Source organism: Arachis hypogaea, chromosome 17 (genome assembly GCF_003086295.3).
Source record: "Arachis hypogaea cultivar Tifrunner chromosome 17, arahy.Tifrunner.gnm2.J5K5, whole genome shotgun sequence".
Lineage (NCBI taxonomy): Eukaryota > Viridiplantae > Streptophyta > Magnoliopsida > Fabales > Fabaceae > Arachis > Arachis hypogaea.
Window position 1 is genome coordinate 39,665,806 of NC_092052.1, and position 72,089 is coordinate 39,737,894.

The 72,089-nt window shown below is 36.4% G+C and overlaps 4 protein-coding genes and 1 long non-coding RNA gene across 13 annotated transcripts in view; 3 read left to right on the plus strand and 2 right to left on the minus strand.

The window, feature by feature from the left end:
- Nucleotides 1–4,231, minus strand: part of LOC112766972 (plastidic glucose transporter 4) — a 4,824-nt gene extending 593 nt beyond the window's left edge. Inside the window, exons 1-8 of one of the 7 annotated variants that reach the window (XM_072222779.1) lie at nucleotides 3,887–4,226; nucleotides 2,829–2,941; nucleotides 2,632–2,737; nucleotides 2,375–2,468; nucleotides 2,089–2,182; nucleotides 995–1,192; nucleotides 424–492; nucleotides 1–156 (exon numbers count right to left, since the gene is read on the minus strand). The exon at nucleotides 1–156 is cut by the window's left edge and continues 80 nt beyond it. In XM_072222779.1, coding sequence (XP_072078880.1) covers nucleotides 2,140–2,182; nucleotides 2,375–2,468; nucleotides 2,632–2,737; nucleotides 2,829–2,888 — 303 coding nt within the window. In that variant the 5' untranslated portion in view covers nucleotides 2,889–2,941; nucleotides 3,887–4,226 and the 3' untranslated portion in view covers nucleotides 1–156; nucleotides 424–492; nucleotides 995–1,192; nucleotides 2,089–2,139. Of the gene's footprint in view, nucleotides 157–423; nucleotides 493–994; nucleotides 1,193–2,088; nucleotides 2,183–2,374; nucleotides 2,469–2,631; nucleotides 2,738–2,828; nucleotides 2,942–3,858 lie in introns of those variants that run through there. The other 6 variants (XM_072222782.1, XM_072222780.1, XM_072222781.1 and 3 more) reach the window with 6 other exon arrangements.
- Nucleotides 4,232–30,785: 26,554 nt separating this feature from the next.
- LOC112766628 (protein ECERIFERUM 2) lies at nucleotides 30,786–35,570 on the plus strand. Its single transcript, XM_025812523.2, has 2 exons — nucleotides 30,786–31,439; nucleotides 34,540–35,570. The coding sequence occupies exons 1-2, from the start codon at nucleotides 30,993–30,995 to the stop codon at nucleotides 35,434–35,436; spliced, it is 1,344 nt and encodes a 447-aa protein (XP_025668308.1). The 5' UTR covers nucleotides 30,786–30,992; the 3' UTR covers nucleotides 35,437–35,570.
- Nucleotides 35,571–37,712: 2,142 nt separating this feature from the next.
- Nucleotides 37,713–38,782, plus strand: LOC140180942 (uncharacterized). The gene is made up of 2 exons (XM_072222785.1): nucleotides 37,713–38,111; nucleotides 38,199–38,782. Exons 1-2 carry the CDS (start codon nucleotides 38,067–38,069, stop codon nucleotides 38,631–38,633), a joined length of 480 nt encoding a protein of 159 aa, XP_072078886.1. The 5' UTR covers nucleotides 37,713–38,066; the 3' UTR covers nucleotides 38,634–38,782.
- Nucleotides 38,783–45,823: 7,041 nt separating this feature from the next.
- On the minus strand, nucleotides 45,824–46,315 carry LOC140180584 (uncharacterized). The gene has a single exon (XM_072221825.1). It carries the CDS (start codon nucleotides 46,313–46,315, stop codon nucleotides 45,824–45,826), a length of 492 nt encoding a protein of 163 aa, XP_072077926.1.
- A 19,049-nt stretch (nucleotides 46,316–65,364) lies between these two features.
- On the plus strand, nucleotides 65,365–69,033 carry LOC112766781 (uncharacterized). 3 transcript variants are annotated; one of them, XR_003184550.3, is made up of 7 exons: nucleotides 65,430–65,761; nucleotides 66,038–66,210; nucleotides 66,875–67,073; nucleotides 67,271–67,359; nucleotides 67,649–67,741; nucleotides 68,385–68,574; nucleotides 68,760–69,033. It is a non-coding gene; the product is annotated as an uncharacterized lncRNA (long non-coding RNA). The 3 variants fall into 3 exon arrangements; XR_003184549.3 differs by lacking the exon at nucleotides 66,875–67,073 and having other exon boundaries at nucleotides 65,365–65,761; XR_003184551.3 differs by lacking the exon at nucleotides 66,875–67,073 and having other exon boundaries at nucleotides 65,471–65,761; nucleotides 67,260–67,359.
- The last annotated feature ends 3,056 nt before the right edge of the window (nucleotides 69,034–72,089 follow it).

Consider the following 72,089-nt stretch of genomic DNA (forward strand, 5'->3'; position numbering starts at 1 on the left):
TCAGTCGGTCTTGCTCTGATTGAGCTGTGAGGAAATCAACTTCATCCTCTAAGCAAGCAAGATCATATATAGATCTTAGACTATATCCAGTTGACCACCACCCACACTGACCCCGCGACCCATATCCAGTTGATTTAGAATTTTGTGTGACTAAACCTGCATTGCACATTTACTTGGTTGAGAAATCTAGTGTCCAACATTTACAAATCATGAAAGGAATCAACATATGAAACAGAAAGCTTGAGAAATCAAACAGAAAATCAAGTATATATATATAATACTGCTTGGGGTTTGGACTGTACAGGAAGCTTGAGTCAACTATTCATGTACTATTAATACAGTAAAATAAAAATGTTCACTCAAATAGAAAATGAAGAGCACAGAAAATGAAACACTAATAAAAGAACAAGGGTTCGATCTCACCTTAGATTTGATGACATAACGTCATTGAAAGCATGCACCCTCCTAGCTTCCGAATAAACATGAGCAGCTCTATAAGAATAAATGCATCAATGCAAAAGCAAAGAAATATTTAGATATCATATGATTGGAGAAAGTCATACGTGAACTCTAAATAATCAAGAATATAATGCAAAAACTATCTTATCCGTAGTTTTCAATTATTAAAGAAACCCTGAACCAAAAAACATGACTAATTCCGTACAAAACTATAGATTTCAAACCAAATCAATAACAAGAAAAGTTATGTTCATAACTGCAACATGGTAATACAAATGGGAGAAGTGTCTCCACTACAGGGGTGCAAATGCAATCTAGATAGTCAGAAATTACCCTATAGTATTACAATAGTCACTAATCGAGAGCAAAACTATATCAAGTTTTAATTTTACCTCAAATATTTTTAAAGGATTTCAATTTATCTCTCTTCTAAAATTATGAATGATTGAATGTAAATAGAAGTGTAACAAAAATTACAATTTATAAAATCAAAAAACAAATAAAGAATCAAATTTAAGTTACTATATGGCAATACCAATAAGTGCAGCATAAACATCAAATAGTGGCAAAGGCAGAAACACAATGACTCCTCCTGCAAGTTCATCCATGACTCCTCCTGCAATCTCCAAATCTCCAAAACTGGACTTATAGGGCTTGCAAGTTCATCCATGACTCCTCCTGCAATCTCCAAAACCATGACAAGGAGGAAGTCTCGATAAAAACAAGAAAAGATCTGAGGCCAAGAGAGAAGAGAAGGAAAAGAACTTATTAGAATTTTGCCTTCCAGCTGAAAAGAACTTATTCATTTTGGGTCATTTAACACCAGAAGAAATAAACTTTCATTTCAGTAATAAATAAAGAAAAAGCATGGAACAAAATCTTCATTTTTAATAACCTCGAGTCCTAATCCCCCAAAAAATAAAGAAGTTAAATGGTTTTACAGAACTCCATTTTAATAAGCATATAACAAAGCAAGCTTAAAGATGTTGACCCATTTAATAATTAATCATGAGTTGATAAAAATGAAACGTTTTTCTGTGATATGATATATGAATTGTCATCTCAAATCTCTCTTTAATATACATTCAACCACAAAATTTACCAGATCAAGCAAATTTAAAATGACAGTATCTATAGCTGACTCGAACTTAACCATCTCTTAAAATATTCAAAACCATTTGAAAAGTATTCATATCTGCTAAATAAAAAAAAACTACATCAATCTATCTCCTCTTATTCAACAAGAAAGGAAGGAAGGTTGACGAAAAGATAAAAAGAAAGGAGGAGATGGAAGAATCAAAAGGAAAAAAAGTTCAGTTTGACAAAATTCCTTAAAGACAGCATAAAACAATAACCAGGCCCAAAAAGCATTAAAGTATTAATCATAGTAGTAGCAATCAGGGGACATAGCTCGCAATTCAAAAAACACTGAAAATTTAATAAAATTAATTGCAAAATTTGCCAACACGTCAGAACACGGCCCTAAATCTCTACCCTTTCTACAAATTTGCATGTACAGATTAGTGTTTCCAAAATTCACCCAGCACAAACTTAGATTCCTTAAAAAAGGTGATATAATATAAAATAAAAACGAAAAAAAAGAAGCATCCAAAAGGTGAATAATCTAACCTGATTACCAGGGAAAACAAAATTTTTTAAAAAATTCCGGAAACAAAAGCTTCAGGCCGATCTATAAGCCTCAGGATTGCAACGAATAAATATCCTGGGTAAATGAAATAGAAGCAAATTAAAAGAATAACAAAAAAACACAGAAAAATATCTTAAAGAAAAATATCTTTAAACCTACCTATCAGTTGAATTTTAAGGAAGAGTGGTTTTCTAGTGATGGAATTGTGAAAAGACTAATTGATCGCACACTATAAAAGCTTGTAAGAAGAGATCTCATAAGACTAACCATATGGTGTATTGGAATAGCCGTAAGGGTTCCAAATCTTCCATTGATGCGGCAAACTGCTGGAACAAGAAAAGTGCTGCTCCAACACTGACAACTGCAATACCAATTCACAAAGCATCAATTAATTTCAGAGTAAACTAAATATTGAAAGCAATCTTATATTTTGAAAAGGGAGCACCAAACTTGTGCTTAGTTACACTAGATTTTTATTTCTCCTGGTTAATGGAATTTGGGATTAATCATAAATTATTGAATACCTTTCCGATACCGGCTACTAAAAAGATCAAACCATTTTGCTTCAGGTTCAGAAGAACCTTGACTTGCTGCTGTTAAGTCATGCATAACCAAAATTCCGAACATTGTCTGCCAACAAAATTTCAAGGTTAACAATCATATATATGTTACTATCTCTATTTGATATTTGTATTCAGAAGAAAAATAAATAGATCAATACCATATAGGATTTCCTGCAAGAGGCAAACCGGCTACTAATACTGCAAGAATCCCAATACATATAAAAAGTTGATTAACAGATCCAAGCACACCGCGAATTTCAGTTGGAGAAATCTGTTCATTGTAAGGAATCACCCAAGCAGTCAATATAAAATATATAAACAAGATCAGAAATGTTAAAATAATTTATAGCAGCCAAATATGTATTTATCAAATGCAAAATATCAGTAACCAAATATCCATTATCAAACAAACACAATCTTTGTGTGTTGCTTGATCTTGACCACAACAGCCTCAACTGAAAAGCCTGTCAAAGTAAACTTTCATATATGACGACTCATACTAATCTTCCCCTACACCAATGCTTGGATTGGATGTCATGGTATCTGGTGGGTGCATCCCAACAAGGTGAAAAACTAGATTTGCTAAAATAAAGGATCAGATCACGACTCCAATTTCAAAAGAACATCTTTCACATAATAAAATTTGTTGTGCAACAATAATCCAAGTGTGTCTCTCCAAACTTTATGATAAAAGGTTAACAAATAAAGTATTCATATAAATCTCATCAAATGGAAGATAAGTGCAAAACAATAAAACATAACCCCTTTGCACAAATGAGTAAACAAAGTAAAATGATTATGACGAAGACAGAAATTAACTCAGCTTGGAGCAACATATAGATTTTACTTCTTTGGTTAGTGTGTGTATGTGTGTACGGACTAAAATGAAAAAGAAATTACTAGTGAAAGAAGGGGCTTCCAAACACGACCAGATTCAAGACACGTTCAAGAAAAGAGAACTAAACAGAAGAATTCCGACCAACAACACAAAAGCGATATAAATTCTCGGAAGAAGTTGATTAGATCCAAGCGCACCGCAAATTTTAGTTGGAGAAATCTGTTCATTGTAAGGAATCCTAAGGTTTACTATTCTGCAATTTACCAGCCTCAACTGAAAATTAACTGAAAAATAAAAAAAAAACTTAAAAGAAAGAAAGAAAGAAAGAAAGAAACAAAGAGGCACCATACTCTGGTCTGCGCTGCGCGGGGCATATACCTTGTGTTCGTCGCGCATTGAGCATGTTCGGCGGAAGGTACCTCTCCAGCGCGGTGAAAACCGCTGGGCAGTACATCAATTGCAAGTCTTCGTACTCCTCCGCTTTGTGCTCCTTGTTCGGATTCAGCCTCAGCCTTGCTCGAAGAAACCAACGCCCTCGTAGCTGGATTCTCCTCCTTCGCCGCCGCGGAGCCGTTTGCCGCTGTCGCCGGGGACGGCGCCTCCGGGCGGTCATTTTGTGACATTCTTCAAGAAATGGCATAGATAAGAATGACGGTAAGAGGGGAGAGTGAGAGAGTCTCGCGAAGCTTTTGGCCAAGTTTTAGGGTTATTAAGATGCAGGGGTTATTGGCATTGGGGTTATTAGTTTTTTTTAAAACCTTTTGGCCACGCTTTTAAAGCGTGCCAAAATAGTACCAGGATATGGCCACGTTTTATAAACGCTACTATATCGAAACTCTGTTGCCACGCTTTTAAAACGTCTCTGTTTCTCTCTATGGCCACGCTTTTGAAGCGTGGCAAAAAAAATGTGGCCGTATCTCTAATCAGTTGCCACCTTTACAAAAGCGTGGCCATTGACCCTTTTCGCCACGCTTTTGAAGTGTGGCGAGAAAAAACGTGGCCGAATCTCTATTCAATCGCCACCCTCACAAAAGCGTGGCCATTGACCACTTTTGGCCATGCTTTTAAAGCGTGACAAAAAAAAGTGTGGCCATAGGCCTTTTTTCTTGTAGTGAATCCTACCAATCTAGGTTCGTAACTTCAACTTCCTAGTCCACTCTTGGTTTGTCATATTTTAAAACTGTAAGCATTTGTGATAAGAAATTATATCAGACTTGGAAAGAAATGTATTGTTAATATAGGGAGAATGCCACAAGTTGGGAGGATAACAGACCTATCTTACAAAAGGAAAAAACAAAGAGAAAAAAAAATCAGAAAATCATAGCCTTTCGATCTCACAATATGTCTTACAAAAGGGAAAAACAAAGAGAAAAGAAAAAACAACCAGTGAATCATAGCCTTTCGATCTCACAATATATCTAAACAGGGAAGTTCTCTAAAAAGATGCGAGTCTTTGCATCGTATAGAGGCCAAATATCTAATTCTGTCCCACAAAACTTGTTTAACCGAAAATCTACCATTAAAGGTGCATAAATTGCGTTCCACTCAAATACACGTATAAATTTTCTAAAATAACTAACATGAAAAAAATTAAAAAGGGGAAGGAGAAACTTAGCAGGAACGAATTTGAGTAGGAAGGAACAGTGAAAGGGAAGAAATATTCTTCATTCACCAAGGGAGGTGTTCTTCAATGGAAGGATGGAACGAATCAAATTAATACTGATTTGGTAAAAAACATATAAATTTATTTTTTAATATTTACAAAAATTATATAATCATCCATCTTAAAAAATATTTAATTACAAAATAATGCTATTTTAGTTAAGATGTTAACTCTTATTGAGTTAAATTAACTCAAATTAAAACTAAACATTCAATTAAAATGTGCCACGTCATAGAGGGTAATTTATATGTTGATTTAGAGGGGGTTTGGTAGAATTCACAAAAAAAAAAAAAAAAAAAAAACGCCATTTTATTACTAATAAGTTCATTTCAATGCTGAGACAATTTCTCAAAATTAAACATATAAAAAGAGTTTTGAGGGTAGCGTTCAAAAGTATAAAAATAGGGAAAATAACAAAATAAAACTGGCTTTAATGCTAAGAGATTTCTATTTTTAGGAATATATTTAAAATCAAATTATTGAAAAGTGTCTTAATAAAGTGAATATTTGAGAACAAAAAAAAATCGACTTCTTAAAAATAGAAAAAAAGGGTTCATCTTTTTGTATATAGATTTGGCAAACATTTACAAAAGAAAAAATAATATTAGTTATTAACAAATATATAAAAATACAAATTCTTTAATTATTAATAAATATATCAATTCTTTAAGTAATTAAGTATATATTATTGGGAGCCAATCTTCTTGTTAAACATGGAAAAAATTGTTAAATTTAGTTCACTTATCCTACTTTATTGAAGTGCTTACAAGAGTAACAAAAGATGCATCATCTGATCTTTACGTACTTGACAGTAGACAATATTGCAATTGCGAATATATTATAAAGTGTTCTTATAAAATATTTTGTTTAGTTTTGTTTTTTTTTTTTTTTGTTTTAATTTATATAAAATTAAACGTACTTTTGATTTTTGTTTAATACAATTTAAAACTTATTCATTTTAGTTTTTTATCTAGTCATCATAACTCGATAGTAACCAAAAATCACCTCAGATAAAAACAACTTTGTTCAACGTTATAAGTAGGTTTTATTTATGCAATTATTATTTAGTGAATTATAGGGTACAGAGCAAAAGTCATACAGATTTAAAGATTTGCTTACCTAAATTATACTTTCCAAAGTCACACTTTTCACTTAAAACCGTAGCTCTTCACAAAGAAAAGCGTCACCTAATGGAAAAAAGTAAATTAGAAGATTTAAGAGAAGAAATAATTAAGTTATCAAAATTAATAGATCAAAAATTAATGATTTTAACTAATGTTAACTGTAATGACACCGAATTCTTAAAATCAATACAAAATGATTTTTCTCAAAATCTTTATTTTACTATAAGTTTTATTGAAGGACTTCAAAAACCTGAAAAAACTTATTTTTCACACGGAATTTCTAAAAAATGTTACCATGGAAATGATTCCCCACATCTTTATCATACTTTTAACCCACAATTAAATTCTATAGTAGATATGCTTGAAGAAATATTAGTATCCATAAAATTTCAAAGAAATAAGGAAAAAGAGAATCCCAAAGAAGAAAAATTTCAAAATATAATCAACATAACAGATTTAAAAGTAAAACCACCACTAAAATTATGAATATTGAAGAAAAATTAGAAGAAGTTACAATGCTTTTTAAACAATTAAAAATGGCTCAAGAAAATAATATTATGGAAAATATAGAAAATGAAGAACACATCCTAGATTATTCAAGTGACGAAGAACCAGCAATTCCAATACAAGTAAAAAATGAAGCTGGAACATCTAAGGATAATCAATCTCAATTTAAATGGGAAACAGGTTTTGATAATTATGCTTTTAAAAAAGGATTTATAAATAAAGATTCAAAATATACAAAAATACCATCAAAATACGTTCCTAAAATCCAGGAAATGGAAGGAGAAAGAATGCTCGATTTAGACTGTAAAAAGAATCAAAAAGAAATTTTCGAAAACTGGTTGAATTCCTTCTTATTAGAAGCCTTTACTAATCCAAAACTTAGTGAATTGTCTGGAAGAAACATTTGGAATTACATAGGGTTTCATACTAAAGGAACTGTAAGAGATTATATGACATCAATAGAAAACCAAATAATAGAAGAATTAGCAACAAAAACAACAGCTTATGATAAGATATTATATAATGATGATTCTATATAAAGAATTTTTTGGAAAAAATATTATAGATCATAGACAAGAAGTCTATAATAAAGAATATCAAGAAGCAAAAAACCATTTAGCTAATATTCAGATATATGATTTATGTAATGTGGAGTCTTATATATGTGAATATAGAATACATTATTACAAATTAAAAGAAGAAGATAAAAATCATTATCTTAGTATGTATATAACAAAACTTCCATATCCTGCTAATGAATTTATAATGGGAAGATTTATAAGAGAAATAAATAGAGGGACAATTGAAAATAATTTTGGTGGAGCAACCTCTGCAATAAGAGAGGAAATAAAAGAACGTTGTATGCAAGAAGCAACTCAAAAAAGATTTGCAAATATAATTAGAATTTGCTGTCAGGATAATGAAGAGATACCTCAAAAATATGGTCTTAATAAAATTTTTCAAAGAAAAAGAAAATATCAATTTAGAAAAAGAAAATACTATCCAAACTGGAGAAAAAAGAGGTATTTTAGGAAGAGAAATAACAATAAAAACAAAAGACAAAAAATGACTATTGCCCAAATAAAAAAGAAAATTGTAAGTGTTGGTACTGCTAAGAAGAAGGACACTATGCAAATGAATGTCCAAAAAAGAAGGATAAAAAGGATCTTACCAAACAAATAGAAATTGCTAAGTCTTGTTTCATGGAACCATTAGAAGAATCTGATAATAACCTAGACTATATTTTTGAATATGTCTCAGAAACAGACTCAGAGACTGAGTAATAATGCCACATTTATTACTATAAAAATATCAGAAAAGTTTATAAATGCTTTCATAGATACTGGAGCAACACAATGCTTTGCTAGTACAAATATAAAACTGGATTGGAAAAAATTAAAGAAACCATTAAGAGTTAGAATAGCTGACAAATCAATACATAAAATTGACCAAAAAGCAAAAATGGCTGAAATTTTTATTCAAAATTATAGGTTCATTGTTCCATCTATATATATGTTAGACTCTGGAATGGATTTTATCATAGGAAATAACTTTTTAAAGCTATATCATCCATTCATTCAAGAATTAACATATATAGTTTTAAAAGCTCCACACGATTCTTCAATAAATCAAAAATCAAAACGTATAAAAATACCAACTACTACTATAGATAAGATCTTAAAATTTAAAATATTTTCTATATTAGAGGCATGTTATTTAAATTTATACTTTCAGATAAATATCCCAAAAAATAATCTTGAAATAAAGATAGAAGAACTTTTGGATGAAATTTGTGTTGAAAATCCTTTAGATATTAAAAATACAAATAACGAATTAGTAAGCATTAAATTAAAAGATCCTACAAAAGAGATAAATGTTCCAAATAAAATTCCTTATTCCGCAAGAGATAGAGAAGAGTTCTCATTAGAATGTAAAGATCTTTTGGAAAAAGGAATTATAAGATTAAGTAAAAGTCCTCATGCGGCTCCAGCCTTTTATGTCGAAAATATTAATGAAATTAAAAGGGGAAAACGAAGAATGGTTATTAACTATAAGAAGATGAATGAAGCAACTATTGGTGATGCTCATAAACTTCTAAGAAAAGATTCTATTTTAGAAAAAATCAAAGGAGCAACTTGGTTTTCATCTCTTGATGCAAAATCAGGATATTGGCAACTTCGTTTAGACGAAGAAACAAAGAAATTAACTGCTTTTACTTGCCCAACAAAAGAATCAACAAGTGTGTTGCTCTATGAATGGAATGTATTACCATTCGGATTAAAACAAGCCCCAGGTATTTACCAAAGATTTATGGAAGAAAATCTAAAAGAGTTAAATGAATTTGCTTTAGTATACATTGATGATATACTAATTTTTACAAAACAGGATAAAGAAGATCATCTTCAAAAATTATTAATAGTTTTAGAGAGATGTAAAGAAAAAGGTTTAGTTCTTAGCAAAAAGAAAGCAAGAATAGAAAAACAAGAAATAGAGTTTCTTGGATTAATTTTATCCACTCAAGGAAAACTAAAACTTCAACCAAATGTTCTAGAAAAGGTAAATTTATTTCCTAATAAAATAGAAGATAGAAAACAATTACAAAGATTTTTAGGGTGTATAAATTATATTTCTGATCAAGGATTTTTAAAAAATATAACAGAATACACTAAAAGCTTATTTCCAAAAATAAGTACTAAAAAAGAATGGAAATGGGATGAAAAAGATAGTATGCAAATTCAAAGAATTAAAGAATTATGTGAAAAACTTCCAGAACTTTATATTCCAGAAGAAAATGACTACTTAATAGTAGAAACAGATGCTTCAGACATAACCTGGTCAGGATGTCTAAAAGCTAAGAAAGCTATAAAAAGTTTGGAACAAGAAAAAGAATCACTAGATTCTAAATATTCCCCAAAGGAATTACTTTGCAGGTATATTTCAGGGACTTTTACTCCAACAGAACAGAGATATACCACTTATGAAAAGGAAACTCTAGTAGCAATTAAATCTCTTAAGAAATGGAAAATTGATTTACTGCCCAGAGAATTTACATTAAGGACAGATTCAAGTTACCTAACAGGTTTCATACGATATAATTTAAAAGTTAATTATAATCATGGACGATTGGTAAGATGGCAATTATTTTTGTTACAATATCCAATAAAAATTGAATATATTAAGGGTGACAAAAATGTTATTGCAGATACATTAACAAGAGAATGGAGTTCGTCTACAACGCATTAGATCAAGAAATTCAAAAATATGAGCAAGAACTCAAAAAATGCAAGCATTGTCAGCAAATAAGGACACAGATCCAATCTCTCAAGAAGGCCATTGAAGCAATGAAATTAACACAACAAGCAAAACCATCAGAGTTCAGCCAGCTAAGCATGGTGGACAAATCAGGTGAAGAAAAAATTTCAGAAAATAAAACAATTGCTGAAATCATTAAAAAGTCCACCCAAGATAAAAAATATTATGTAATTTATAATGGTCCCATGAAGGGAGTATATGATGCCTGGGAAAAAGCAGCACCATTCACACATCAATCAAGGATAATTCATAAAGGAGGGTTTCTAACACTAGAAGAAGCAAAGGAATCCTTCAGGGAATATGAAGCTCTCCATCCAGAGCAAACCCTAAAAAGAGCAGATAAAGCTCCAATTCAAACCCAGAGAACAGGGATAATCAGAAACATTCCTACAAGGGCTGAAATCAAGGAAAAGAAAAGGGTCTGTAGATCAAATCTCAGAGAAACCCTTAACATAGTCCTGAATTGGACTGAAGAAAAAAGGGCAATTTTGGGATATTATCCTATTGCCAAAGAACAGCTAACAAAGCTGGTTATATTTCCAGATACTTCTCCATCTGACACCTATCAGTTTTTCCAGTATGGATTAATTGATACAATTTTAATTTTTAATGATCTAAAAATTATTAGTGAGTTTCCTGCAGGATTCGTTGATGCAGTAAAGAGATTTAAAAATATGATTGACAATGTAAATCTAAGGGATATATCCCTAAAATTTACAAACAGTCAACCTATTTTTAATGAAGAAGAAGAATGCTTGGTTCCAGCACACCAAGTAATATTCATGTCCGTATTCCCAGGAAATTTTCAACCAATTGATCAGATTCAAGATTTAACAATTTACAGTCATGAAGGAAGGCTAGCCAGCACATTAGCAAGGGTCTTTGAAAGAACTCAAAAAATAACGAAGGAATCTCACACAAGGATTAATTATAAAAGTAGAAATACTCTGTTTGTGTCCAGTAAAAGAAATGAAATTGAAGAAAGAGAGATGAGACTCTTGGTGGAATTTGAATCAGCATTCTACAACTTATCTGGACTTTTAGAAAAGCTCCCTGAAAGGATAAAGAGGAATCTCTGCTATTTGATAAAAGACAGAGAAGACCACAAGTGCCAGCTATGTGCCTCAGAGATATCTGAAGAAAGCAATAATGAAACGGAATCAACTCACATGATGAAGGAAGAAGATAATGCATCTGACGGTCACATGATAAAAGAAGAGGACAGCGCATCTGAAGCATCTCTCAACATTATTGCATAGTGACATAAGCACTTAGGTCATAGAGCACCAACAATGTAGCTGGTGAAAGAGAACAAACAATGACGTAAGCAATGACGTCATAAGAAGGGTAAGGATGGGAATTGTCCATCAAACCCAAATATTATAAATAGGTTGCTTAGGCAATTGTAAAGGCATCAGACAATAGAAAGCAGGAGGCTAAGAGTACTCATATGCTAGGAGAGCAAGGAGGAAGCTGCCGAGGCGATTCTATAGTCTGAGGAAGAATTCCCTTAGGGAAAAATAGTTCTAAACTCCCCTCTGGAGTTAGTATCTACAATCTCCCCTCTGGATATAAAAACTCCTTATGTAAAATATACTAAATAAAGGAAGTTTTTCTCCAGAAAGGTACATCTTCATTCTAGTCTTTCAATTATGAATTATTTAGAAAATTTAGAATTAACAGAAGAATCTGATTATTATAGATTAACTGCTTTATTAGATAATGAAAAGCAGGCTGTTCTAAAAACAGAATTAAATCTCAAATCAAATGAAAATTTTAATAAACAAAATCTCTTAAAAGAAGTTTTTAATAGAAAAAATATAATATACTATGGAAAAATTCAACTTGAAGCTCCTATAAAGATAAAATCTGCCAATGGAGAACTTGAAATAGCTTTGATAAATAATGAAGAATTGAGTAAACAGATTGAGAAAATTAAGGATCAACAAAAAAGATCTAAAATTGGATGGATTCATATTAGTACTATACAAGTCTTAATCAAATCTACATATATGAAAGGAATTAATTCACCAATAAGTTTAGCAATCTGTGACAAAAGAATTACCGATGACCCAATAGATCAAATAATTGGAATTGTTCATGGAAATTTGGCAAACGTAAATGTTAAATTTAATGCCCATCTTGGATATGCTATACCTTTATCAACTGAAAATCTTGGAAGATCTATAAGTTTGGCTTATAAATTTCATAGAAAGAATCTAATGGAACAAGATGATGAACCATTTTCAATTACATATGCAATAAATTATGCTTTAACAAATAGCCATCATAGTATAATATTTAAAAACAGAGAAAGAATTTATGTCGATGAATTATTTCAGAAAATTGTAAAAACAGAAATACCAAAATATAAAGCTATTGAAAACTCAGTTCTATTATTAAAAGAACTATCAGGAAAATTGGTTTCATCAAATTTTCAAATAAGAGAATCTAAAATTAATAGCCCTTTAAGTTTATCTAAGTTAAAGATTAAAGAAGAAAATTCTGAAATAAAAGAATTAACAAAAAAGGTCGAAAAATTAAATGAAACCTTAAATACTAAATTATGACAATAAATAAAGAAGAAATATATGTAACTTATCAAGATAAGAAACAAGAGCTCTTTGAAAGAGAAAATCATTTGAATTATTTGCAGTTTTCTGAAATAAATCAAAGAGCATTTGAAGCTCTAAAAATAATCTATGACAAGTTAAAAAGAGAAGTTAAAGAGCTAGAAAAATTAATAGAATCTCTAGAAAATAGTGATGAAGCGATGATAGAATTTGCAGAAATTCTAAAATAAATAATGAAACATACAAAGATTGAAAGACCAGAAAATAAAATAAAAAGAAAAAGAGCGAAAAAATTAAAAAGTAAAATAAAGGAGTATAAAAGGGAATTAAATAATCTTCAGATCGAAATTGATGACCTTATAATAAAAAGGATAGAAATAAGAATAAATATAAACAAGTTGAAGTTAAACTTAAAAAAATTATAAATGCCTGGAAAATCATATTATGACTTAAAAGAATTAAAGCTGTTGAAAGAAAAAATGGAGAATGAGGTTGAAAAATTAAAAAGATATTTAGAAACAATAGAAAGTGTAGAAATAAAAGAAGTTTTTGAAGATTTGAGAAATTATATTAAAGAAAAAGACAAACAGATAAAAGATTTTATATACCATAATCCATGCAAAAAAGAATATTATAAACTAAAACAAGATTGAAAAACTATAAAAATAAAATCAGAATTATAAATACTAAAAGAAAGAAAATTGGTATCAGAGCCAAGTTAACGATTAAGGGTAACACTTTCTCTTTAAGCAACACTTTTAGTGATACGCTTTTAAATCAATAAACAACCAAATAAAAACAAAAATCTGTAAATCTGTACCAAAACACATCTGTACACTAGATGGACCCTTATTATTTTCATTATAATCATTCATTTGGCATCTCGTAACTGATTATGTGCAACGTTGATAATTCAATCTACAACTCACTTATGAGAGAAACATTTCAAGTTTCATAGGAGAAATTTTTTTTGTTTTCCCGATGAGATAGACCACTGAATATTCATCGATATTGACTTTAAGTATCAGAATCTCGTGTAAATATTTACACTTTATATATATTTTTTATTGTCGAAATATATTTCATCTGAAAAAAGAATAGCAAGTTCAACTACGATTGAACAATTGAGTTATCTAACCACACTATAAAAACACGGTTAAAATTGACGGTGGAATTGTGATAAAATTAAAAATCAACAGTATGACATATCACTTTTAAATAAGTCAATTTTTTAAAAATTTAATAAGATCGACGATTTATTAGACTGTTGTTAAATTTTAAATAAAATCGATAATTTTTTTGTCAATAATATGAATTTAAGATTTTTACATATTTAATAAAAAACGACATTCTAAATGTCGATAATCTTATGTAAAATTAATGACACGTCTGTCGATATTTGATTTATTAAAATTGACAAATTAACCGTCGATTTAATTATTAACGTATCAACAATGTCGTCATCTATTTTTTTCTTTTATCTATTTTAAATTAAGAAAACGATAACATTGTTATCGATATTAATAGTCATATGTTTTAATTAATTTTTTTATTTGAAAACAGTAGACAACTAATGCAAATACATTTTTAAATAAAAAATAAAATTTATACTAAATATTAAATCATGCGTTTGTAAACTTATCAAGATAATAAACAATCCTCTAACATAGAGATTTAAGAGAAGAGAAATAATTAAATACAAAATATTCGTCTAAATCCACTAATAATACAAAATATTCAAAGAAAAGTAAATAACCATTACAAAAAAATTGCTGAGTACCGTCGGATTTACCTGCTGAAAAATAAAATATAATCTGTTGTTAAATTAATTACCGTTGGATTTTGCATCGGATTATATTTGACGGTATAAATCTCGCCGGTAAATGTTTATCGATGGATTTTTTTCCGACGGTAACTAGCGGCAAAATTACCGGAGGAATACGATATTTAAGTAACAGCAATCTGATGCCACTTAAATTCCAATGGTAACTATGGCGCCAAATAGTAAAACTTCACATCGCGTTACTATTGGATTTTTCCGACAGTAAATCTGATAGTAGCGCCAATTTTTAATTTTTTTTTTAAATCTGGAAAATTATTACAGTTGAAAAAATTCTGACAGTAAATCTAGTGGAATAATCGGTTTTATTTTCTTCTTCAATTTATAATGGATCCCGATAATTAATAATCGATAATCAACTCCCAATAAGTAAAGAATAACTCCCAATAAATAAATAATAAATTAATAATTTATCTAAGAAAAGTGATTTATATATGATGTGAAAGATCAAACATACAGAATAAAAACATGAAAGGAATAAAGAAATACATAAGATACAAGTAAGGCTAGCATGCATTGCAATTATATGATCTGGCTAAAATAAGGCTTAAACATACAACAAGCTAGTTAAACTATATTTAGGTTAATCTTATTTAAATTCATCATCTTCTTCTTATGGTTCATCATCCTCCTATTCCAAGGTAATTTCTCAATCATCGAATTCGTCTTCTTTTTTGTCTCTATCGACCCCCTTTTCTTCTTGAAGATCGTCGTCCGCTAGTGGTAGTGTGTCATCATCTACCCTAAGGTCAATGATGTCTCATCCATAACAGCCAACCTAAGAGTGATCGGATCAGCGATATCAACCACCATTTTCGAAGGAGTTTGCTAATCAATTTAGTAAGGTTGCTGACCCTCTGTCCCATCAGACTCGATGCGATTTCTTAGCTTAGTCTTAACCATAATAACCCAACTAGACTTGCATGACCCTAGATAAAGCAAATAGTATACATGTCGTGCATTTTGAGGTAGAATAAAAGGATCGTAATGCTTATATTTTTTTGGTTATATTTATTTCAGTGATATTGTAGTCCTTGTGCTTTCGTGTTCTCGGTTACGAACTTAAATCATACCATTAACATTTAAACATGCGCACCTTATACGTAGTGTGACAAAAATACTCTAATTGAATTATATTGTGCAACACATCATACCAATCAGAATGACCACTACCTACATTTCCACGAACCCAAACTCCAGTTTTATCTATTTTATTTCCCACCGACCATTGTAAAGAATTGAACTGATATCCATTAATATTGTATATCGGATAGCTTGTGCCCTTATTCATTGTGCAACTAAGTGCAACTAGTTTCCAATCTGTTGTGTAAATTAGAGAGACACTGACGTATTCTCTGAACCAATGTAAAAAATTATTTTATGATGTATCAGAATTTTTTTTCTAGAATAACCTATGATACAATATGATAAATAATAAAATTTCAATGTACTGAAGTTTTGATTAGTTGAATAAGTTATTATCTTACTAATTGCAATATTTACAAAGACTTAAAAAACTGACCTCAAGTAGGGTGAAACCTGGTCATAGTTAAGCAATACATGCAGACGTGTGACATCGATTTTCTTTTTCTCTAACCAATATTCACTACACGCGCCTATTGCAACTCCTTATGGAGGATAGGTTATTCTAGTTGACGAGGATTCTCCCCTCTCATCGTTCCTTCTAAATCTTGTTCTACGTGACTTAACATGAGGCTCAAAATAGAAGGAGCAAAATGCGGATGTTTCTTTAGCTAGAAATACTTCGCAGATGCTACCCTCGATCTTTGAGCTTTGTTCTTTACGGTGAGCTTAAAGGATCCAATCATTCTTTCAAAAGGTTACATCCACCTAAATTGGACCGGCTCACATACTCTTGCTTCGTACGGGGGGTGGATTGCCAAGTGTTCCATAACATCAAAAAATCCTAGAGGGAATATCCTCTCTAACTTACAAAGTATGATGAGAATGTTCTTCTCCATGACTGTAAGATAATTAATACTAAGTTTCAAAGCACATAACTCCCTAAAGAACTCACTTATTTATGTGAGAGATTTTTAGATATTGGTAGGAAGTTTTTTGAACGCGATAAGAAGTAATGACTCCACAAAGACATGACAATCATGACTCTTCAATCCAGCAAGTCTACCCTGTGAGACCTTTGCACACCTACCCAAGTTAGAGGTATAACCATCAGAAAATCCCAATCCCCTAATTTACCTACAAACATTTTGTCTCTAGTTCTTTGTTAGAGTGAACACTGCATTTGGTTTAACCCACCGGCCGTTTTCAACTCTCTTTAAGTTTAGATCTGATTGTCTGCAAATGTCCACCAAGTCTAACCTTGCCTTATCAAGATAATGATGAACCAAGTTGTCTTTTCAATAAGGCAACTCCCAAAATATACTCTGTTTCGTCCAATTATGCTCCCTGCCATATCCCAGAGGTCTCAACCCTGTTCCGTTATTGATGATCCTTGCGATTTTACTTACAGGATGCCAAACTTGCAAACCACTCAACCTCATGGGTGCCTCTTCTTGTCTAGTTTTATTCTTCCTAAACGAATCCTTGTTGCACCAAAAAGGATGATCAATATCGAGGAACCTTCGATGACAACCAAACCACGAATTGTTACCCCATTCGTTAGCCAAAATGCATTCGTATCCTCCATACAAATGGGGCACGATATTCTGTCCTAAATGGACTAACCTGATAACATCCCATATGCAGGAAAGTCATTAATGGTTCACATCAATGCAATATACAGTTGAAAATTTGTCTTCGTTGACATATCATACGTTTCTACACCATGAATCCACAACTCCATCAACTCATCCACCAAAGGTTGCAAGAAGACATCTATTTTGACCTTTGGGTTGCTTGGACCAGGTACATACGTTAGGAACATGTATAGGTCATTCATGCACATTTCGGAGGTAGGTTATAAGGAGTCATTACAAGAGGCCAACAAGAGTAGTTTGAGTTTAGTGAATGAGTTTCTTTCAATTGCATTCAATTTATATCGTTTATTTTTGTTATTCCTACTGTTAATTTGGTGAAATTAGAATTAGGTTTTAATTAATTTCAATACTGAGTTTTATTTATTCCTTGAAAATTAGTCTTTGAAGAAGTTTTAACTTGTTAATTTAATAAGTTGTCCTTTTTATTAGGACGGTATTATTTTCTCTAACATCAATTGGAGTTTACTTCTTTCGTAATCTGTGCAGTTATATTCCAAGTTGATTTTCTATCTCTGAATATACTGAAATTATTTAAGTTTTATGCTACACTTATTGTTCCTAGGATAGAGTTTTACGACGAAAGTGAGAAAATGTTGCGTTATTGGTTGAATTCTAGGATTTTTGTTACAAAATAATTCTCACTCATCATCTATGGATGTACGATAGGGATAACGGTGGAGGGGGATTTTAAAATCTAAGTTCTTTGAGGGAGTTGACAAGTTTGTTGCGTATGCCTTCAACATAGAACTCTTTAAGTCTCAAGCACTCTTAATACTCAAATAAAATCTTCTAATGGCTCAAGCACTCTTAATTTCACCCTACCTTAACCTACCCTAACATTATTTAATTTCTAATTATATAAATTAACATAACAAATCCTAATCACATACATCATTAAACAAAATTAATCAATAATTTAATAAAATACTTAATAAAAACCTAAAATTTTGCAAAAAAAAATGAAAAAATAAAAAATTATAAAAAAATTACCTCTGATGGTGGTTGCAGCATGGTGGAAGTGTGGTGGTGACAGGAGGTGGCAGTGACGGCGACAGGGTGAAAACTTCCGATAGGAACAGACACAACAGCGATGGCAGCAGCGATAGCTCTAATAGTACTGACGACCACATGTAGCGGCGGTGACAGCAGCAGCTCCAGAAGGTGGCGATGGCGGTATCTTCAATGGAGCAGCGAAGATGAGAGAGAAGAGAAAAGAAGAGAGAGAGAGTTCGTAAAAATGAGGGGGAAGGTATTCGTCGTTGCCAAAACGATGCGTTTCACTGAAACCTGTTATCGTCGAAAAATTTTGCTGTAAAATCCGACAGTAAACTTGGCACAAATTTTGCGCCACTACTTACCGTCAGATTTAGTGACAAAATTTCTAAGGCGACAGTAATTTTTCGAGAGACGAATTTTTACTCTTAATTTAGAAAAAAGAACACCTTAGGCATTTATTTTATGCATTAAATCTAACACTATTTATCTGATTTTCAAAAGTGATTTAGATCATTTAAATTTATCGATGACAACATAGTGTTGATATTTTAAAGACTAAAATAAACGCCATATCCGTCAATTCTAAAGAAAAAGTATTCTCGTCCAGCACTTGGTCGATAATGTGATAATAGTAGGAGAATGTTTTAATATCATAAAAATAATAGATGACTTGACTGTCGATTTTAATATGTTATTTTTAATTATTTTTTAATTATATCGATAACAATGTACCGAAAAATATCGACAAAAAATCTGACCGTCGATTTTTAGTGCTAAAAAATATGTTGTTCCTTGTAGTGAACAGAGAGCACATAAAGCACGCAAGAAAATTTTTCATAATTAATTTATGAGTTTAATTTTAATGATTTGACCATGTAAATTATTTTACGTAATCATTCAATTACTTTCATTTGTTTAGATGACTATTCACGTGTTAATTATTAAAAGTAGTTACTTTTGTTAACTTAGCGACACACTAGAAAAATTATTTTTAGTGGTTATTTACTTTACTTTTAGCAGAAATTAGACATTAACTATCTTATTTTTATTACTAAAAAATTTTAACGGCAATCATACAATTGTTAGTAAAGACCTTTTTAATGGTTATAAAAAGTATATATTTGTCATTATAACATATAGTAATAATGATAAATATATAATTACCACAAAAAGATAAGTTAAATAAGATATACAGTGACCATTATGTTATTGCTACTAAAAATTTGTCACAAAAAATAATTTTTATTGTAGTGTAATACCTAATTGGATACATATAAAATTTCTTTATACTATCATTGTATCAAAATTAAATTTTGATTTTATTCCATTAAATTAATACTAACATATCATAGTACAAAAGAAGTATTTTGTAAACGGTCTCTCTACGTGTGCAAACGTTTTTATCAACTAAATCTAACAAAATTGGTCTAAACCCAACAAAAACCGCTAACACAATGTGCATTTGAACGACGCACTTCTTCTTCTTTGTTTCTTTTTCGCATGTTCCCTCTTTATCGTCGTTCTTTAATTGCTGCTGCAATATATTGTTACACTTTTTTATTTATTCTCCTCATCTTCCTCCTCCTTCTAGTGTTATTGCAGTAATTTTTATTTTTTATTTAATTTTTTTTTGTTTAAAAAAAAGGAGACTTTTTAGTTTTTATTCTTGTTAAGAAGAAGAAGAAAATTTCTTAACAATTGGTGGTGGTGGTGAGGAGGAGAAGAAAAAATGAGAGTTTTAAATTGTGCAAAACTTATCAAAATTTTTCACACAAGAATTTTTTAATTATGACACAAGTTCGTGTCAAGAGGTTAAAACAAGAATAATTATGGGAAGGTGAAATAAGAAGGAGAAGAAGAAGAACAACAACAGAAACAACACCAAAATTTTGAATGTAAGATTTATCAAAAAAAATAGTACCGAAATTTTTTAATTGAGAGAAAATTTTTTAATTTTGACATAAAAATTTCTTAACCGTAGAACAAAAATTTTTTTAACCAATCAATTAGAAGTTATCAGAAACAAAAATAATAACACCGAAAATTTTTAACTGTGACACAAGAAATTTTTTAACTGTGGCATATAAAATTTCTTAACCAATTAGAAGTTTTAGAAAATTTTTTAACTTGTTATCCTTTGAAGATTTCTTGTATCATTCATAAAAATTTTTATGTTATTTCCAACTAAATGATGTACTAAACTGATTGAATGGTATCGAATTACTTCTATATAAGAGAAGTATAGCTATTCTTGTGTCATTTTTAATAAATTAATGTATTTTTTGGATCCAAAACTTAATTGAATGTATTTTATTAGTTGAGTGAATTAAAATTTTGGACTTGTGGTTAATTAAAGATTTTTTGTATTGTGTCATTTATAAAAAATTACTATGTCATTTTTAACTAAATCATGTATTTTTATTATCATCGATATAATTGTGTGGTATTGAAGTAATATATAAAATGATTTAGTTATTTATGTATCATTTACAATAAATTGATGTATTTTTTAAATTTAAAACATATTTGAATATATTTTATTAGTTGAGTAAGTCAAAATTTTGAATTTATAGTCCTTTAAAAATCTTTTATATTATTTGTTACGGCCTGACCCAGAACCTCCACGGGCCGGGCCGACCCGAACACCACCCGATCCGGACAGACGCCCCGCAAACCGACCCGGACACGCGTCCAGGACAGTTCATGTGCTGCTGGGGGACAACGTCTCTGGGAACATGGGCCTATTTTGGACGGGCCCACCTCTAACAGGTATATAAGGGGAAGACTTGCTCTTCCCCCAAGGTACGTCACATATCACACTACCCTTTCTGCCTGCACATTTACTGACAAGAGCGTTGGAGTGTCTTTGCAGGTGGCACCCCCCTCTCCACGAAGAATACGGGATATCGGGACCTCGTACCCATCGACCGGCAGTCCATGACCTGACGAGCCCCTACCATCATCCCGGATCGCAATCCGAACCGTCCAGTAACCGACCCACCGAACATTGGCGCCATCTGTGGGGACTCGTCCATGGACTTCGTGCTAGTCGAAATGGAGGCAAACCAAGAGGCCGTACCCGGAGGCGACGTCGCCGGGACGGGAACCCGACAACATCCGAGATCTCCCCCGAGGGACGCGACCCAGACACATGAGAGACGCCCCTTCGGGGGGACTGGCGACAACCACGCCAAAATAATGCAAGAGCTACACCATAGAATGCAAGACTTAGAGCGCCGGTTAGCGGACAGAGAACGCGACCAGCGCACCCCGGAACGGAGTCACTCTCGTTCCCGCTCTAGGAGCCGCTCCCGGCGCACGCCTAGCCCCCAGGTCGAGTCAGAAAGCACTGGGGAGAGAGGGCGCGCGAGAAGGCGTCATGACCCTGTCATTTACGCCAGGCGCGAAGGGCGGCGTACCACAAACCGTGGGGACGAAGATGCTCGCCGGGAGGATGACGAGGGGAGAACGAATACTCGGGGACCCGTGATAATAGGGGCCACCCCATTCCACCGCTCCATACTCGAGGTCCGGCTGCCAAAATATTTCGACAAGCCAACGGACATGAGGTATAACGGAACGCAGGACCCCCTAGAGCACCTAACGTCCTTCGAGGCCAGGATGAACTTAGAAGGAGTAGGAGACGAGGTAAGATGTCGCGCCTTCCCGGTCACCTTGGCGGGACCTACAATACGGTGGTTCAATAACCTCCCACAGGGCTCGGTGACCCAATTCTCCGACATCAGCCATGCCTTCCTGGCTCAGTTCACAACCAGGATCGCCAAAGCCAAGCACCCGATCAATTTGCTAGAGGTGACTCAGAAAGCCGGGGAACCGACCAGGAAATACTTAGATCGTTTCAACGACGAATGCTTGGAAATTGATGGTTTGACGGACTCGGTGGCGAGCTTGTGTTTGACGAACGGGCTCCTGAATGAGGACTTCAGGAAGCACCTTACCACAAAGCCCGTCTGGACAATGCAGGAGATCCAGTGCGTGGCCAAGGAGTACATCAACGACGAGGAAGTAAGCAAGGTCGTGGCTGCCAATAAACAACAGCCCGTCTACAACCAAACCCGGCACTACGAAGGTAGAGAAAAACCAAGGGAACACGCCAGGGACGGCGGCCCAAGTAAGGTGCCGAAGCCATTCCCCCGAATCAGGAAATTCACCAATTATACCCCCCTCGCGGCACCGATCACGGAAGTTCACCAACAGATAGCAGAGAAGGGGATACTGACGAAACCTCGACCTCTGAAGGGCAGGACGGGGGGAGACAAGAACCTCTACTGTGAATATCACAAGGGATACGGGCACAAAACCCAATACTGCTTCGACCTAAAAGACGCCCTGGAGCAGGCAATCAGGGACGGAAAACTTGCCGACTTCTCCCATCTTATCAGGGAGCCGAGGAGACGCAATCGGGACCGCGAAAACGAAGACGGGTCCCGGGCGACGAGACGACGCTAAGAACCAGAGAGGGACGACCACGGTCTCACGGTGGTGAATGTAGTAACGGCGAGGAACTCCGTCCCAAGGTCGAAATCGGCACAGAAAAAAGATGCCAAGGTCCTCGCGGTCTCCTCCTCGTCTGCTAGAAGTTCCCGGGGACTCCCATCCATCTCTTTCGGCCCGGAAGACCAATGGTTCGACGAGGCGCCGGAAAGTCCCCCCATGGTCATCACGGCCAGGGTCGAAACTGGCCTTGTCAAGCGGATCCTGGTTGATACGGGGGCAGATTCGAACATCATGTTTCGAAATGTTTTTGACGCCCTGGGACTACGAGATGCTGATCTGGCGACCCACCAGCACGGTGTGGTAGGGTTGGGAGACCACTTCATCAAACCAGATGGAATCATCTCCCTCCCGACCTCCGTGGGGCAAGGGCAGAGGCGAAGGACGGTGATGGCCGATTTCGTAATCTTACGAGATTCCACAGCTTACAACATCATCTTGGGGAGAAAAACCATCAACGACCTGGGGGCAGCTATTAGTACGAAGCTGCTCGTGATGAAGTTTGTTGCTGATGACGGATCCGTAGGATCCATCAGAGGAGACTTGGAAACGGTGGTCGCCTGCGACCACGCCAGCCTCTCTCTCAGGAAAAAGTCCAAAGAAGCATCGGGGGTCTTCCTCGCCGACCTGGACGCCAGGATAGAAGACAAGCCCAGACCCGAGCCAGAAGGGGATTTGGAGAAATTTAGGGTCGGTGACGGGGACGAGAAGTTCACGTTCATAAACAGGAACCTTCCCCATGAATTAAAGGAGCCTTTGATGGAGATGATCAGAGCCAATGCCGACCTCTTTGCTTGGACGCCAGCCGACATGCCAGGGATAGATCCCCAGCCCATGTCACACCATCTGGCCGTCAAACCAGAAGCCAAGCCAGTGGCCCAGAGAAAGAGAAAGATGTCACGGGAAAGGGCAGAGGAGGTGGCCAAGCAGGCGGCCAGCCCCCTTGAAGCAGGGTTCATCCGGGAACTGGACTACTCGACCTGGCTGTCGAACGTAGTTTTGGTGAAGAAACACAATGGGAGGTGGAGAATGTGTGTGGACTACTCTAACCTCAATAAGGCATGTCCTAAGGACTGCTACCCCCTGCCCAACATTGACGCACTCGTCGACGCAGCAGCGGGGTACCGGTATCTGAGCTTCATGGACGCCTACTCCGGGTACAACCAGATACCGATGCACCAACCCGACGAGGAGAAAACGGCATTCATAACGCCCGGGGGGACCTATTGCTACAAAGTGATGCCATTTGGTCTGAAAAATGCTGGCGCCACGTACCAGAGATTGATGAACAAGATATTCAGTGAGCTCATAGGCAGGACAGTGGAAGTCTATGTGGACGACATCCTCGCAAAAACCGCATGACCCGAAGATCTCTTGAGCGACTTGGGAAGTGTATTCGCCTCCCTCCGACAACACGGCATGAGGCTCAACCCGCTTAAATGTGCCTTTGCCATGGAAGCTGGAAAGTTCCTGGGATTCATGATCACCCAAAGAGGAGTAGAAGCCAACCCCGAGAAGTTCCAGGCGATTCTCCAGATGAAGAGCCCGGGTTGTATCAAAGATGTCCAACGATTGGCGGGAAGACTGACGGCTTTATCCCGTTTCGTCGGCGCATCGGCAGCAAAAGTCCTACCCTTCTTCAATCTGATGAAAAAGGGAATAGCATTCGAATGGACCCCAACGTGCGAGGAGGCATTCAACCACTTCAAGGAGATCCTAGCAGCACCTCCGGTGCTCGGGAAGCCCAAGGCCGGAGAATCACTCTACCTCTACCTGGCAGTAACAGAAGAAGCGCTTGCAGCAGTGCTTGTAAGAGAAGAATGGAAAGCTCAGCAGCCGATCTACTTCGTGAGCAGGGCCCTACAAGGAGCCGAGCTGAGGTACAGCAAATTGGAAAAACTGGCGTTGACACTCCTAACTTCCTCCCGAAGGTTAAGGCAATACTTCCAGGGCCATCGTATAGTCGTGAGAACGGATCAGGCAATTCGCCAAGTACTCCAAAAACCTGATTTGGCTGGTAGGATGATGACCTGGGCCATCGAGCTCTCCCAATATGACTTGCAGTATGCGCCCCGGCACGCAATCAAGGCCCAGGCAATGGCAGACTTTTTGGTTGAGGTAGCAAGTGATCCCCCCGACGAAACGGGCACACGGTGGAGGCTCCACGTGGACGGAGCCTCCAACCAAACGTCTGGGGGAGCCGGGGTCATCTTAGAAAGCCCAGTAGGAGTCATCTACGAGCAATCGACCAAGTTCGAGTTTCCTATGTCGAACAACCAAGCGGAATATGAAGCTCTCTTAAGCAGACTAATACTAGCACGGAAAGTCAGAGCAACGAAGGTCGAAGTATGCAGTGATTCACAAGTCGTCACCTCGCAAGTAAACGGAAGTTACCAAGCCCAGGACCCCCTCCTGCAAAAATACTTGGAAAAGATTAAAGAAATGATAAGTCAGTTCCAAGAGGTCACGATCCAACACGTCCCCAGAGAAAGGAACACACGGGCGGACCTCCTGTCCAAACTAGCCAGCACGAAACCAGGAGCGGGTAACCGGTCTCTCATTCAAGGCATGGTGAAAGAGCCAACGGTCGCCCTCCACTTGACGGAAGTGAGTCCCTCCTGGCTGGACCCCATCACAAACTTCCTGGAGCTCGGTAAATTACCAGACGACGAGAAGACAGCTAGAACGTTGAGAAGGGAGGCAGCCAGATATGCAATCATACAAGGGCAATTATTCAGAAAGGGGCTCAGCCAACCCCTATTGAAATGCTTGCACCCCGACCAGACGGACTACGTACTTAGAGAAGTCCACGAGGGATGCTGCGGCCACCACATCGGGGCAAGGCCCTAGTGAGGAAGCTCATCCGAGCTGGATATTACTGGCCATCAATGATGAAAGACTCAAGAGAATTCGTTAAAAAATGCGTAAAGTGTCAACAAAACGCGAACTTCCACAAGGCGCCGGCCTCCGAGTTAAGCCTTTTGACGACCACAAGACCCTTCGCTCAATGGGGAGTCGACCTTTTAGGACCTTTCCCGGTTGGCCCGGGACAAGTCAAATATCTCATAGTGGCCATCGATTACTACACCAAGTGGATAGAGGCCGAGCCACTGGCCAGCGCATCTTCCTCCAATTGCAGGAAGTTCATGTGGAGACAGGTGATAACCCGGTTCGGCATCTCGGAGGTCGTCATCTCGGATAATGGAACACAATTCACTGACAAGAAGTTCACGGAGTTCCTCACCGGCCTAGGGGTAAAGCAAAAGTTTTCCTCAGTTGAACACCCCCAGACAAACGGGCAAGTGGAATCCGCAAACAAGGTCATCTTGCTTGGCCTTAAGAAATGCCTAGACAACAAGAAAGGCGCTTGGGCTGACGAGCTCGCTTCGGTCCTATGGTCCTACCGAACAACCGAGCAAAGCGCTACGGGAGAAACCCCTTTTTGCTTAACATACGAGGTCGACGCCGTGATACCCGTCGAAATCGGCGAACCGAGCCCGCGGCTACTGCTCGCAGGTGTGGACGAAGCAGTAGAAAAGGACCTGGTGGAGGAGACGAGGGAGATGGCCCATTTGTCAGAAACAGCATTGAAACAAAGAATAGCCTTGCGCTACAACGCTAAAGTCCTCAGGAGGGATTTTGGGGAAAGAGACCTCGTTCTGCGACGCAACGATGTCGGTCTACCGACCCCTGGAGAAGGAAAGCTGGCGGCAAATTGGGAAGGTCCCTATAGAATTAGGGAAGTACTTGGAAAGGATGCCTACAAGCTCGAGAGACTCGACGGCACAGAGATCCCTAGAACATGGAATGCAGGTAACTTGAGAAAGTTCTACTCCTGACTCGGACAAGCCGACCAGGAGGCCTAACGGACTCACGAATGATCTCTCTGTTCACATGATTAAATTTTAGTCCATTTTTAGCTATTTACTCTTATCGAATACTTGCCATATTAACAAGCTTGCATAGCTGACGATTAATTCTCACTTGTGAAAATATTCTCCTACTTATCTTTTGCTTCCCAATACGCGCTTCACACGATTACGTCCTAAAATGGCAACCCGGGACTGATCACCCCGGGAGCCAGACGGACCATAGCAATAATTAACACAGCGACAACGCGACCAAATCGGTCCAAATCGTTACCAAAGCAAAAACGACAAAACGGGCACAAGCAAGGAGCCCACCCCGAAAGCCAGACGGACCATAGCAATAATTAACACAGCGACAACGTGACCAAAATCGGTCTAAATCGTTACCAAAGCAAAAACGACAAAACGGGCACAAGCAATGAGCCCACCCCAAAAAGACGGTAACAAAAATAATACGACGAGTAAGGCGAAAGATAGTAACGGCCACTCGGCCAAACGACCGACTAAACATAACTATTACGAAGTGTCAAATTACAGAACACGCAACAAATGTTCAACAAATCTACATCAAAATGTTCAAGTTAAAAGAAATCACTTCCTAGGCATGTCGACAATCTTACCGTCTTGGATCATTTTGAAGACCCCAATAGCCGATATGTCGAAGTTGGGAGCCACGATCTTCACTTGGGCTTTCAAAGCATCTTCAGTCATAGAAATCACGCTCTTCCCTTGCTCTTTGGTCGCTTTTAGCTTCTTCCGGAGCTCCTCGACCTCGACTTTAGCGGCTTTAGCCGACGACACGGCCTGGTCACGCTCTTTCTCCAAGATCGCTACCTGACCCTGAGCGGCGTTTAGCTGGCTCTCCAAGGTCATCTCCCGCTCAGCTAAACGGGCCACCGTCTCGTCGAAGGCCTTCAATTTTTCCTCGGCGGATGTCGCCCTTTCCTTGGATGCCTTGAGTCTCTCCCCCATCTCAGACAACTGGCTCTGGAATAGCTCAACCTGCATCTTGAAGTCGTTGTTCACCTTGGCAGAGGACTCGAGCTTCCTCCGGAGGGCCTGCATTCCCGACAGCTCGAACTCAGCCTTTCGAGCTATCACGGCCCCCCGGAGCAAAGTCCGATACATCCATCTCGCCTGCCCGGCCAGGTCGGTTCCATGGAAATGCTCCTCTATCCCAAGGATCAGCTGCGAGTCGATAAAGGTTGTGGCATCGAAATTCCTCTCCATGATGGTGAGAGCCCCCTCCGGGCTCGAAGACGCCCTCCGCCTCTTAGGGGTGTGGATGAGTTCCACATCGTCATCTTCCTGAGGGGCAGAGGGCGAGTGCCCGCCAACGATGACCTCGGGAGGGGGAGAAGCCTGCGCCCCCTCTGGGTTCTTACCCGACATATCAGTATCCTGGGGAGGGGGCTCAGTCTGGTCCTCCTTCTCCCTAGAAGGTCCAATCGAGTTCCCGGCATCCTTCTCCTCAGCTTTCTCGTCATCGCTTTCTTTGAAGAAGGTCTTCATCAGGTTCTCAAGACTCGTCACTGTAGCAGACATCTCCACAGCAGCAAACAAACAAACACATCAGTCGTTAGATCGCGAAAGCAAACAATAATAAACAACACAAAAAATACAAAACAAGACGACTCACGGATATAGCTCCTGGCGGCCTCCCGTTCACCCATAAGGAGATGAGGATTCACGGGGTTTTTTTCAAAAAGAGCAAATAGCACATCGGCTATTTGCTTATCTACCGAGGACATCCTCTTATACGTTACCTTAATAAAAGGATTCGACCCCGCCCCAAAGCTCCAGTAAGTGGGGATGAGGCGTTCCCCCTCCAAGGACAACCAAAAGGGGTGGCGACCTTTAACGGGACGGACTTTGAAGAACTTATCTTTAAACCCATGGTAGGAGTCCTCGAACAGACCAAATATTCTCCTACCCTGGGCAGACCGGAAAGAGAGGAACCCTTTCCTCGCTTTCCCTTGTTTTGAAGGGTTGGTAAGGTTGAAGAAGAAAAGAAAGACATCCACCGACACCGGCAGCTCGAGATACTCGCAAACCATCTCAAAACAGCGGATAGAAGCCCAGCTGTTCGGATGGAGCTGTGACGGTGACACGGATATCCGATTCAAGAGCGACATCTGGAATTCGAAAAACGGAAGGCAAACCCCGACCTGGGTGAACATGGATTTGTAAAACCAAATCCAGTCGGCAATCCGGGGAGAGTGAAGATTGATCTCGTACAGCCGCTCATGGGGGGCAGGCACGGAGGTCTCATAATTGGCCTCTTCGTCTGTTCCCCCGCACAAGTACCCGGCTTGCCGGAACTCCGTCAACTTCGCCAGATCCATCTGGTTTGGCGAATCCTTTACATCCGAGGTTACCCAAGCGTACGGATCATAGCTCGCCGCGAAAGGGGAAGCCCGGGAGACGACATAAGGCATACCTACAGCGGGGTACCATTCCGTTAGTCTACGAGGTCGGGAGTCCGGGGAAAACCCAAGAAACTACACCCTTTCTACTCAATCATGACCAAATACGGCTAAGAGCTATACCAATCGCACAAATCACCTAGAAACCTACCCAAGAATGGTACCCCTCCCCCAACACATCTACCTAGCATCAAATGGCCACACAACAACAAAAATGGCAACACAAATACATACAACAAGCATGCAAGAACGAAACAGAAAAGAGAAGGATTCTTGAATTACCTGAATTGATTGTAGGAACTGGAAAGTGAAGGAAGAGGCACAGAGACGCTCGAACAAGAATTTTTGGATATCAGGGAGAGAAGAAAATAGGAATAGCGAAAGTGGGAGCAAAGGAAATAAGAAACTGTTTAAAAACCGCTGCGTAAAGCGCGAAAAGGCCAGGGATAAAATGGTCTTTGTGCGCGGGATTTTTCGTAACCCATTATGAGCATTTAATGCTCAGCGCGAAGAACGAAGCGACAAAACGGTCGCCTTAGCAACCAAGAGACACGCGCGCAGGGGGCACGTCCCTCCCACGGTCAGCCGACCCGACGACAACACACGAACGAAGAAATCACGCGCCACCAATGTCCCTCACAACCATCACTGGCGCGTCGGGGGCACTGTTACGGCCTGACCCAGAACCTCCACGGGCCGGGCCGACCCGAACACCACCCGATCCGGACAGACGCCCCGCAAACCGACCCGGACACGCGTCCAGGACAGCTCATGTGCTGCTGGGGGACAACGTCTCTGGGAACATGGGCCTATTCTGGACGGGCCCACCTCTGACAGGTATATAAGGGGAAGACTTGCTCTTTCCCCAAGGTACGTCACATATCACACTACCCTTTCCGCCTGCACATTTACTGACAAGAGCGTCGGAGTGTCTTTGCAGGTGGCACCCCCCTCTCCATGAAGAACACGGGATATCGGGACCTCGTACCCATCGACCGGCAGTCCACGACCTGACGAGCCCCTACCATCATTCCGGATCGCAATCTGAACCGTTCAGTAACCGACCCACCGAACATTATTCAATAATAATTTTTGTGTCATTTACAACTAAATTAAATGATGTATTAGAATTAAAAATTGATTTCATGAACACATGAATTACCGATTTATAAATTTTGTTCGAATAGAGCATAAGTGAAAAAAATCTACAAAAGAAATAATAAAATCAAGTAACACAAGTGCAAAAATTCAAAGACAAATAAAACAGTGGGGTCGACGTATAAAATGAAAAAGATAATGACGATAATAATGATAACACGATAATAATATGATGATGATAATGATAATGGAAAAAGAGAAAGAAGAAGAGGAAGAAGAGGAAAAAGAGAAAAAATAATGAAAAAAAAACGTATACATATTATGACTTGATTGAAATTGATTAGGTGAAACATTTGGTGTTTTAGAATTTTTGTTGTACGAAAATAAAAAATAGAAAAACATAAGTAATTAACAATATTTTTGAATAATGTAAATTAATAGGGTTAAAAAAATAAATTTATCTTAAATTTAATTAGTATCATTAAATTAAGATGTAATATATTTTTATTTGATTGGTAGTTGTTCGTGTTGTTTAAGATGGTCCGTTGTTTACCTAACACTCTCTGTAAAAAAAATTATTTAAAAAATAGATGAGGAATGTTAATATACACCTATAATACGTCTATATCTTCACACTTACCCATTAAATTTCTCCAATCCTAACCGAACACGTCTCTAACTTACCCCTTTCTCTTCCCCGTCATAAACTCATAATGCTGCCTCATAAGTTGAAGTATAACAGATCCTCCCAAACCAACATTATAAATGTAGACGAGTAATCCAGACACACAAAATCTAACCCCTTCTATCTCTCTCGGTTATGGGTTCTTTAACTACCAACATGGGAGAAGAAAGCCAACCATCTCTAACCTCCAAGATCTCAACGGTGGTGCCAGCCACGCCACGTGGCAACGAGCGCGGCACGTACAACCTTGGCTACATGGACCTCCTCATGAAGCTTCACTACGTAAGAACCGTTCATTTCTTTAGCCCTCAAGCAGCACAAGGGCTCTCAATCTTTGACTTGAAGAAACCTATGTTTCCCCTGTTGGATCCGTATTCACACATCTCGGGCCGGATCCGGAGGTCCGAATCGTCCGGGCGACCGTTCATCAAGTGCAACGATGCTGGTGTCCGCATAGTTGAGTCTCATTGTGATAAGACACTTGAGGAATGGTTCAACCAAAAAGGGTACTCCATTCATGAACTTGTCCATGATCACGTGCTTGGTCCTCACCTTGCTTTCTCACCCTTGCTCTTCCTCAAGGTATGTGTAAATTCTTTCTACTTTTAATCTCCTAACTACCTAGGTATCTTATTATATCAAATCTTTTTATTTATAAAAACTTATATTAGATATATAGTTTTAATGCACTATAAATATAAAATAATTTTATACATACATATATCTAATTATATAATATTACGTAAATAAAAATAATTATTTAAAAGAATAAATATAATTTAATTATTGTGTAAATTTTTTTATTATACTCTCAATACATTGTAATTATATATAATTGATCATGGAATTTAGTGGTTAGACTACTCTTATGTCGTAGTTATGTTATGGCTTTTTTTTTCTTTCATATATTAATTATCATATGAATACTCAATTTATATTTAATTTGAATTTTTTGCTGGAAGATAGTTTTAATAATTAAGGTAATCTAAAATTTTGGATTTTTTTTTCTTTTCCCGAATACATATCTGAATCAATTATGTTATTTATATAATATAATAAAGTTGTTTTTTTTTACTTAAATTTTAGAAAGATCTAAAAAATTATATATATGTCCACCTATTTATTAATAATCCAATTAGGTGAGTCCGACATATATGTTTATATGTTGCTCGTTCATTGCTTTCATTATTCACGGAGCTGAAAGTCTGTGAACCTTTGTGTGCACCTATTTTTGTATTGTTTCACGGGTCTACTACTTTCCTATGCTACAGATAGTATTTCTACGTGTTTTTTTCCCTAGAAATTCTTAGTTTTCATGATATATCACTTTTGTTATTTAAATGTGTGGCCTTTATATTATGGTATGACTGTACAATTTTTTTTTTTTTAATTTTAATGGGACTTTTAATAATATAAATACGTATGTGTCACGTGTATGTTAACCAAGAACCATTACTTTCTAGCTTTAGAAAGTAGTTAGGAAAAGAATACTTCTAAAGACTATTAAGAAGGGTACGATCAATTAATAAAGGAATCATTAAAAGCATAACATCTAGCTAGCTAGAGTAATCTCTAAAGATAAAAAATTATTATTGTCTCTGTAAAAATTATTGATGGTCCTTCTCTTTAAATATGAATTGAACAGAACTATTTTGCTAACTTTGACATAAATGATATTTTTCGTTAATTGACTCTTCTCATCAATGATTCTTAAGAGTAATTTTTAACAATTTTTTAAACTTTCATAATTTTATTAAGAAATTAATTAACTTATCAAATATTATTATATTACAGTCCTTATCATTTATGGATATGTCAAGATAGTATTTGTAAGAATTCGAAGAATTATATTTCCATGTGGACATAGCTTTTAGGGGTTCAGTTATGTATTCACTCAAAACATTCTTTAAAAATTAATTCCCACAATTTAAATTTATTTTAAGTTTTCCAAATGGACTAATATTTAATTTGAATCAAGCAATATTAATTTTAAATTTTTTTAAAACAAATTATGCATTTTATTAAGCAAAAACATATATACAATTTATAGTGTTTTTTTTTTAAAGCAGGAGATCAGATATGGTGATTATTGGACACTGAAATAGTCTGTTTGCATTTTCGTTCTATATTTAATTTTAAGAATTCAGTTAAACAACTATTTTTTTTTCGGTTATATGGTATTGTAAAAAAGTTCTATACATTACGTAAGAAAAATTGTTAAAGTTAGTAATTTTTAATATTTTTAGTCATTATTTAATTAATATAAATATTAGATTATCTTTAATAAATAAATTATTAATTTATGTATATAAATTTTAAAAAATATAAACATAAAATTATTAATTAATTTATATAAATTTTAATAAATATAAATTATTATTCACCAAATACGTCAACCATGTAACATTCTCTTGCCTAGGTATATATTTCTCTATATATCTCCCCATAGTTTCAGTATGTATATTAGTTTATGTAAAAAAATTTATAGAAGCCATAATATCTAACCGAAAAAGAGGAACCAGCCACAAGCAAAGAGAGCAAGTAGATGCAGCATTCTATGACAAAGAAACACGTACCCATGTATATTAGGCTAAACCAATAAAATCATATTATAATCTTCTCTTGCCAACTAACTCTCGTCTAAATATTTATTCTCTTCTTCTGATAATAAGCCACGTGTACTTTATATTGCATGCAATTTGTATAACCAAATTAAACATCAATATTCAATGCTCTCTCCCATAACAAATAAGTAGTGTTGAACTGTTGATTTTGAAATTTGATTTTATCCAAATTATAAGTAGTATATCTTTAGAAAAGTTAAGTTAATTAAATCAATCAGATACTAGGGTGAAAAAAAAAAGTTAAGTTAACGGACGTTATTTGTTACAATGGCAAGAGTGGCAACGAACTCTATTAGATGAAAAAGGGATAGTAATTGTAAAGAGATAATATATATTCTTTTAAAATGATAAAAATAATATTATATATTGGTAAATGATACATGAACAACAACATTTATCATTTTCAGTCAATATTTGTTTAATTTTAAATCCTAAAAATTAAATTCTAAATCTTAAACTTAAATCATAAATTCTAATAGGGTAAAACTAAGATATTATTAGTTTGAAGTATTAGCTAATATTAATAAAAAGTAGTAATTCTTTAACATTTTTTGAGAATATAAAAAAAATTTAGAATTTAAAATTTATAATTTAGTATTAAGAGTTTATGATTTTAAGATCTAAAATTTAAGATAAACAAGACTATTTTAAAAAAATTGACTGATGTTATTGGATAAAAAATATTTTTTTCAGAACATTACTCAACATCAATTAATCTTTTTAAAATTATTTTATTTATCTTAGATCTTAAATTATAAATCTTTTTTACTTTAAATCCTAAATTATAACCCTAAATTTTAAAATTGGTTAACTATAAGTTTGTTCTTCATACTTTCTCGTTTTAATATTAAGAAAAAAATAATTTGACAATAAACTTAATAATAATAATAAAGAGCAATGTTATTCATTTATTGCCGGTTGATGCAACCACCAACCACCAACATTAGTAGTTTAGTACATCACTTCTCAAAACTGTTGTAATTATTTTTTTTTTTTTTTTTTACTGTGTAACAGTTTTTGTAACTAATCAGCTGCTTCAACTTTTGTGTTTTATGCAGTTCACTTGGTTCAAATGTGGAGGGCTGTGTGTGGGACTAAGTTGGTCTCATGTCCTTGGAGACGCTTTCTCGGCTTTCAATTTCATCACCAAGTGGAGTCACGCGCTCGCCGGTCACGTGCCACCAAAATCCCTTCACGTAAACCCTAATAATGAAGAGTTACAATCTCTTCCTATTAATTCCATTCAAGATTCACAGATTCCCATCGTGAAAAGGGCCACAATTCTTGACGAAGAACACTGGATCGCCGCAACTGACACCAAAATCGTTACTCACACTTTCTATGTCAGTTACAACCAACTTCAAGATTCAGTCACAAGTAGCCAAGAATCTAACAACACCTGTTGTTTCGAAATCGTTTCGGCATTATTATGGAAGTGTTTGGCTCAGATCAGGAGCTATTCAGAGCCAAAAGATGTTGTAATTTGCGAATATCATAGGGAAAACTACGAGTTCCCTACAAATATTGGCTTGGAATTTAGTACAGTTGAAGCTAGTAGCAAAGTTTCTGTTTCGGAATCTGATGTTTTGGAATTGGCAAGGCTCATGGGCAGTGAGAAAAAGAAGGTTGAGAAGCATGTCATGGAGAAATTGGTGGAAGAAAGTGAAGGGAAAGAGGATTTTATAGTGTATGGAACGAGGTTGACTTTTGTGAACTTGGAAGAAGAAGGTAACGTTATTTATGGGGTGAAGCTTAATGGAGAGAAACCAATGGTTGCCAATTGTGCCCTTCATGGGGTGGGTGATGAAGGGGTAGTTTTGGTACTTCCAGCACCTCAGGATAAGGAAGATGGTGGCAAAATTGGAAGGTTGGTCACAGTTTCTCTGCCAGAAAAAGAAGTTGAACAACTTAAAGATAAATTGGGAAGTGAATGGGGTATAGCATCACATCCTTGATGAGATCGATCCACAATCAAATATGTCTTTTGTTATACATTGCCGGGTTCGTTATTTTAATTTTTCTTATATGTTTTTTTGAATTAATGTATTTTGGTGTAATTTATTTATATTTAAATATATTGGTTTAGTAATACTGTACAAAGAAGTTAGAAAGACTTATCAGAATAAAATATAATAAAAGTAATAATAAAATCTATCAAGAAAGCAACTATCACTTATATTTATATCAATCGTGTATTAACTGTATATTAAAATTAATAACTAAAATCAGTTATCAATATAAAATATACATTAAAATATAAAATATATATTAAAAATAAATTTTATATTTATATATATATATACTTGATAACTAATTTTTGATATACACATATTATTTTTGTATTTATATAACTATGGTATGTTTTATATTATTATTTATATATGATAATAAATTTTTTTCTTAAGATAATTCATCCGTTAAAAAGTAATTTTATTATTTTCTTCTGTATTGTATAAAAAAAATTACACTTGTATAATAAAACTGTTCTGTTCGTGTGTAATCGAGGTATGATGACTCCTTCCAACGACTGTTTAGTCTTGGTGGAGAGCTATAATTCGTCCTGAGAAAGGGTCGAAACACTTCGACAATGCGCAACACAGCGGCGGGAGCACCTGCAAAAAGTACTCTGACGCTCAAGTTAGGAGAGTATATTAAAGGGAGAATTTAAAAGATAAATAAAACGTGGTGTGTGACCTGGCTTCTTCTGGGATATCTGGTTTGTTTATATAGACGAGTGAAGTGCTAGCTTGTCTTTGTTTGTTCCGATCTTTTCTGATTGGGTGGTGAGTACCGTTTGTTATTGATAACGGTTTAGAGATTATGTTTGATTCGTTTTGAAGCTGTACTCAAGTTGTGGTTGAATTGCACTATTATCTCCGTTTCATATGGTCGGTTTTGATATTGATTTTGTTTCCGAGTTTGTAGGGTAGACGTCATAGCCCCCAAACTTGTATGGCTTTGTTCAAAAGCAACATGTAAGCTTTTAAATGGTCGGCCTTTGTTTGTGTTTTTTCCGCACGTATGGTGTTGATTAGTTTCGTGATGTATCGGGCCTCCTTACGATCTTGGGCTTTCCATGTGATGCGTTTTTAGTATTGAGAATGAAAAGAAAAAATGGATATGGGAGAGACTGAAAGTTAAGGGACTTTTTACCTCGTGAAATGTGTTATGATTAATGTGCTTCTTCACCGTTTGGGTTTTCAATGCTTTGAGCGGTTATTACTTGCGATACCCACTAAGTTAGTAGGCTTGTAATAATAGTTGTTGCTACTTTGAAATTGACATTCTGCTTTTTCAATTTCATCTTTCCAGTTGACCCCAGCATGACTTCTAAAGGTTAGTTTCCTTCTCTAGAGATTTTTGTTTCTGTTTTTTGTAATGGCGTGAGAGAAAGAGAAAGAGAAGGAAAAGCAGAAGGTGGTTGAAGTGAAAAAAGATAACCCGTACCCTTGGGTACATAATGATGTGAGGACTCGTTCCTCATCGTATGTGGACGTCGAGTCACTTGTGAACTCAAGGGTTTGAAGCTTGTGAAAAATGGTTCGGGTGCGGTGGTTGAGCTTCTTCACTGTTCTGGTGGGGATAGGGTTTGTGAGAGGAGGGGGATTGACAGTATTTTTATATGTATACCCTTTGTCTCACTGAACTCCGTGTGAGATTCCCTTTTTCTGAATTTGAGTGTGATGTTTTGACTCAACTCAACTGCGTGCCCTCGCAGTTGCATCCAAACTCTTGGGCATTTCTTCATGCTTTTCAGTGTTTGATGGAGTTTCTTTCTTTTCCCTATTCTCTGTCTATTTTTTCTCATTGTTTCAATCAAAAGGGGTTCGGAAAGGGTTGTGGGTATGTTTGAGTAGCTTTCCCGGGCATTCCCCTTTCCTTTTATATAAATCTTCTTTCAAAACCTTTAAATCTATGTTTGTTAAAGTGCGGTCAGTAGAGACCAAGTATCCCTTCTATCTAGACGACGAGCTTATAAAAAGGTTTCTGCTTTATTGGTGCTCTGAGCCGATCCAAATTCTCGAGGCTACAGAGCAGAACGAGGAAGAAGACTGTTTCTTAGACTTTTTTATAGAGAGTTTTTCTGATGGGGAGTGTTTCTCTATTCCCGAAGTTCTTCATTTTCATGATTCTGGTGACAGTGAGGGTTTGAAAGCTTACATAGGTAATGCTGGTTGTTATTTTTGCTATCAAGTTTTCATTTTCTTGATTTTTTGCTTTCTGTCTGTAGGTGGGAGAGTTCCTCTTCTTAATCCTTCGCGATTTTAGTCATTTCTCAAAAAGAAAAAGGAGAAAGGTACATGTGGCTCTGGGACCGTGAAGGAGGGTGGGGGGAGGGGGTGCCGCTTAATCTGTTGCCCAACCGGCGTCATCTTTTAAGAGGAAGAGGGATGACACTGAGAAGTCTCTTAAGGTGATTTCGGAGGGTGATAAGAATTTTGCTGGTGGCAATAGATCTGCTTTTGAGAGGCAGAAGAGGCTTCATGGCTTCATTCCTGCCACGAGCTCGCATTCGTTGTGGAGTGATCAATTTCCCTTTGCCAAGCTTTCTGACAGGGTTTCTCAGTACCCTCGAGATAAGCTGATGACTCGTCGTATTGGCATGGAGGGGATGGAAAAGTTCATTCAGGTCAGCCATATATATTTGTGTGTTTTTTGTGTCTTTGTCTTTATTATTGTTTATGTTTTGTTGATTTGTGTTTGTCTTCTATTGCAGATTGTCGCTTCACGTTTGATGTGTGTAGGTCGCACTACTGAACTGCTCGGGGCCAAACAAAAAGTGGCTGTGGATAGGGTTTCTGACTTAGAGAAATCGTTAAAAGAGAAGGACGACATCATTGTAGATGTTACGGCAAAATTGAAAGAGTTTGAAGAGGAGGTCGTTCGCCTTCGAGACCAAGTCCGGCTTCTGCAGGCAGAGGTGAAAGAGAATGATAAGACTAAGGAGCAGCTGACCTCCAGCGTTCATGAGTTGGAAGAGGAGGGGATGGAGATGTTCTCCTCCAGTTTTGATCGAGCTGTCAGTCAAATTGCTGTGTTAGCCCCCGAGTTTGATTGTGATCAGCTTGATGTAACCAAGATAGTTATTGGCGGGAAGCTGGTTGTGGATGGAACCGTGGAGGACTATGATAAGAACGTTCCTCCTTTTTAATTTATGTATATTTCTGTGGTTTGTTTGTTTTGATGTTTATTTTTTTTTTTTGGATTGGAGTAACTCCTGTTTGTGCTGACCAAGGTCGGGTCCGTTTGACAATTTAGTATTTTGATAATATATATATAGCTATGCATGCTTGGTTAATGTTTTTGCATTTGAAAGTAGAATAGGAGAAGAGAAAAAGTAAGGAACAGATCGGTTATTCATATGTCAGTACATTGTTGAACTTTGATAATTTGACATATTGGGTGTTCGGCCTCATTAAAACCCTCCTTAGGTAAAACTCTTATTTGGGAAAAAACCTCTAAGGGAAAAAAAGAGTACCTTCATCCGTGGATTGTACAGGTTATGATCTATACAACTTTAGTGGAGAGATATTCCAATTTCCTGATAGTGAGTCGCCTTTTAGTATTTGCAGTTGGTAAGCCCTCATTCCGAGTACTTTTGCAATCCGGAATGGTCCTTCTCAATTCGCGGCGAGTTTGCCGTGCGATGAGGTCATCTTGCTTCCTCTGTTCTTCTTAGGACTAGGCCCCCTTCGTTGAATGTTCTGGGTATTACTTTTTTATTGTGTCTTCTTTCTACTAGTTGCTTCATTGCTCTTTGTTTGATAGCGGCGACATCTCTATCTTCCTCCACGAGATCTAGATCGGTCTTCCTTGTATCAATATTGTGGTTTTGATTGTATAGCTCAGCCCTTAAGGTGGGGTGCCGACCTCGATTGGTATTAGTGCCTCTGTTCCGTTGAATAACTTGAATGGGGTTTTGCCTGTAGTAGTTTGTATTGTCGTATTATAGCTCCACAGTATTTCTGGGATCAAGTCTGCCCAGTCACCTTTTGCATCAGTGAGCTTTTTCCTCATTGCCTGCAAGATTATTTGGTTAGTAGCTTCGGCCTACTCATTTGTCTGTGGGTGCTCGACTGAGCTAAATTGATGTTGTATGTTAAAGTTTTTCAAGAACGGTGCAAGTTTGTTATCTGTAAATTGCCTACCATTATCCGATATTATCTCCTTAGGTATTCCGAATCTACATATGATATTTTTCCATATGAAAGAACGTACCTTTTCGGCTGTTATTCTTGCTAGTGGTTGTGCATCTATCCATTTTGAGAAATAATCAATTGAGACTAAGAAATTTTACCTGTCTGGTGCTATTGGAAACGGGCTGAGGATATCAAGCCCCCATCTGTAGAAAGGCTAGCTTACCTCCATACTGTGCATTACCTCGACGGGCTTCATTGAGATGGCGGCATGCTTTTGACAATTATCGCATGTTTTGACTTTTGCTATGCAGTCCCTTTGCATTGTTGGCCAGTAATATCCTGTTCGGATAATCTTGGCGGCCAGAGCTCGTCCTCTTATGTGGTTACCACATACGCCCTCGTGGACCTCGTTTATAACTTCATTAGCTTCGTTTTTGCCGAGACATTTTAGTAATGGGTGTGAGAAACGACGTCTGTATAGTTCTCTTGCCACAGTTGTAAAAAACTTGCTTTTTGCCTAAAGCTTTGGGGATTAGTCTCGTTTCTGGGGATAATCCCTGTATTAATATACTCAAGAAAAGGTATTCTCCAGTCATTTATATGAGTGATGTTCATTATGTATAATGATTCGATGCTAGGTTTTTCTAGTGTAAGTTGTGATAGTGCCGATGTGTGTGTACTTGTTCTACTAGCGGCGAGTTTAGATAATATGTCCGTTCTAGTGTTCTTCTCTCTATGCACATATTTTATGATAAATTTATCAAACTTTGAAATAAGATCCTTTGCTATGAGCCAATACTGCTCTGACAGAAGATCATTTACCTGAAAATCTCCTTTGATTTGTTGGACCACTAAGAGGGAGTCACAATGTACTATCAGGCTTTGTACTTGGAAGCTGAGGGCGAGCTTGAGGCCTGCTATGAGCGCCTCATATTTGGCTTGGTTATTGCTTTCCGAGAAGTGGAATTGAAGGGATTGTTCGGCCATTACTATTTCTGCTTCCTTTAGTACTATCCCGGCTCTACTCCTTTCTATTTGATGCTCCATCTACATGCAACTACCAGGTCTATTCGTGGTGATGCTTGTCAGATGAAAGTTCGGAAACGAAGTTTGCCAGCATCTGTGATTTCAGAGCCAGTCTTGATTGAAACTGAATATCGAACTCAGAAAGTTCGATGGACCACTTGGTCAGCCGTCCTGCCAATTCTGGTTTTGTCAGTATTTGCCTTAGTGGCTAGTTCGTCCTTAGGATTATTGTGTGGCTTTTGAAATAGTGTCTTAGCCTCCTTGCTGTTGTTACTAGTGCCAAGGCCAGTTGTTCTATTATGGGATATCTTCTTTCGGTTGGTTACATGACTCTACTAACAAAGTATACTGGTTTTTGTGCTTTTCCTGTCTCAGTAACAAGAACCGAGCTTACAGAATGATTGGAAACAGATAAGTATAAATACAAGGGTTTACCGACTTCTGGACTTTGTAGTACTGGTGGCGAGGACAAGATGGCTTTGAGTTCGGCAAATGCTATCTCACATTCTTTTGTCCACTCAAACTTTTTGTTTTTGGAGATCGTCTGGAAAAAATGATATGATCGGTTTGATACTGCGGGCAGAAATCATGACAAAGTGGCCACTCTCCCTGCTAGCTGTTGTACTTTCTTTATTGTTTTTGGGCTTGCCATTTTGAGTATTGCCTCACATTTTTCAGGGTTTGCTTTGATTTCTCGTGAAGTCAGCATGAAGCCGAGGAACTTTCCTCCTTGTACCCCGAAAGCACATTTCTCTGGATTGAGTCTCATATTATATACTCGGGTCTGCTTAAATATTTCTTCGAGGTCGTCGCAGTGCGATCTTTCTGGCGTAGTCTTGGCCACCATGTCATCCACGTAGATCTCCATGTTCTAACATATTTGTTGGTGGAATACCTTGTCCATTAGTCGTTGATATGTTGCACCTGCATTCTTTAGACCAAATGGCATTACTGTATAACAAAAATTCCCATGTTCAGTTATGAAAGCTATTTTGCTTTGGTCTTCTGGATGCATAAGAATCTGGTTGTAACCAGAGTATGCGTCCATGAAGCTTAAGCTTTTGAATCCTGAAGCATTATCTACCAGTTTGTCAATACAAGGCAGTGGATAGGCATCTTTCGGACATGCCTTGTTGAGGTTTGTAAAGTTGACGCACATGCGCTACTTACCAGTGTTTTTCCTTATCATTACCACATTCGAAAGCCATGTGGTGTGTAAACCCCGTAAAATTAGCGAATAATTGTAAATAAATTAAATTTTAATAAATTAAATTGGAAAAGTAAATTTTATAGAAAAATATGATAGAGCAAATTAAAATAAAAATTTTGACACTAATTTCAAAGAATTTGGCCCAAGATTGGACCGAACGGACCGAACCGAGTGGACCGGGACCATATTGGGCCCAAGGCCCAACCAAACTCAGCCCAATTAAGCAAAACAACACCCTCCTCCCTTGTGACATTCATTTTCACGCTGAAACTCAACATGAAGGGGGAAGGAACTCTCTCACAAACATAAACCTAGCTTGATCTTCAAACAAATATAACTTTTGATCCGGAGCTCCAATTGACGAACTATTTGCGACTACGCGTTCACCGCAACGAGCTGTACGAAACCCATGGAATAATTTGGTATGTAACTCACTATTTCCTTCTCATCCAGCTTCCCCCAATTTTGAAAATTCATATACAATTATGTTGAAAATTATTCAATTTTGGTGTTCTAGGTTTGATTTAGCTTGCGGAGCTTATTGGGTTTGAGTTGCTACGAATGTGTGGGTACGGTAAGGATCACTCAAACCCTAATCCAATTTTGATTTCATTATGTAAAATCTGAATTTGGAATATATATGTGAATTAGGTGTGAATTAAGTTTGTATATAAGCATTGGAATTGAAAAGTGAGCATTTGGAAGCTTGGTGGTGATTAAGGCTAAACTTGTGGCTGGTTTCTCTAAGCTTGAGGGGCTATGTTGTGACCTTGGGGGCTGCCTTGGACTAAATAAAGTGATCGGCCAAGATATGGTTTAGGTTTCATGCGTTTAATATGTAAGGTTGTGTGAAAACTTAGGCTAGAGAACTATAGGATAAGTTGAAATGGTTTTAAGCATTAGATGGTTAGTTTTGTGATGCTGATGGCAACTTGATGATTAGGCTTGTGTTGGTATTGTCATAAGATGAATGGAATTAATGAGAATGTATTATTGGAATTAATAATGGTGAATTGATGATGTTGTTTATATATGTCAATGAGATTTTGTGGTTATGACTTGTTGATTGGTTATTAATGAATTGAAGAAGTAAATTAATGAAGTTTTAAAAGTTGTAGCTTGTGGTTAGAATTAATGTATGGATTTTATGGAATAGTGTGTACTAGTGTGCTAGTGGTTAGTGTTAGTAAAAAGGGACTTGATATGTGGTAAATTTGTAGGTTTTGGAGTAGGGTTATGATATAATTAAAGTAGATATGATGATGGATGAGAGGAATGGTGGATTAGTCTAAGTCGGAAACCTAGAGGACTAAATTTGGTTAGTCAAATTGAGAAGTCTTGCTGCAGATCAGAAATTCCTAATCTGTTTGGACAGCAACTTAAAACGAAAACTGGGAATAATCTGAACATGATTTTCGAACAAATTTTTATAAGTTAAGATTATTCCAGAAAAAATTTAGGGAATTTGGCCAAGTGGTTTGGAAGATATGGTTTTTTGAAGTTTAGTGGTTGCTGCAGATTTTTCTGGTTTTCTGGTTCTGCAGTACCAACTTCCAGACGCTATAACTTTGGATTTAAACGGAATTTTGAGTTGCTTTCAAAATGGATTAAAATATTATTCAGTCTATTTTAAGTGAGCACAAGTTTCAGGTCTATACCTATTTTGTAGACTTAGATAAGTCATTTAGAAGATGGGTTGTTTGCTGGAAATTCTGAACTGATTCATAAAAACAAGGCACCGCTTCCAATTGATAATTAATTACTCAAATGAAGTGATATGAACCTGAAACTTGTGGATTTTTAAACTTGGAAATGATTGACTGTAATCCCACCAAAATTTAGAGGCAACGGATTAGAATTAGAATTATTGTGGAATTTATAAAAATACTGCTGCTGTCTGTTTTTCTGGAATTTTGTAAATGAAGTAGCAGAATTCTAAATTTTGTAAAAAATTCAATTCTAATCCAAGTTCCGCAAAACCTAACTTAAATTGAAGATTAGGATCTCTAGAGTTACCTTACCAAGAAAAATAGGTCTTGCATAAGTATTTACAACACAAGAAGGTTTTAGATTAAACAAGCTTAGAAAATGAAAAGAAATGTAAGTTGTCCCTAGGAAGGGTTAAAGTTAAAGACAATGATATTGAGAGATAACAAGAAGAAAGAAGAATGAGGAACAAGGAATGAAATAAAAGTTGAGAATTGATGATGTTAATCAATCAAGAATAATAAAATGTATGAGCAATGAGTTAAGTAAAGTTGAGAATGATGAGATGAGATATGAATTGGTTTCGAGAATGAAAATGATAATTATGAGAAAATGATTGAATAACTTAGGCTTGGGGCGTTGTCTCCATGTCAGCCGGGATTTTTCCCGTAGTGGTTATTGAGCTTGGGGTATTGTTTTTCCCATGTCAACTTGGGATCCGTCCCATGGATATTATTGAGCTTGGGGGCGTTCTCTTCCCCATGTCAGCTTGGGAATTCTCCCCATGGTGTATTTCTGAGCTTGAGAACATATCGGGATGGCTACATAACCGACAGTTGATATCAACAGCCATAGGACAGGCATGCATCATGTGCACATTGTTTGAATTGCTTGTTTGTGAACTATTTGGGAATGCCTACGTGATTATAACATGCTATCTATTGTACTTGTTATCTGTATTACTTGTAAGTTACTTGTGCTTGCCTTGTTTGCTTATTTGTCTGTGTAAACTAATTGGTGATGGAGGAGCGGAGGAAGGGTTAACTGGTTTGGAGTTAATGTTAGGTTTAAAATATGTAAGATTAGAATTCATTAGGCCACCTACCCCTTTTTATGGCTTCTGCTTAGAGATTAAGTTTTATAATTGTATGACGGAGTTCTAGGATTGCCTCTGGCATTCTCAGGACCTTATTTATTATACGCGTGCCACCTTTACCATGCTGAGAACCTTCGGTTCTCATCCCATACTGTGTTGTTATTTTCAGATGCAGGTCGAGAGGCTCCTCGCTAGGCGTCTGGATTCCTTGAAGTGGAGCAGTCCCCAGTGTATTTTGGGTTTCTAGTTTGTATATGTATGTGTATACGTACTAGCTTGCTCTCCAAGAAACTTGATTATTTTGTTCCTAATAGAGGTTACATGAGAGTTAGGGACTTGTTTCTGTATTTTGGATGTTAGGATACTTATGTATATATATGTAAATATTCTCCAGCCAGCCTTAGCTTCGAAAGCTGAGTCAGGAGCTAGTTCCTCTGTATTATTGGCACTCTTGTGACTCTTTCACTTGTTCCTATCCTTAACTTTTAAGTTTCTTAGCACGCAAGTAACTCTATTTATTGAGCGTTGCGTTTTTTTATTTTGCGATTTTGTTTTACCCATTTTTCAAGGCTCCTAGTATATTATCTCTTTTCACTATTATATGTAAATATTTTCTGATTAGAGGTCCGTAACACCACACTACCTCTATTCTACGACTTAAGCGTAAAACTCTGTGCAGTAGGGTGTTACATGATGAAGCGGATTTCTTTAATGAAGTCGGCACTGAGGAGCTTCTTAGTCTCTTCTTGGGCTGTGTTTGCCTTTTCCGCTCCGAGGTTCCTTTTCTTTTGAGCTACAGGTCGGATCGCTCTGTCAATGGCGAGTTTGTGGCAAATAATGTTTGGGTCTATTCCTGGCATGTCTGCTGGGGTTCAGGCGAACAAATCGGCATTGTCTTATAGTACCTTTATAAGTTTTAGTTGTTCCTATCCTTCTAGAGCTCGGCCAATGTAAGTAAATTGTTCTGGTTTTAAGGTCAGGGGGACTTTTTGGAGTTCATTTGCTGGTTGAGCTCTTTCCTGGGAATCCTCCCGAGGATCGAGTTCTGCTAGGGACAATACTTCATTTGTGCTGTGCATAGCCTTGACCTCTTGTTGATGTTTTCCCCTTGTGCTGGCCCTTTTTAGGCTTGCATTGTAACATTGCCGAGCTTGTTGGCGGTCTCAGTGGACTATCGCTATCTTTCTTTCCTGTGCCTGAAACTTAACACATAAATGTAAGGTAGACACCACTGCTCTGAATATGTTCAGAGCAGGTCTTCCGAGAATAATATTATAAGGACTGGGGCAGTCAACTATAAGGTACTGGACATCAATGGTCCGTGATAATGGGGTGTCCCCCATTGTCATTTTTAGCCATATGTAGCCTTTTATTGGGACCCTTTCTCCGGAGAACCCTACAAGTTCTTCGGATGAAGGTTGCATGGCTTTTTCAGATATTTTCATTTTTTGGAAGGTAGAGTAAAAGAGGACATCTGCACTACTACCTGGATCCAAGAGGAATTTTCTTACCAATAATTCACCTGTTTTGATGGAAATCACCACTGGATCATCTAGGTTTGGGCCAGGCAAGGATATGTCGGCCTGGCTGAAGGTAATTTTGAGGTCTGTTGTGTCCTTGCTCCTTGGAGGTACTGTTCCTTCGATAGCCAGCATTGCTCGGTAATTGCGTTTGCGTGCCGCATTTGTCTCGCCTCCCCTGGCGAATCCTCCGGATATGCAGTTTATAATCCCCTTTGGTGGGTTAGGGTTGGACCATCTACTGTCATCCTTTTCCTCCGAGGTTCGTTGACGCTCTTCTCGGTCTCGAGTGTTTTCCTTGCTTCTTCTTCCTTCGACATATTTGTCAAGGAGGCGTTGTCGGGCTAATCTCTCTAATAAGTACTTGGCGATTATGCATTTTTCCGTTGTGTGTCCGTACTTTTGATGGAAAGCGCAGTGTTTGTTCTTGTCTACGAATCGTTGGTCCTGATAGCTTCCTACTCGGGTAGGGGGTTTTATTATTTTGGCATTGAGAATCTCCTTGATTATTTTTTTCTCTCTTGGTGTTGAATCTGGTATAGGTATCAAATTTTGGAGTTAGCTTGACTGGCTTCCTTGGTTCCTTATTGTATGGCGATCTTATGGTCTTATCTTCTTCTCTCCGGGAGGGTTGCCTGATAAACCACTATTTTATATTTTATCTTGTACTCAATTGAGTGGTTTTTATTAACTCCTTACCCACTTATTCATACTATTTGCATGGTTTTATATTTCCTTCCTAATTATGTGCTATGATTAAAAACATGCTTCTTTGATCTTATATTTGCTTATTATTAATCCTCTCTTATTACCATTAGATGTCTTGATATGTGTGTTAAGTGCTTTCAGAGATTATAGGACAGGAATGGCTTGGAGGATGGAAAGGAAGCATGCAAAAGTGGAAGGAATACAAGAAGTTGGAGAAATTGCTAAGCTGTCCAGCCTGACCTCTTCGCACTCAAACGGCTATAACTTTAGCTACAGAAGTCCAAACGACGCGGTTCTAGTTGCGTTGGAAAGCTAACGTCCGGGGCTTCGATTTGATATATAATATACTATAGTTCCTCTGAGGCTAGGCGACGCGACCGCGTGATCCATGCGGCCGCGTTGTAGTGACGAAAAACCAGCGTGGCAGATTTCACAACCAGCAAATTCTGGGCGGTTTCCGACCCAGTTTGCGGCCCAGAAAAAACAGATTAAAGGCTATAAAGTAAGGGAATGCATCCATTCATGAGGAGGCTCTCATATTCACAATTTTAGGAGTAGATGTAGTTTTTAGAGAGAGAGGTTCTCTCCTCTCTCTTAAGATTAGGATTTAGGATTTCTCTTGGTTTTAGGAGTGCCTCTAAATCCCAGGTTCAACATTCTTTTTACTTTATATTCCTCTTTTTACTTTCAGATGCTTCAATGCTTGTATTAGATATGTTACCCAATTGGCTTATGAACTTTTCATGTTAAGATCTGCATATTTTATTTAATATTATTTGAGGTATTTCAGATTTAAGATTGCTTTGCTTTATTTATATTAATGCTTTTAATTTAATTTAGATATTTTCTTCCTTTTAGCTTTGGTCAAGTGATTGGTAGTACTTGAGTTATCAAACTCAGCAAGTGGTTGAAACTGGCAGATTTTGCTTTAGCTAGGATTGCTCTAACACTAGTCTCCCCACAGGAGTTGACTAGGACTTGAGGATCAAGCTAATTAGTCCACTTGACTTAACTAAGTGGGATTAAAATCCAATTCTCATCACATCTGATAAGGATAACAAGGACAGAATTTTCAGTTCTAATACCTTGCCAATAGTTTATTTTATTATTACTATTTTATTTTTCTTATCATTTAACATACTTCTTCCTTACTTTCAAAACCCCAGTTTACAAGACCCATAACCAATAATAAGAACATCTCCCTGCAATTCCTTGAGAAGACGACCCGAGGTTTAAATACTCGGTTATCAATTTTAAAAGGGGTTTGTTACTTGTGACAACCACAACTTTTGTAAGAAAGGTTGATTGCCTGGTTTAGTAACTATACTTACAACGAGAGTTTCCATAACCTCTAAACCATCAATCTTCAGGTCTTCAAAATGGCGCCGTTGCCGGGGAATTGCAAACGTGTGCCTTATTATTGGTTATTGTAAATATTTTTTTGATTTTTGCTTGTTTATTTGTTTTTATTTTTGTTTTTATTTTTGCTTTTCCATAAATTAAGAGGTTATTTGTTTTTATTTAGTTATTAAAAAAAATTTTTTTTTCAAAAATTTGTTCTTAGTGTTCATCTTGATCTTCAGTTGTTCTTCATGTTCATCTTGACCTTCAAGCTGTTCTCAGTTGTTTTCTTCGTTTTGATCTAAAAATTTGAAATTTGGTGTCATTTTTTTTGTTTTTCTCTTTCCTCATTAAATTCAAAAATATTTTTTATTAATTTTTTCGAAAAAAAATTCAGATTTTTATTTTTAAAATTTTTATCTTTATCTTATTTCAAAAATCAAATTTCAAAATTCAAATTAAAAAATTTTCAAAATTTAAATTTAAAAATTTTCAAATTTCAAATTTCAAATTTCAAAAATTCAAATTTCAAAAATTTAAAATTCAAATTTCAAAATTCAAATTTCAAAATTTCAAATTTCAAATTTCAAAATTTAATTTTTAAATTCAAAATTTAAATAACCTTTTAATTTAAATTTGTTTTTATTTTCATTTTTAATTTTTATTTTGCTACTATGAACTCTCACCCCTTTGGCTATGAGTCTGGTTACAATTATGTTGCAGGAAGAATAAATTACAATGAGAACAGGCATCAAGGTTGGAACAATCAAAGATGGGAGGAGCCACAAGGATTTGATCAACCCTCATGGCAACAACCACCACCATTTGCCTATGAACCCTTTCCTCAACATGACTTTGGACCACCATACTCACAAGCCCCTTTCCACCATTCACCTCCATATGACCCTAACCCACATCTACCATACCAACCACCTTATGAACCAAATGAACCATACATAGATCCACCCCAAACCTCCATAGAGAAAGCACTTTCCAATCTAAACTCTACTATACAAGCTCTTGTCACCCAAATCAGACCACCAAATACCTTCAACAATCAACCCTCAAGCTCTAGTGCACTTCCTTTTCAACCACATAATGATCTTTTCATCCCATCACCACCCTCCATGGAAGAACACCCACATCCATCAATCCAAAAGCAAGATGATCCCAATTATGCTGTTGATATGGAACAGGAAAGAAGGAATCATCTTCGCGAATCCATACTTCATAAAGAGCTAGAGGAGGCCCTACGGGTAAGGATAGGAGAGACCCTTGAAGATGAAAGAATAGTTGAAAGGAGTTGTCATAGAAAGAAAAACATCGAGGATGAGTACGATTTTATACTTAAACAACTGGACAAAGCAGCAATTATTAAGGAAGAAGTAGTTGCAGACTTAAGAGATGATGTACCTCCATTGGAAAGTCCAGTCACAGAGCCTCCTTCCACGGTGTTTGATGTTGAGAAGAGCGTACAACCTCCAAGGAAGATCATGGTTGAAGATTTTGTAGAGGTTGATCAAGAGGTAGAAGATGTCAAAGAAGAGCACAAGGGAGTGGAGCTTGAAATTACCTTGCCAAAGTTGTTGGAAACCCCTCCCCCTAAGTTGCCATCATCCTTCACAACATTCAAGTGGGTAAAATTCATATCCCTTAGCTTTCTAATCCCACTTGAATATGGGCTACTGGAGACGGATGGTCAACTTAGAGCTCTTTGTGGCATTAAGAGTAAGAGGAAGATGGCCAGTGGTAAGAATTGTCCTGCAAGGTTCATTATGGTTGGAAACTTTAAGTTTAAACGCAAAGGTTGGTATAAAGCTCAACTGAATGGGTCTAGGAAGCTGTTTGGATGTCTCAGTGAGAATTCTGACTGTTCACCACCCAAGTGGAAAAATGATGATCAACAAGAAGATGGGTGCAAAGGCAAGGTCTGGGACCCCGGAATTCAATCTAGAAATCAGCACTCTTGGGGCCTTGTCACTTGCTTTAACTTACTTGAAGGCTTTTTGCGCCTAGTTTGGGATCCCGAAGGACACTGGAATCACAAACATTGGTGGAGATTCCTGGATGAGTTCAAGCACAAGCCACCATAACAAGGAGCTCACCAAATGTCCAACTTAAGGACTCTAACTAAAAGTGCTAGGTAGGAGACAACCCACCATGGTATAATCATTCCTTTCTCAATTTTAATTTTATTTAGTTTTGTTTGTTTTTGAATTTTATTTTATTATATTGAACCTGGAGTTTTGCATCACATTCATATTAACACTGCATTCTGCATTTTCTTTTCAGAAAAAAATGCCACGCGACGCGACCGCATAAGCTACGCGTCCGCATCGCAAGGAGAGGGGAGAAAAATAAAAACGAACAGAGAGTCACGCTGGAGCGTGGCTGGAGGCGTGCCAGTGGCACAAATCGCCCCACGCGACCGCATCGCCGACGCGTCTGCGTCACATGGGAACTTTGGCCTCCCACGCGACCGCGTCACCCACGCGGCCGTGTGACCTTAAAATCAACGTCAAAAGGGTGCATGGCCGAAAGTTGTGCTGGAGTTGGCTGGACTCGTGCTGGAAGCCCAAGCCCTCCCACGCGAACGCGTGCCCCACGCGTCCGCGTCATGTTGGAAATAAGGCCATTCACGCGATCGCATGTCCCACGCGATCGCATCACCCAGAATTTTGGCAAAAAGAGTTTCGAACAGAGAGTTGCGCGACCGCGAGGCTGCACTCGCGCCAATCGCACAAAACAGGCCACGCGATCGCGTGACCCACGCAGCACACAAAATATCCAGATCAGCCAATTTTCTTATCTTTTCTTCTCTAATCCTTATTTTTCTTATCTTTTCTTATTTCTTTCTTCTTCCTTTCTTATCTTCTTTCCCTTCTCATTCTTCTTATTTTTCTTTTTATTTTATTTTAATTTATTTGCATACTTTCATTCATTGCATTATTTTTACATGGTGTTAGAAATTTATTTGAGTCATTATCCCTCATTATATGCTTGTGGATTGTTGCAATTTGTTTGACAATTATTATTTTTTAAGGGATTACTTGCATGTTCACCTTCATACTTTCTATATCTTATTTACCATGCATGCCATGTGTTTGTGAAAAAGCCCATATAGCATTATGCACTTTTCTACACTACTTTACTCTACTATTCAATGCTTTCTTTTCACAAATTCTCCTTACTATTGTTTTCATTGAATTTAATTGTCAATACAAATATTTTGGCTTGTTACAACTGATGATTGGTCTATGCTACTCATGCCCTTTTTCGGCATGCCAATAAACACCTTGCATCCACTTATCTTTCAATGCACTGACTATTTTTCATTGTTGGCTTTTCACATGTACTCGAGATCATGTGTTAATGTCAACTACATCCTAATGTGCATCCATCACCACTCTTCCGTTCTCTTCCTTGCTATATATCTATTTGAATTTAATTTACTTTCTCCTCTCTTTTCAGGATGGCCACCAAGAAGGGTAAAGAGAAAGCTACTCCCAAACTACCGACAAGGAAAGGAACAACAAGAGCCCCAGCTGAGGAACAACCCATCCACCTGCACATCTTAGCATGCACCGAGGACGGTGCAATCTTTAAGTGGGGGGAGGTCGATACCGATCTCCATGGGTTAGTATTTTCTTCTCAAACACCAATATTTTATTTTCCTTGTTAATTGTTGCATTTGCATGTTTGATTGCATGATTATTTGATTTTTTTGCATATTTTACCACTTGGTTAAAGTAATATTTTCTTTTTCAAGAATCCTTTTTAGAAAATTTCACTAATTTGAATAAAATTTAATGTTACACTTGTTTGAAGAAATATTATACTGGAACATGGTTTAGAGCTCGAACACACAAAACCTGTGAGATTTTGAGCCTATTCGAATTGGTTGTATTTTTCAACCAATATTTTATTTTTGATGTGTGTTTTTTCTCTCTAAAATTGTGATCTTTGTCTTGCTTAATTCTATATTTCCATGGTTTGATGTATGCATGCACCTATATGATTGAGGCCTTTGTTTCACTGAGCTTACATACCCATATGGCCTTACCTTTCATTATCCCTTGCAAACCAATTTTGAGCCTATTGTACCTCTTTGTTCTTTTTATTTAGCACATCATTAACTCTAAGCGAAAAACAATAATGTCCTTAATTTGAATCCTTGGTTAGCTTAGACTAGTGATAGTACTTATGATTTAAGTGTGGGAAAATTGGGATTGAAAACATTTGGTTTGATAATTGAGTATGTTAGAATTTTCTGAAAATGTGAAAGAAATGTTTAGGACATGTTCATGCATCCAATAATTTAATCATATGCATTGAGAGAAATAAAAAAAAGTATATATAAAAAAAGAGAAAAAAAAAGAAAAGAAAAAGAGAAAACAATAAAAAGGGGACAAAATGCCCCAAAGTAAGTGGTAAAAGCAATGCATATGTACTGTACTTGAAATAAGAATGCATGAATATGTGAAAAACATGATTAATGGACAGTTAGGTTTTGTACTTTGATTACATGGATTGTCTTAAGTTAGGTGGGAAAAGTTTAAGTTAATTAAGGATTCAGATTTTAGTCCACTTGACCGAATACAATCCTACCTTGACCCTGACCCCATTACAATCCTTAAAAGACCTCTTGATATGTGTATCTGTGCATTAAATTTATATTGATTGTTAGATGAAGAGCAAGCCTTAGAAAGCAAGGTTAGTAGAGAATTGAGAGATCGAACCTTAAACACCTGAGTGATTAGAGTGTATACACTATCAGTAAGGGTTCGATGCTCAATTCCTTGTTCCCTGCTTTCATAAGCTATTTTCTTCTTGCAAGTCTATTTGTGCTTCATTTTTATGATTTGAATTAGTGAAATTCAGTTCATATTTGTTCTTGAAAGATTTGTTTATTTTTAACCAAGTAGGTAGAAACATCTTAGCATGTAGTTACATTCATAGGTTGCATTTCATACATTCTATCATGCCTCTTCATCTTTATAGCTTCTCTTGAGCTTAGTATGAGGACATGCTATTATTTAAGTGTGTGGAGGTTGATAAACCACTATTTTATGGTTTATCTTGTACTCAATTGAGTGGTTTTTATTAACTCTTTACCCACTTATTCATACTATTTGCATGGTTTTATATTTCCTTCCTAATTATGTGCTATGATTGAAAACATGCTTCTTTGATCTTATATTTGCTTATTATTAATCCTCTCTTATTACCATTAGATACCTTGATATGTGTGTTAAGTGCTTTCAGAGATTATAGGGCAGGAATGGCTTGGAGGATGGAAAGGGAGCATGCAGAAGTGGAAGGAATACAAGAAGTTGGAGAAATTGCTAAGCTGTCCAGCCTGACCTCTTCGCACTCAAACGGCTATAATTTTAGCTATGAAGGTCCAAACGACGCGGTTTTAGTTGCGTTGGAAAGCTAACATCTGGGGCTTCGATTTGATATATAATATGCTATAATTCCTCTGAAGCTAAGCGATGCGACCGCGTGATCTATGCGGCCGCGTCGCAGTGACGAAAAACCAGCGTGGCAGATTTCGCAACCAGCGAATTCTGGGCTGTTTTCGACCCATTTTGCGGCCCAGAAAACACAGATTAGAGGCTATAAAGTAGGGGAATGCATCCATTCATGAGGAGGCTCTCATATTCACAATTTTAGGAGTAGATGTAGTTTTTAGAGAGAGAGGTTCTCTCCTCTCTCTTAAGATTAGGATTTAGGATTTCTCTTAATTTTAGGAGTGCCTCTAAATCCCAGGTTCAACATTCTTTTTACTTTATATTCCTCTTTTTACTTTCAGATGCTTCAATGCTTGTATTAGATATGTTGCCCAATTGGCTTATGAACTTTTCATGTTAAGATCTGCGTATTTTATTTAATATTATTTGAGGTATTTCAGATTTAAGATTGCTTTGCTTTATTTATATTAATGCTTTTAATTTAATTTAGATATTTTCTTCCTTTTAGCTTTGGTCAAGTGATTGGTAGTACTTGAGTTATCAAACTCAGCAAGTGGTTGAAATTGGCAGATTTTGCTTTAGCTAGGATTGCTCTAACACTAGTCTCCCCACAGGAGTTGACTAGGACTTGAGGATCAAGCTAATTAGTCCACCTGACTTAACTAAGTGGGATTAAAATCCAATTCTCATCACATCTGATAAGGATAACAAGGACAGGATTTCCAGTTCTAATATCTTGCCAAGAGTTTATTTTATTATTACTATTTTATTTTTCTTATCATTTAACATACTTTTTTCTTACTTTCAAAACCCCAGTTTACAAGACTCATAACTAATAATAAGAACATCTCCCTGCAATTCCTTGAGAAGACAACCCGAGGTTTAAATACTCAGTTATCAATTTTAAAAGGGGTTTGTTACTTGTGACAACCACAACTTTTGTAAGAAAGGTTGATTGCTTGGTTTAGTTCTTCAAAATGGCGCCGTTGCCGGGGAATTGCAAACGTGTGCCTTATTATTGGTTATTGTAAATATTTTTTTGATTTTTGCTTGTTTATTTGTTTTTATTTTTGTTTTTATTTTTGCTTTTCCATAAATTAAGAGGTTATTTATTTTTATTTAGTTATTAAAAATTTTTTTTTTCAAAAATTTGTTCTTAGTGTTCATCTTGATCTTCAGTTGTTCTTCACATTCATCTTGACCTTCAAGCTGTTCTCAGTTGTTTTCTTCGTTTTGATCTAAAAATTTGAAATTTGGTGTCATTTTTTTTGTTTTTCTCTTTCCTCATTAAATTCAAAAATATTTTTTATTAATTTTTTCGAAAAAAAAATTTCAGATTTTTATTTTTAAAATTTTTATCTTATCTTATTTCAAAAATCAAATTTCAAAATTCAAATTTCAAAATTTAATTTTCAAATTCAAAATTTAAATAACCTTTTAATTTAAATTTGTTTTTATTTTCATTTTTAATTTTTATTTTGCTACTATGAACTCTCACCCCTTTGGCTATGAGTCTGGTTACAATTATGTTGCAGGAAGAATAAATTACAATGAGAACAGGCATCAAGGTTGGAACAATCAAAGATGGGAGGAGCCACAAGGATTTGATCAACCCTCATGGCAACAACCACCACCATCTGCCTATGAACCCTTTCCTCAACATGACTTTGGACCACCATACTCATAAGCCCCTTTCCACCATTCACCTCCATATGACCCTAACCCACATCCACCATACCAACCACCTTATGAACCAAATGAACTATACATAGATCCACCCCAAACCTCCATAGAGAAAGCACTTGCCAATCTAAACTCTACTATACAAGCTCTCGTCACCCAAATCAGACCACCAAATACCTTCAACAATCAACCCTCAAGCTCTAGTGCACTTCCTTTTCAACCACATAATGATATTTTTATCCCATCACCACCCTCCATGGAAGAACACCCACATCCATCAATCCAAAAGCAAGATGATCCCAATTATGCTGTTGATATGGAACAGGAAAGAAGGAATCATCTTCGCGAATCCATACTTCATAAAGAGCTAGAGGAGGCCCTACGGGTAAGGATAGGAGAGACCCTTGAAGATGAAAGAATAGTTGAAAGGAGTTGTCATAGAAAGAAAAACATCGAGGATGAGTACGATTTTATACTTAAACAACTGGACAAAGCAGCAATTATTAAGGAAGAAGTAGTTGCAGACTTAAGAGATGATGTACCTCCATTGGAAAGTCCAGTCACAGAGCCTCCTTCCCCGGTGTTTGATGTTGAGAAGAGTGTACAACCTCCAAGGCAGATCATGGTTGAAGATTTTGTAGAGGTTGATCAAGAGGTAGAAGATGTCAAAGAAGAGCACAAGGGAGTGGAGCTTGAAATTACCTTGCCAAAGTTGTTGGAAACCCCTCCCCCTAAGTTGCCATCATCCTTCACAACATTCAAGTGGGTAAAATTCATATCCCTTAGCTTTCTAATCCCACTTGAATATGGGCTACTGGAGACGGATGGTCAACTTAGAGCTCTTTGTGGCATTAAGAGTAAGAGGAAGATGGCCAGTGGTAAGAATTGTCCTGCAAGGTTCATTATGGTTAGAAACTTTAAGTTTAAACGCAAAGGTTGGTATAAAGCTCAACTGAATGGGTCTAGGAAGCTGTTTGGATGTCTCAGTGAGAATTCTGACTGTTCACCACCCAAGTGGAAAAATGATGATCAACAAGAAGATGGGTGCAAAGGCAAGGTCTAGGACCCCGGAATTCAATCTAGAAATCAGCACTCTTGGGGCCTTGTCACTTGCTTTAACTTACTTGAAGGCTTTCTGCACCTAGTTTGGGATCCCGGAGGACACTGGAATCACAAACATTGGTGGAGATTCCTGGATGAGTTCAAGCACAAGCCACCATAACAAGGAGCTCACCAAATGTCCAACTTAAGGACTCTAACTAAAAGTGCTAGGTAGGAGACAACCCACCATGGTATAATCATTCCTTTCTCAATTTTAATTTTATTTAGTTTTGTTTGTTTTTGAATTTTATTTTATTATATTGAACCTGGAGTTTTGCATCACATTCATATTAACACTGCATTCTGCATTTTCTTTTCAGAAAAAAAAATGCCACGCGACGCGACTGCATCAGCTACGCGTCCGCATCGCAAGGAGAGGGGAGAAAAATAAAAACGAACAGAGAGTCACGCTGGAGCGTGGCTGGAGGCGTGCCAGTGGCACAAATCGCCCCACGCGACCGCGTCGCCGACGCGTCCGCGTCACATGGGAACTTTGGCCTCCCACGCGACCGCGTCACCCACGCGGCCGCGTGACCTTAAAATCAACGTCATAAGGGTGCATGGCCGAAAGTTGTGCTGGAGTTGGCTGGACTCGTGCTGGAAGCCCAAGCCCTCCCACGCGAACGCGTGCCCCACGCGTCCGCGTCATGTTGGAAATAAGGCCATTCACGCGATCGCATGCCCCACGCGATCGCATCACCCAGAATTTTGGCAAAAAGAGTTTCGAATAGAGAGTTGCACGACCGCGAGGCTGCACTCGCGCCAATCGCACAAAACAGGCCACGCGATCGTGTGACCCACGCGTCCGCGTCACAAGCGGCGCACAGAATATCCAGATCAGCCAATTTTCATATCTTTTCTTCTCTAATCCTTATTTTTCTTATCTTTTCTTTTCTTATTTCTTTCTTCTTCCTTTCTTATCTTCTTTCCCTTCTCATTCTTCTTATTTTTCTTTTTATTTTATTTTAATTTATTTGCATACTTTCATTCATTGCATTATTTTTACATGGTGTTAGAAATTTATTTGAGTCATTATCCCTCATTATATGCTTGTGGATTGTTGCAATTTGTTTGACAATTATTATTTTTTAAAGGATTGCTTGCATGTTCACCTTCATACTTTCTATATCTTATTTACCATGCATGCCATGTGTTTGTGAAAAAGCCCATATAGCATTATGCACTTTTCTACACTACTTTACTCTACTATTCAATGCTTGCTTTTCACAAATTCTCCTTACTATTGTTTTCATTGAATTTAATTGTCAATACAAACATTTTGGCTTGTTACAACTGATGCTTGGTCTATGCTACTCATGCCCTTTTCCGGCATGCCAATAAACACCTTGCATCCACTTATCTTTCAATGCACTGACTATTTTTCATTGTTGGCTTTTCACATGTACTCGAGATCATGTGTTAATGTCAACTACATCCTAATGTGCATCCATCACCACTCTTCCGTTCTCTTCCTTACTATATATCTATTTGAATTTAATTTACTTTCTCCTCTCTTTTCAGGATGGCCACCAAGAAGGGTAAAGAGAAAGCTACTCCCAAACTACCGGCAAGGAAAGGAACAACAAGAGCCCCAGCTGAGGAACAACCCGTCCACCTGCACATCTTAGCGTGCACCGAGGACGGTGCAATCTTTAAGTGTGGGGAGGTCGATACCGATCTCCATGGGTTAGTATTTTCTTCTCAAACACCAATATTTTATTTTCCTTGTTAATTGTTGCATTTGCATGTTTGATTGCATGATTATTTGATTTTTTTTTGCATATTTTACCACTTGGTTAAAGTAATATTTTCTTTTTCAAGAATCCTTTTTAGAAAATTTCACTAATTTGAATAAAATTTAATGTTACACTTGTTTGAAGAAATATTATACTGGAACATGGTTTAGAGCTCGAACACACAAAACCTGTGAGATTTTGAGCCTATTCGAATTGGTTGCATTTTTCAAACAATATTTTATTTTTGATGTGTGTTTTTTTCTCTCTAAAATTGTGATCTTTGTCTTACTTAATTCTATATTTCCATGGTTTGATGTATGCATGCACCTATATGATTGAGGCCTTTGTTTCACTGAGCTTACATACCCATATGGCCTTACCTTTCATTATCCCTTGCAAACCAATTTTGAGCCTATTGTACCTCTTTGTTCTTTTTATTTAGCACATCATTAACTCTAAGTGAAAAACAATAATGTCCTTAATTTGAATCCTTGGTTAGCTTAGACTAGTGATAGTACTTATGATTTAAGTGTGGGAAAATTGGGATTGAAAACATTTGGTTTGATAATTGAGTATGTTAGAATTTTCTGAAAATGTGAAAGAAATGTTTAGGACATGTTCATGCATCCAATAATTTAATCATATGCATTGAGAGAAATAAAAAAAAAAGTATATATAAAAAAAAAGAAAAAAAAGAAAAGAAAAAGAGCAAACAATAAAAAGGGGACAAAATGCCCCAAAGTAAGTGGTAAAAGCAATGCATATGTACTGTACTTGAAATAAGAATGCATGAATATGTGGAAAATATGATTAATGGACAGTTAGGTTTTGTACTTTGATTACATTGATTGTCTTAAGTTAGGTGGGAAAAGTTTAAGTTAATTAAGGATTCAGATTTTAGTCCACTTGACCGAATACAATCCTACCTTGACCCTGACCCCATTGCAATCCTTAAAAGACCTCTTGATATGTGTATCTGTGCATTAAATTTATATTGATTGTTAGATGAAGAGCAAGCCTTAGAAAGCAAGGTTAGTAGAGAATTGAGAGATCGAACCTTAAACACCTGAGTGATTAGAGTGTATACACTACCAGTAAGGGTTCGATGCTCAATTCCTTGTTCCCTGCTTTCATAAGCTATTTTCTTCTTGCAAGTCTATTTGTGCTTCATTTTTATGATTTGAATTAGTGAAATCCAGTTCATATTTGTTCTTGAAAGATTTGTTTATTTTTAACCAAGTAGGTAGAAACATCTTAGCATGTAGATACATTCATAGGTTGCATTTCATACATTCTATCATGCCTCTTCATCTTTATAGCTTCTCTTGAGCTTAGCATGAGGACATGCTATTATTTAAGTGTGTGGAGGTTGATAAACCACTATTTTATGGTTTATCTTATACTCAATTGAGTGGTTTTTATTAACTCTTTACCCACTTATTCATACTATTTGCATGGTTTTATATTTCCTTCCTAATTATGTGCTATGATTGAAAACATGCTTCTTTGATCTTATATTTGCTTATTATTAATCCTCTCTTATTACCATTAGATGCCTTGATATGTGTGTTAAGTGATTTCAGAGATTATAGGGCAGGAATGGCTTGGAGGATGGAAAGGAAGCATGCAGAAGTGGAAGAAATACAAGAAGTTGGAGAAATTGCTAAGCTGTCCAGCCTGACCTCTTCGCACTCAAATGACTATAACTTTAGCTACAGAAGTCCAAACGACGCGGTTCCAGTTGCGTTGGAAAGCTAACGTCCGGAGCTTCGATTTGATATATAATATGTTATGGTTCCTCTGACGCTAGGCGACGCGACCGTGTGATCCATGCGGCCGCATCGCAGTGACGAAAAACCAGCGTGGCAGATTTCGCAACCAGCGAATTCTAGGCTATTTTCGACCCATTTTGCGGCCCAGAAAATACAGATTAGAGGCTATAAAGTAGGAAAATGCATCCATTCATGAGGAGGCTCTCATATTCACAATTTTAGGAGTAGATGTAGTTTTTAGAGAGAGAGGTTCTCTCCTCTCTCTTAAGATTAGGATTTAGGATTTCTCTTAATTTTAGGAGTGCCTCTAAATCCCAGGTTCAACATTCTTTTTACTTTATATTCCTCTTTTTACTTTTAGATGCTTCAATGCTTGTATTAGATATGTTGCCCAATTGGCTTATGAACTTTTCATGTTAAGATTTGCATATTTTATTTAATATTATTTGAGGTATTTCATATTTAAGATTGCTTTGCTTTATTTATATCAATGCTTTTAATTTAATTTAGATATTTTCTTCCTTTTAGCTTTGGTCAAGTGATTGGTAGTACTTGAGTTATCAAACTCAGCAAGTGGTTGAAATTGGCAGATTTTGCTTTAGCTAGGATTGCTCTAACACTAGTCTCCCCACAGGAGTTGACTAGGACTTGAGGATCAAGCTAATTAGTCCACTTGACTTAACTAAGTGGGATTAAAATCCAATTCTCATCACATCTGATAAGGATAACAAGGACAGAATTTCTAGTTCTAATACCTTGCCAAGAGTTTATTTTATTATTACTATTTTATTTTTCTTATCATTTAACATACTTCTTCCTTACTTTCAAAACCCCAGTTTACAAGACTCATAACCAATAATAAGAACATCTCCCTGCAATTCCTTGAGAAGACGACCCGAGGTTTAAATACTCGGTTATCAATTTTAAAAGGGGTTTGTTACTTGTGACAACCACAACTTTTGTAAGAAAGGTTGATTGCTTGGTTTAGTAACTATACTTACAACGAGAGTTTTCATAACCTCTAAACCATCAATCTTCAGTTCTTCATTGCCTGTCCGCTTTTTGAGCTTCTCGGAGTTTTTCTATCTCCATTTGACCCGTGGCCCTTTCTCGGAATTCCTCCAGCGTCTTCGGTTTAGTCATTGCGATGGTCTCCCGGAATTTACCAGGTATGAGGCCGGCCTTAAGGGCGTGCAGGTGGACTGCTGGGTCTAGATTTGGTATTTCCATGGTTGCTTTAGCAAACTGAGTCATGTATTCCTTTAAACTTTCGTGTTGTCCTTGTCTGATAGTACCGAGGTAATCTGATCCGTGTACGTATATCCTTGATGCTGCGAAGTAGTCGATGAAGGATCTCACCAATTCTTCAAATGAGGAGATCGTGCCTGCAGACAATTTAGAAAACTAAAGTAATGCAGCACCATCAAGATAAGTAGGAAAAGTTTGGCAAAGTATAGGTTCATTGTTAGCGCCGTTAAAAAATATCATAGATTGGAATTTTTTAACATGAGCACGAGGGTCACCAATCCCCTTATATGGCTCAAGAGTAGTAGGTAGCACAAAGTTTTTTGGCATCTGAAACTTGGTGATCTCTTCGGAGAAGGGGTTGTCTAAGGTCAGCTTTTCTTTTGGCGGATTGATGCTCAATGGGTCTGTATTGCCTTGAGCTGAGCCTTTAGAGTTTCCTTTCTCATGTTTTCCCACATTATTGGCGGAGGACAACTCGGCTATCCTCTGAATATCTGCCTGGAGCTCAGCGATCCGAGCTAGGAGTTCTTCTTGCTTGGGTTGTTGGACCCCATTATCGGCCATGCTAGGAATCCTGCAGAAAAAAGAGTACAAAAGCTAGGCAAAAAATACTAAGGTCAGATGAATGCTCGGCCCCACGGTGGGCGCCAAATGTTCTGTACGTGTGTAACCGAGGTATGATGACTCCTTCCAGCAACTGTTCAGTCTTGGTGGAGAGCTATAATTCGTCCTGGGAAAGGGTCGAAACACCTAGGCAGTGCGCAACACAGCGGCGGGAGCACCTGTAAAAAGCACTCTGACACTCAAGTTAGGAGAGTATATTAAAGGGAGTATTTAAAATATAAATAAAATATGGTGTGTGACTTGGCTTCTTCTGGGGTATCTGATTTGTTTATATAGATGAGTGAAGTGTTATCTTGTCTTTGTTTGTTCCGATCTTTCTGATTGGGTGGTGAGTACTGTTTGTTATTGATAACGGTTTAGAGATGATGTTTGACTCGTTTTGAAGCTGTACTCAAGTTGTGGTTGAATTGCGCTATTATCTCCGTTTCATATGGTCGGTTTTGATATTGATTTTGTTTCCGAGTTTGTAGGTTTCACGTCAAAAACTATTAAGACCCATCATCTATCTTTCAATGTTTTGACTGACATTGTGGCTGGTTGTTCCATTTCTTTAACTAGTTTTGTTTAGGGCCAACAAATCCGTATTCTAATGGATGGTGGTAGTTCCGACAATTTTATTCATTCGTTGTTTGTAGTTGCCTTGGCTTTACTTATCTATCATGGTCCTCCATTCAAAGTTGAGGTTAGTAGTGGTGACTTGTTGCAATGTGAAAGTGTTGTGAAGGATGTCCCAGTGTTCGAACAAGGTCATATCCTATGTATCTCGGCTTTTCTCTTGTCCATCGTTTCGGAGGAGTTAGTCTTGGGTGATAGTTGATTGAAAACTCTAGATACATACTTGGTTAACTACAGAGAAAAATTTGACACTTTTATGATGGGGCCAAATTGGTGACTCTCCAAGGGGAGAAGACACTTAGTCCGGTTCAAGTTCAATTCCATAATCTTAAGCGGCTCCATTCAGTACATGGTATTGCTGAAATTTATACTCTTCAGTTACAAGATGCAGGTCTTGATAATATGGCTTCTCCCTTTGAAATACCTTCCGATATGGAGCCTAAATTGGTGCAGCTCCTTGTCTCTTTTTAGGATGTGTTCTAACCTCCCCATGGTTTGCCCCCTCCTCGGTACCACGATCATCATATTGGGTTGCTTCTAAATTCCGCCCTAGTGAAAGTTCGTCCATATCGTTATCCCCACCGTCAATAATTTGAGATTGAAAAGCTTGTGAATGAGATACTCTTTGTGGGCATTGTCTGACCTAGTTCCAGTAGTCCATTTTTATCATCGGCTCTGTTGGTAAAGAAAATGGATGACTCATGGTGTTTTTGCACTGATTGTCGTGCTCTTAACGCAACAGCAACTAAGGACTCTTTTTCCATGCCAATTGGGGACGAATTATTGGATGAGTTATTTGGTGCATACACTACAAGAAAAATGTTAAATACCAATGGATTTACTGTCAAAGGTTAGCGGCGATTTTACCGGCGGATTTCGTAATAAATTTGTCGGATAAAAAATTTACTGCCAAATCCGATTTTCTGACAATAAATTTGTCCATAACAAATGAAGAGAAATGTGAAATAATTGGTGCCACACTTACCGTTAGCTTTAGGGTCAATTTTTTTCTACTGTAGACATATTTAGTGGAACGCATCATTTTATCCACTCAGTGATTCGTTATCAGTAAATTTATTCGTCGATAATGTTACCCTAAATTTGAACTGGGAACCACTACAAGAAAGTACCATCGGAATTACCGTCGAATTTAGCGTCGACCTGTATCGGCGGATTTAGCGTCAGGGTTTCCGACAGAAAGGAGGAGAAATTCGTCCCCAAAAAAGATTGCCGTCGGAACAGCTTTTCCATTGCTAAAGCCGACGGTAATTGTTGGCACAAAACGTAACTCACCCGCGCCAATTTTACTATCAAATTTTCCTTCGGTATATTCCATCGATATCATGGTTAAGTGAAACACGTCGTTTTGTTAAGTTATCAGCGGATTAATTGTAAGACCCTATCACACAGAACTTTATGCTTAAGTCCGTAAATTAGAGGTGGTGGAGTATTACGACCTCTAAAAGTAAAATACGTACACATATACATATATGGATAATAGTTTAACTAGGAGTCTTGAAGAAAATGTTAAGTATAGAAGGGATAAATAACAGCGCATGGAAAAGATAATATACATGTGATTATAGAGTTCCAAAGAAACATATAGCTAGCTCCAGACTCGACCTGCAAAGCAAAGGCCGGCCAGAGTATATATATATATATATATATATATATATATATATATATATATATATATATATATATAACTCAAAATAAACCAAAACATAAATACAGATCCTGTTTCTCCAAAGTTAACCTCTAAGAGGGACAAAATACAAATTTATACAAAGGTGGATAGTACTACATATATTTATATATGCAAAATATAAAACACAATATCCCAAAGTAGATCTTCGCTTCAACAGAGCCTCTAGCACGCTCAGCAAGGTGCCCCGTGTCCTGCATCTGAAAATAACAAAATATGTATGGAATGAGAATCGGGGGTTCTCAGTTTGGTAAAGGTGTCCGTATAGATAATAAATAATGTCCCGAGAAGTCAAATGTATTCTAAAACGGCAACATCCCATGTTCATATCCTAAAGTTTTCACTAAACTAGAAATATGGTGACTATGTCTAAGGATCCTAATCTAACTCTTCGTTTTCCGTTCTCTGCAAACCTCCAATTCACCAAGTAAAACAACCCTCAGCGCCTCCTTCACCTGCTAGAGGGATTCTCAGAAGTAAACACAAGCAAGACAGACAAGGAAAGAACAAATATGGAGACAAATACAACAATTAGGTTAAGTAGCAGTTAATTACAGCTAAGCAAATAAGCAAGCCAAAACAATTGCATACTCAAACAAAACATACGAGTGTATATGATGCATGTCTGTCCTATGACCAATAAGTCTCATCTGTCAGTTATACAGCCAAACTCGACAGTCCCTACGTGCGCGCATCCCTAGGAGTCTATGCATAAATATAATCATTCATTTATCATCTCATTAGGAGAATCTAGAGAGTTAAAGTGCCCGGTCACATCTTGCAACGGAAGGTCAACATAGTATCGAGTCTCAACTTGGAGTAAGTGGTGGCAACCCACTGCATCTACCCAGAAAAACTCGTGTCTCAGATAATATATTGCATATGCCAAATGGATATCACTACAAGAAAAAAGGCCTATGGCCACGCTTTTGTGAGGGTGGCAATTAAATAGAGATTTGGCCACATTTTTTTTGCCACGCTTCAAAAGCGTGACAAAAATGGTTAATGGCCACGCTTTTGTAAGGGTGGTAATTGATTAGAGAAACAGCCACGTTTTTTTTTCTGCCACACTTCAAAAGCGTGGCCATAGAGAGAAATAAGAACGTTTTGAAAGCGTGGTGACAAGGTTTCATTACGGCCACGCTTACAAAACGTTGCCATATCCTGGTACTCTTTTGGCACGCTTTAAAAGCGTGGCCAAAAGGTTTAAAAAAACCCTAATGACCCGGCCCCCAACCTGACCCCCCAACTCAAAAGCTTCGATCGGGACACTCTTTCACCCTAATTAACGAGTCAAGCTCACATCCCTTGGTCACTCTCATCAATGGCTACCTTAGAAGAGCTCAGATCCCCGCTGTCACCGGCACCACCCTTGTTGCGCCGTTAGCCTCCCCTCCACCTCGTCTCCTCGTCGCCGTTACCAGAATTCTTACCGTCAGCGTCAGCGTCATTAGCCTCTACTTTGTGTCGTCATCTCCATTATGTGCCAGCGTCGTCATTTCGCCTCCCTTGTCATTTCGCCGCTCTCCTGCTATCTTCCTGTTCTTCTATTGAAGATGACCGAATTGATTTTGGTAGTGATTTTTCTTCTCAAAAAATTTCATTATCAAGGTTCACCTGCAAATTGATTTTGGTAGTGATTTTTTTTTCCTTTGTTATAGCTAGGTTTTTATGATAAGTGACTATATTATTCAGAATTGGTAATTTCAATTATTTCACTGTATCTGATTTCTGTGTGTATTTTTGCTTGTCGTTTACATGAATTTTTTGATGTATTATTTTATTGAAAATAGAAAATTATGATAGAAACTAATTAACAAAGTAATGTTATTCTGCTTTGTGTTTTGCAGTAACAACCACTAACAATGCAATAACAACACTGAAGCTATTGAGAGAGAAGAAGAACAAGTTTGAAGAGGTTCCGCTATTTCGGTTTTGCTCCTTCGTCCCTACTGGTGCCTTCGTCTCTGCCATTCCCTATTCTGTCTTCTCTGCCATTGGTCACTAATTCTGCAATTTATTGGTTAGTTTCAAGGTGTACTGCAGTTTTTATGTTTTTAAGATTTCTATGTTATTTCAAGCAAGCATGGTTTATTAGAGGGATAACTTCATTTACAATAATTATTATATACGTGCTTCCCCTGCTACCAAAATGGAGCATCATGAGATGATGATGAATGAATTGAAGCCTTGAGTGATGTGTATCATTCATTTATTTGACTTATCATTAATGACGAGTAGTTTATATGGTTTATATATATAAATATACCTTGCTTTTTTTGTGATACAAGGATTCAATCACCCAAATGCTATCTATCTAATCTCTTATTTAATCAGATACAAGGATTCAATCATCAAACAAGGTCCTACATTCATAATGCTTTTCTAAAGCGTTAGACTTTTCATTATGGCACAGAGATACATAAATCTTGGTAGAATGGAGAGTCATTTTGTTTCTAGAATGCAACATACAAATCTTAGTTGATTGCTTGTGTTAGGTTCTTTTCTTGGATAACATTTTGCCTCTTTTGATGTTCATTGGTAGAATAAAAGATCCATATTCAGAAAAATAGACTTTACGATATATGAAGGATACTTTAGATTTAAAATAAGATTTAACATGTTATCGATAAGTGTATTGGCATAATAGTAACAAGTATAAGCATTTTGCATAATTTATTTTATAGGAATACCACTTCAGGCTGCAGATTATCTGGAACAGGCTGAGTATGATATTGGTAACCCTATTGAGGATCTTAAGACACAATCCTTGATAAAATAGCTACTTTACAACCCTGAACTTCAAGCTGCATGTCCAGTTCCATTTGATGAAGCTAAGCCGTGGAAAGGCCGAGTGATAAATATATTAGTTTATTGGTCTCTCTGGTAATTGAAAAGAAAAAAAAGTCAATAATTAACTTGATTCTATATTTTACTCTCTATTATCAACATCCATTTGTTATCAACTTCATCTCGACTTTCCTCTTTGCAAATTCTTTTCGCCTTAATTTACAGATTCTGTGTTCTTTTAATGTTTATTTCAAATACTGACTCTCTACTAATTTTGAGAAGCTTATTTGCAGGACTTCATTTTCAATTGTGGGGGTTTGTTTGTAGCACTTGTTTTTGTAACTAACTGGGATTGGAACAACGTGTCTCTGATCTTCAGCAGGTAACTGAGTTGTTGGTTTTCAAGTCTTTAGTTGGGACTTTGTTATCTATTTCATAAAGAGATTTTCGAGTCTTATGTTAGATTCAATTCTTCTCATACAGAGTTCAAAAATTGAGAACACAATTTGCACGTTTTTATGTTATCATCACACTCCCAGTTAAACAGCAAATCGATTTATTTATTATTATTAATATTAAAATTTAATAATATAGCAATCACCTAATATTTTACATTAACATATTTCAGAAGTCCTCGAAGATTTATTTTTTCAAGCTTTAAAACTTTTCAGGATAAGCTGGATGAGTCAGCACACAAGGTATTAATTGATTATCAAGCTGCTGCAGTGACTCTCTTAGCGCTATTATCAGCTGTACCTGGTGATGTGAGTATTACTTATCATGCTTGCTTGCTTGTTGCATTTTGTTCACCTATTGGCTAAGCTTGATTTTAGAAGAAATTATTTATTAGTTATATACACTTAATGGTAAAATTGTGTTTCTACCTTTGCCACTATTTGATGTTTATGTTGAACTTATTAGTATTGCCATATAGTAACTTAAATTTGATTCTTTATTTGTTTTTCAATTTTATAAATTGTAATTTTTGTTACAATTCTATTCAATCATTCATAATTTTAGAAGAGAGATAAATTAAAATCCTTTAAAAATATTTGAGGTAAAATTAAAACTTTTGTCAAATACTGAGGACATTTAATACGGTTTTGCTTGTTTCTTTTTCTTTTATTCTTTAATCTTCTTTTAAAGTTTTTTTTTTTTACAAGATAACACGCGTTGGTTTGAGACTGAGTGATAGGCTAAAAGAAGTAGTAAAATTTGTGATTTTAACCACCTTGTTCAGTTTTTGCTGAAGTTGGCAGCTGAGCTGTTAGAGCTGTTAGTTAGTTATTTAACTAACCTACTGATCATCAGTGTAAAGTCTAACATGTAATTAGTGTGATTTTGCCGTTATCTTTTAATCAATGAGAACCAATCAGTGATGCTATTTTACAAATGCTATGTTTACAGAATAGGAAAAATGAAGTAGTTGATGTGCTTTCTAAGATCTATATATGATCTTGCTCGCTTAGAGGATGAAGTTGATTTCCTCACAGTTCAATCAGAGCAAGACCGACAGAAAAGGAATAATGTCAAATTCTGGCATGTTTTTAGATCAAAGGAAATCAGATTGGCTTTCCTTGTTGGAGGAGGACTTCTAGTAATAATGCTCCTTTTCTTTTATTCTTTAATCTTCTTTTAAAGTTTTTTTACAAGACAACACATGTTTTGGTTTGCGACTTTGAGTAACAGGCTAAAAAAAATAAAGCTAGTGTTGCCTAGAATGGAAAGTGAAGCTTCAAAATAGTTTATCAATTTTGTATATATTTTTTCCATCTTTTGCAGGTAAAAAAGTTCACAAATGTTTCCGAAACAATTATGTATGATCTAAGGGAAGGAAGTTTAAGAGGGCTAGAGGAAGGAGGAAAAGCAAAGGAATTAGGATTTAAGTTGTATTGTTTCTGTACTTTTCTTCAGTTTTTAGTTTTGGAATTTGAACTTGAGATTTATTTTGTATTTGAGTATTAGTTTTTTAATGTATAAAACAATTATAGCAAAAATTATATATGTCACTAATTATTATTTGATTTGTCTTGTAATAAAAATTGCATACTTATATTTATAAGTTTGGTAATAAAAAAGAACTAAAAAAATTATATTTTGTATCGATGAAGATAAAAATCAGAAAAATGATTTTTTTAAAATTTTATAAGGCTATTGCCACGCTTTTAAAACGTGGCCATATCTGTGGCTATGGCCACGCTTCAAAAGCGTGGCCATATCTCTCTCTATCGTCACGCTTCAAAAGCGTGGCCATATCTCCCACATACGTCCACGCTTTAAAGGGTGGCCATTTATAAAAAGCGTGCCAAAAGAAAAAGCATGGCGATAGGTCACCAAAAGTGTACCGATAGAGCAACCGCCACGCTTGCAGACGCCACACTTTCAAAAGCGTGGCGGTAGCTCAAAAAGCGTGGCGAAAAGCTATTGCCACGCTTTTTTCAACTTTTTGCCACACTTTAAAAACGTGGCAATAGAGCTATTTTCATATCATCAATATCATCATCACAATTCATCAACATCATCATCACCCTTTATTCATAACTTGTACAATCACAATTTATCATTATCATCATCATCATCCTTATTCACATCTCACCCAACTTTACCCACGTCTCATTAATTCAATTTTGTACTTCACAAATCTCCCTCAATGTCAACCTAACTCCCTCACTAAGTTTACTCCATTTCCTATGCCTGAAACTAGCTATCAGACCTTAAATAGGGGTTATAGAGGTTTAAAAAGTTAGAGAAATGGTTGAAAACTCAAAAAAATTTTACTTTTTAGCAAAACAGAGGTCATGCGTACATGCACCAACTACCACGTACGCGAAAATTTGAGAAAAGACAGTGCCGCGTATGCATCAACTACCTGCGTACGCGAGAATACTGGGCAAAGAAGGGGTTCCGCGTACGCAGGAGTGTAAAAGTGACAGTGTCGCGTACGCAGCCAGCTTCCGTGTACGCGAGTGTGTGGCAGAACCTAAAACTCGTATCGCGTGACATTGTCGCGTATGCAAACATAACAGTTTTGCCAAAAAACTGTTAAGTTCAAAAAAATTAGTTTTTCACACCAAACTTCCAACGCAAATAACTTTTACGTTAAAATAACTTCCAACGAAATTCACGGACCCAATTTTTATTCAAAACAAGTTTCACAAGATTTGGGAGTCCGAAAGCCAAGTTATAGTCCGCCGAAGCTGGTCAAAAATTTAGTTTTTACCAAAAGTCCAAATCCTCTAGTTTTCCAAAATTATCAATCCAAAACCAACCAAACCATAATCAAATCAATACCAATTACTCCTACACACTATTACATACTCTTTATTCACTTCACAATCTTTCCTTCTTTCCTTTTGGATGGAGTCATCAATTCCCGTTGATGTGGGATTCTTTCTGTTTTGGTCGGATTCCCTTTGTTATTGCGGTTGACCACTTGGAACCCTGGGGTGGGTTGTTGGGTCTCCCTAGAGTCGTCGTACTCACAATCTGGACTCTTCAAAAACATAGACAATGTAGGATGAACTCTTCTTTGTAGTCATATTGGCTACAATTGCCAGAAATGCTCATTAATGACTTCAAGAAAATGAAGCCTTTCATGTATGTAAAGTCCTTTTTGACTGCATAATAAGCGAGCGAGCAAAGTTCCATTGGAACATGGTGAAATGAATAAACTATCTGATATCACGAGAAGACGTTGTATTTCCTACTCTTTATAAACTTGAATAATTTCATATAATAGGAATTGAGAGAAGTTTGATAATATTTCTAAAACATGAATAATTCATGATCTATTAATTTTTATCATCTTAACTAACCTCATATATTATTATTGCGTATCTATTCTATTATATAAAAATCAATTTTCTGCACTTAATGATAGAGTTGATGTGGTATGTTTTTGAGTGTATTTTTCGATTTATTTTTTTTTAACTCATTAAATACAAGTTATTACGATAACTAATTATATTAACTAATTGATTTGATTAGATATTTAAATATCACATAATTTATTATAATTTATATCAATTTGATTTAGTAGTATTTTTTAATTTATTTCTTTTAATGTTCTATTAGTATTTTTTTAATTTATTAGACTAAATTTATTATGTGTATTAATTAATTTGATTAATTTATTAGTTATTAAAATAATAAATCTATGAATAATACATGCAACTGGAATATTTTTAACTAATAATCAAATCAAATCAAATTATATATATTATTGAGTCAAATTCAAATAATGTGAATTAAGGACTAAATTAAAATAAAATGATTTTTTACTTATTCAAATTGAATTAAATAAATACAAATTAATTTCGTTAGATAATCATGATCTTTTGGTCTATTATATATAGATGGCCACACAATTATAAGAATCATTATTTTTATCACTCTTGCTATTTTAACTCTTCTTTTCTTCTTCTTTTTTTTTATGTAGAATTTCTTTCATGTATATATATACTCAAAATAAGAAGGCACGGATGAGTATTTTATTAATTGTTTGTTTGACGAACACTATAACCTGAAAATATCTCAATTTAGACATTCTACCACCGTCGATGAAAGTTAGATTTGTAGTAATTCAATGTAGATAGCCAGTGTATTTTTTATAGTATTTGATAGAAAAATATTTATTAAAATGCATGTGCCCATTGTAATGAATTTTATTTCTCAATTATTAGATTTTTATTTCATTCTTGTGAATTCTTTGAAGGCACAAACAATAACATAGGGTGACTTTAATATTATTAGAAGCTAAATTTAATTGTTTAAGTAAGCACCACTAATTATATTAATAAAGTAATTTTATAATAATAATATGATTTATATTTTAATTTTTTTGAATAAATTCATTTTAAAATATAAGAATTAGACGCAATTACGCTAAAATTTTAAAGATAATATAAAATTTCACAACAAAATTAACACTCATTAAGAAAATAAATTTATTTATGCCTCTTTCCTAATTATAAATAATAACAAGACTTAGAAAAAAATATTAACGTCATTATTCTTATTAACTAAACCATAATATTAGGTAGTTGATTGTTTTATAAGTGAAAATTATTAAGTAATAACGTAAAAACTAACAAAAAACAAGTAATAAAAATT

Bases quoted from the DNA above. Each gene is read 5' to 3' on its own strand.
- LOC140180584 (XM_072221825.1), bottom strand. From the start codon at position 46,315: ATGCTGGCTATCGAAGGAACAGTACCTCCAAGGAGCAAGGACACAACA.
- LOC112766628 (XM_025812523.2), top strand. From the start codon at position 30,993: ATGGGTTCTTTAACTACCAACATGGGAGAAGAAAGCCAACCATCTCTA. The intron at 31,440-34,539 runs GTATGTGTAAAT...TGTTTTATGCAG, and splicing joins CACCCTTGCTCTTCCTCAAG to TTCACTTGGTTCAAATGTGG.
- LOC140180942 (XM_072222785.1), top strand. From the start codon at position 38,067: ATGACTCGTCGTATTGGCATGGAGGGGATGGAAAAGTTCATTCAG. The intron at 38,112-38,198 runs GTCAGCCATATA...CTTCTATTGCAG, and splicing joins GGATGGAAAAGTTCATTCAG to ATTGTCGCTTCACGTTTGAT.